Raw genomic sequence first — 72,089 nt, 5'->3', positions numbered from 1 at the left:
TTACTAAAGAAATATTGGAAGACAGTAAGATTGAATTCCTTCAATCTGTTGGTTTACTCTTTCTTTTCATGTTACTTCAATACTGCCAGCTGATTGCACCCTCCAAATCTTTCAAAACACAAGGAAACAGCCTCTGGCCCCACAAATAGTTTTATCAGCATCTGGGCAATGTCTCCTACTGAGTAGTATGTACCCTGCTCACCCATAGTGTACATAGTACACTATAGTGTACATAGTAACTAAGCTTGGAGCATGCTGAATTTTAACAAGGTGAATAACCATCTAACCAGCACTGTGCTCAAGAGATAGGACATTACTGGCCACCTGGAAGGTAACTGCTTTTCCTTTCCTGTTACTACATTCTACTAAAGTTAAACACTATCCTGATTTTTAACAGCATAAATTAGTTTTACCCTCTTTTGTACTTTATATAAATAGGATATATGTATCAGAATTCAAGAAGACAAGCAAAATAAATAAGATACACATAACAAGATTTATCTCAAGGAATTGTCTCACATGATTGAGAAGGCTGGCTAGGGAAGTCTAAAATTTTTAAGCAAGGACTTAAGGAAAAGTAATGTGAAGCCCTCAACCAAAGGCTAAAGCCCTAAACCACAGGCAAAATTTCTTCTTCTTTGGGGAAGCCTCAGTTTTGTTCTTAAGGGGTTTGTACTGATTGAATGAGGCCCATTCAAATTATCTAAAATAATTTCTCTTACTTAAAGTCAACTGATACGGACTTTAATCACATCTGCAAAATACCTTCACAGCAACACCCAGATTAGTCTTTAAATACTGTGGACTAAAGGCTTGCTAAGTTGAAACATAAAATTGACCCTCAGGTTCTTATTTCTGGTTTCTTTTGTCCCACACTGTATTTGTGAAATTCATACCTCTTGTTGTGTTTATTTGTACTATATTTATTTTCATGATTGTAAAATATTTCATTGTAGGAATGTAGCATAATTTATTTGTCTACCTCCTTGACTATAGACATTTGAGTAGATTTCAGTTTAGAAATACAATGAATTCTACTGCTAGAATAATAGGAACTCAATTTTCTTGTTGCTCTTGTTGAGTTCACAGGATTTGAAACATATGCCTTTTGTTGAACAAATGTATGACTTTTTTTTTTTTTTTTTTTTTTTAAAGGGGTGGCTCAGTGAGTTAAAGCCTCTGCCTTCAGCTCAGGTCATGATCCCAGGGTCCTGGGATCGAGCCCCGCGTCGGGCTCTCTGCTCAGTGGAGAGTCTGCTTCCTCCTCTCTCTCTGCCTGCCTCTGCCTACTTGTGATCTCTGTCAAATAAATAAATAAAATCTTCAAATGTATGAATTATTGTTAGAATGCACCTAGGAGTATAGTTGTTGAGACTTAGATTCTATGTATATTCAACTCTTTTGCTAAGTACTCATATCAATTCACATTCATACTGACAGTCTATTAATGCTCGTATTGTTTCATATTCTCACTAGCATTTTCTGTTTTACATACATTTTTAATAACTCTCCGGAGGATGTATATATGTATTTGTATATCTCATTTTGATTAAAACTTGCATTTCCTTGATGACTAATGAAGCTAGTCATATTTTTGGCAATTTGCATACTCTATTTTTTGAGTGTTTGTTTCAAGGTCTTTGCCCATTTTTCTGTTGGGCTTTTTGGCCTTTTTTTTTTTATAATTCAATAGAAGTGGTTTTTTGATCATTCTAGATATGACTTATTTTTATCAAATATATATCTATAGATATGTAAGTTCATACATCCCAAATGCCCTTCTTCTTTCTATGGGTTGCATTTTTACCTTCTACTGAAGAAACAGAAGTCCCAATATCAACATAAATCAATTAATCACCTTCTCTTTTATAGTTAGTGGCTTTTTATCCATGTTTAAGAATTGGGGTTTTTTTGTCTACTTCAATGGCATTAAAATGTTCTCTTCTACAATACTTCATTGTTTAAATTTCACATTTAGTTGCAGTATATCAGAGATTGATTTTTATTAATGATATAGGTCTATTTCAGATAAGACCAGAAATATCTTTGTCCTATGATATCATTGTTCAAACGCTAATTATTAAAATAAACAAAAGAAACAAACATTTGTTCCCTGATGCACGCTGGTTCTGAGAATGCTTTTGAACTTTTCTGTTTGCAATTTTCTTATCTGATTCAAGTACTACAATGTTTTCATTATGATGCTTTATATTGGTCTCATTATTATGATAGAATGTTCCAGGACATTTTTTCTCATGATTGCCTTTCTTATTTTTAGTTCATTGACTTTATATAGAATCACCTGTAGCTTGTAAAAAAATTTTTCCACTATGTCCATGACACAGATTACTCTGTAATTTTCTTTACTATTAATATCCTAATGAAATATAGAAATCAAAGTGATCCTGGCCACATAAGAAGAGTTGCAAAATGTTTCTTATTATGCTATTTTCTTAAAGAGTTTGTTTAAGATTGGTGTTATTTCTTCCTTAAATATTTGGGAGGATTAAATAATGAAGCTCTGTGTTTGTGTGTGTGTGTGTAGGTTTTCAGTAACAGATCTAAATTCTTATACAGTGTCAACCATTAAAATTTTTCATTTCTGTTGCATGTTTCCTAAGTGATTTTGAGGACTTTATATGTTTAATCTAATTTGTCAAATTTTCAAATTTATTTGTATAAACTTGTTTGTATTATTTCTTCATAATTGTTGTTTTCTCTATTTTACATATTTTGTAAAAATCTTTTTGATTTTTGCATTTTTCTTTATGTTTTCTTCTACTTTCCTTAGGTATGACCCTGATGTTTTTAATTTTCTAGTTTCATGAGTTAGAAAGTTGAATAATTGAATTCTAACATTTCTTTCTTTCCAATATATGCATTTGGAACTATCCATTTTCCTCTATTATTGCTTTAAGTGCTATAAAAAAGAGAATGATATATTATTCATTCATAAAAAGAAAGAAAATCCTGCTATTTACACCAACATGGATGAATCCTGAAGGCATTATGCTAAGCAAAATAAGCCAGAGAAAGAAAGCAAATACTGTATGATCTCAGCTATATATGTGATAGAAAAACAACTATAAAATCATGCAGTAGTTTAATGGTTTCCAGAAGTGAAAGGTGGGGGGTGGGGTGTAGGTGAAGGTCTTCAAAAGGTACAAACTTCCAATTAGAAGGTAAGTTCAGAGGATTTAATGTACAAGGGCAAATATAACTAACAATACTGTATTGTATAGTTAAAATGTGCTAAGAGAGTAAATTTTAATAGCTCTCACCACACACACACAAAAAAGATAATTATGTGAAGTGATGACTGTTAACTAACCTTATAATGTTAATAATTTTGCATTATATATGTATTTCAAATCATCATATTTTACATCTTAAACTTATGTAATGTTATAGTCAATTATATCTCAATAAAGCTGGAAAAAATCATATATTTAACTTTGGTGAATATTTCATGTGCATTTTAAAAGATTATATTTGTGTACTATATTCTATATATGCCAGTTAGTGTAATGTCATAACTAGATCTATTATTTAAAATTCTTTTATTTATTATTGACTTATGTCTTAATTGTTTTAACAATTTATCGATTTGGAATTTTGGCATATTACTGTTATATTTAATCTTTTATCATTTAAACATATTCTGTTTTACCACAATTAAAAACAAAATTAAATATATTGTATAAAATTACTGTATCTCCATTTTCAGTTGGTCTCTCAAATAGGAAACACTAGAAAAATTACATTACATATTACAGCCAAAAAAAATGACGAATGTAAAACTTTTGTGGAACTATTCTTAAGAATCTTGTTTTATGCCTATTTAAAATGCATATCCTACAGAAAGCCCAGAAATAAACCCAAACCTATATGGTCAATTAATCTATGATAAAGGAGGTAAAACATTTAATAATGGAAAGAAATTCTTTTCAATAAATGGTGTTGAGAAAGTTGGACAGTAAAAGAATGAAACTGAACTAATTTCTTAAACCATTCACAAAAATAAAGTCAAAATGGATTAAAGACCTACATGTAAGACCTGCAACAATAAAACTCCTGAAAAAAACATAGGCAATAATCTCTTGGACATTGACTTTAACAACGTATTTATGGATTATGTCTCCTCAGGCAAGGGAAACAAAAGGAAAAACGAACTATTGGGACTACACTAAAATAAAAAGCTTTTGCACAGCAGAAGAAACCATCAACAATAACAAAAAAGCCAACCTATTGAATGGGAAAAGAATATTTGCGAACCATATACCCAATAAAGGGTTAATATTCAAAATATATTAAGAGCTTAGACAACTTAGCACCAAAAAGATAAGCAATCCAATATAAAAAATTGTCAGAAAACCTAAATAGACATTTTTCTAAAGACATACAGATGGCCTACAGATACATGAAAACATGCAACATCACTAATCATCAGGGAAATGCAAATCAAAACCGCAATGAGATATTACCTCACACCAGTCAAAATGACTAGTATCAAAAAGACAAAAAATAACAAGTGTTAGTGAGGATGTGGAGAAAAGGGAAACCTCATGCACTGCTGGTGACAATGTAAATTGTTACAACCACTGTGGTAAACAGTATGGAGAGCCCTCAAAACATTAAAAATAGAAATACCATATGATCCAATAATTGCTATACTAGGAACTTACCCAAATAAAACAAAAATACCAATTCAATAAGATATATGTGCCCCATGTTTATTGCAGCATTATTTACAATAATCAAGATATGGAAGGAACCAAAATGCACATCATTAAATGAATGGGTAAAGAAGAGTGGTAGATATATGCAATGGAATACTATACAGCCATAAAGGAATGAAATCTTGACATTTACAATGACATGGATAGATCTAGAGGGTATTAAGCTAAGTGAAATAAGTCAGACAAAGAAAGACAAATATTATATGATTTTAGCTATATGTGGAATATATTAAGCAAAGAAAGAAAACAAAACAAAACAAAACATAATTGGCTCTCTTAAATACAGAGAATAAGCTGGTGGTTGCCAGAGCAGAGGTGGGGGAAAATGGGTGAAATAGATAAAAGGGGTGAAGAGGTACAAACTTCCAATTCTAAAATAAGTCATGGAGAAGGAAATATAGTCAATTATATTATAACAATGTAGGGTGACAGATGGTGGCTACACTTAATCATGGTGATCATTGAATAATGTATAGGGTTCCCTAATCAATATGATGTGCACCTGAAACTAACATGACATTGTATGCTAATTACACTTTCATTAAAAAAAATCTTTACCAATCAAAACAAAAATAATTAATAGAAATAAAATGTTTAAAATACAATGCATATTTTAGATTCTCTAATTAAAATAAGGTAAGTTTATATTTTTAACTATTCAAATCATACATTTTCCTTGGATTTGTGCAGTCTATTTATATTGATTGTAATTACTTACAAAGTTGATTTTCTATATTTCATATCCTCACTTATTTTCTCATTGGACTATCCATTTATGTTTCTTTGTTCTTATCTTTTAGATTCATCATTTTTAAAATTTGCAGTAACTTTCATATTTGGTTGAGTTTTTAAATTTTAAGTAATTTACTTTTCCCTTATAAAATGTTTATATGATGCCTTTTAAATATTGCATATCTCCATTTTCATCTATTTTGCCTTTATTTTCTTTCTTCTTCTCAGTCCCAGAAGCAAGCATTTTTCTGATTTCTATCCTTACAGGATCGTTTTTCATGTTATTTAACCTTATCTAAATGGAATCTCATAACAATATACTCTTGGTAATCTGAATTTTATTTTTATTTTACAAAAAAAACTTGCTAAAATATATACAAAATATAACCTGTTTCAGTATTTTGCTATTTTATATTCCTAATAGCATGCAATATTCCATTGCATGAAAATACAATAATTATTTTTTTCTTTCCTCCTTTTGATGGATATTTAGAATGTTTTAAATTTTCTTAATAAAACTTCAATTAGCATTCTTCAATTAAGTTCTTTTATCCTCAAATATTTGCAGTTTTTTGTAGAAATGTTTTCATTTTTCTTTAGTAAACTCTTAAGAAAAATTGTTGGATAAATTGTGTGCTTAATTTTATTACAAAACTATCAGTATTTTGCCATCTTATAATCACATCAACAGTGTACAAAAGTTTGATTACTTTGTACCCTCTCCTATATTTTTTATTGTTGTGTTTTTTATTTTAGTATTTCTAGTGGCTGTGTAAAGATATGTCATTGAATTTTAACTTAATTTTTCTGGATGATTAAGAATGTTGAGCATCTTTTCTTTATTGTTTATTGTGAAGTAAGTTAAGTGTGCATTTTAAAAAAGTGTAAAAATTATTTGGTAAGCACAGTGTTCAATAAATATCAATTAGGACAAGTATTGGTTTCTATATTTATATCCTTATACTTTCTTTCATATATGTATTTCAGCTACCAAAAGATATGTATCAAAATCTCCAAACTGAATTGAGAATTTTTATTTTTTCTCTGAATGTTTGTCAATTTTTAGCTTATATATATTGAAGTTATATTATTTATTGCATGCGTATTAATCATGAATATGTATTCTTCCGTTGAATGTACTTGTTTTCCTTTACAAAATGTCTCCATCTCTATTAATATTCTTTGCCTTAAAGTTCTATTCTGTCTCATGATAATATATCCATAACATTTTTCTTTTTGTTAGTATTTGTGGGCAGGAAAGAATTAATCTGTAGCTCCATAACACATGCTCTCTTGATAAAGGGGAGTAATAAAGTAGTAATAAAGTAATAAAGAAGTCAGATGACTCAGGCTACAAACACGCTAATGTTTAGACCTCCTAGCAAACAAAGAAATATATTTGTTAGTAAGTGTATCCTCATCTAGGATACTTTTAGGAGGATAAAGTTAGTTGTCTAGAATTGCTAATAGTAAACCACTGCTAGAATCTATGCATTTCTATGCATCACTCCCTATAAACTATAATGAAATTTGCAAAACTATTTCGGTTTAAAAATGGAGATGTTTTATCCCTAGGAGTGTTTTCTTTTGTATAAGTACTATGAACTGCACACATCTGTTAAAAACCTATGTATTAAGTTGAGCCAGTGTGCATCTGATGTGGTGAGGAAGAAAAAAGAGAACTGTGTTATTGGTTCTGCTTCACCTAGTATTACCTATTGATCATTTGCATTCTTTTTTTTTTTTTTAAGATTTTATTTATTTTTCTGACAGAGTGACACAGCAAGAGAGGGAACACAAGCAGAGGGAGTGGGAAAGGGAGAAGCAGGCTCCTGCTGAGCAGGAAGCCTGATGCAGGGCTCAACCCCAGGACCCTGGGATCACGAACTGAGCCAAAGGACGAGGTTTAATGATTGAGCCACCCAGGTGCCCTGATCATTTGCATTCTTAACATATATTATTAAAACTTCATCTTGACTAGTAAAGTAATTGTTTCATGTATCTGTTTTAACAATACAATCCTTTGTGTTACCTCAGTTTGCATGGTTTATCTTTTCCAATCCTGGCACTTTTTTCCCATATTTCTAATACAAATATGTTTGTTTTTATTTAAAATAGTTTCTTATAAACAAAAGCCTCATCTTGCTATATATTTTCTCTTCTTTCTCCCATATATTGTCTCTTCATTATTTTTTCCCTAACTTAACGCAGGAATTACTTTTCTTATTTTCTTTTACTCCTCTATTAATATTTGTTATGCTATTAGTGGTTATCCTAGAGATTTATAATGTACATTCTTAACTTATTATAACCTCCTTTAAACTAGTATTTTGTGACATTACAGAAAATACAATATCCTATAATACTCTTAACTCTTTTAACTAACTTCTCCTTTTTGAGGTATTGTTTTCATATAGTTTACTTCCACAGATATTATAAACTTCATATGACATATAATTATGGTTCTGCACAATTAGTGTTCTTTTATATTTGCACACATATTACCCTCCCCCACTAGGAGTGTTTTTAATGGTTTCCTATACCTCGATTCTTTTATCCATTATAATATCCCTTCATCCTGAGAAAAGTCTAACTCATTTTACACCACTCATGCTCCCATGGTTTTTCCTAAGTAGTCATCATTTAAGTGGTGATGATGAATAAGGAATCAAAATACTCTTTAGTTTTAATCAGATTCCCACAATCTGAGAACAAGGCTCTCAAGTCCACTGGGTTGAGGAATGTAACTAGGAACATGGCCCAGTTAAGTTGTTCCCTCTTTCCTAAACTCTTTCACTAGATAATTACCAGAAGGCAAATATCTTGTGCATTGTAAGCAAGAGAACTGAGTAAAATCGAAAGACAGAACCCAATATGAAGAAGCAGACATGATTCAAACAAGTTGACTCTCATTCTTTTTTTTTTATAGAAATTTGAATTTTAAATGAAGTCACTCAAGAATGCAAGAAGATAAATCATTCTGATGGCAATGCCCTAGGTCTAGAGATATATTAATAAGTTCCCGCTGCTAAGATCACCATTGTTGCCTTGATTCTTATCCTTTCTGTATCTGCCTGTTAGGCCCTTCCTTTTATTATTTCAGCCACCTTCATCCTTTCAAGAAATTGATTCTTCTGTTCTAAATTAAATGGTGTCAGTTTATATTGGTCATAACAACAATCCTATTTGATAAAGTAGGGCAGAATTCAAGCATTCTTAATTTATCAGGCTCAATGCAATGTTGAACAATTTTATAATACACTTAATTCTATAAAAATTGACGTAGCTGGTCAGATTATTCCTGATTCCTAACATATTGAAGATAGAGCCTTCATTTCTTTTTCCCTGGAGAAGGAAGGAATGCTTCAGATCTGCCTTTTTCCATATCACAGTGACGGGATTTAGTTCTGATGTAGAAATTCCTGCTATTCCTGAAAGATACATTAAGTCTGGAAATTATCTGTTGCTTGAAAATGTAATATAAATTGCTAATGTACTAACTAGGCCTGGACCTTTTTGAGAAGCTAGTGTGTGTGTGTGTGTGTGTGTGTGTGTGTGTGATGTACAGGAGAGAGAGAATGAGAGATTTACATCTCATCTGGGAGAGTAAATTATTATGATGTTTCATCTTCTAGAATTTCAACTTTTGTTATAGATATACTTTCAGAAAATCATCCTAATACCTGAGAAAAATTATCATCCAAAGGTAATTTTTTGCCAATTCTCTATACCTAAGGTCTCTTGCACCAGCTGGTATAAAAATGGACAGGCCAGAGGGACACCTGGGTGGTGCCATCAGTTAAGCATTTGACTCAGTTTTGGCTCATGTCATGATTTCTTGGCAGTCATGGGATCCACCTCCATTTGGACACCCACACTGAGCCCCTCATCAGGCTCAACACTTAGTACAGAGTCTGTTTCAGATTTTTTCTCCCCTTCCCCTCTGCTCCTCTCCACTCATGTCCTCTCTCTCTGTCTCAAATAAATGAATTTAAAAAAATCATAAAAAATGAACAAGCTAGAGAGATACTCCAGGTTACAGTTTCAGTTAAAATATGGTAGTTTTAAGAAAGTAACTAAAATTCTTGAAAATACAGCATATAAACAACCTCAGTAGAAAAATACCCATTTGAAATTTTTCCTAAGAATCTCTCTTGTATTTTAATGTCATTTCATGAATATTTATGTTTGCCTATGAAAAATTAAAATATCAGCAGAAAATCTGGCCATTTTTTTAAAGAAAATGATACAAATCTTATGAAATTACCATGAGATTTTCTGAGTTATCTCAATGAATGTTATATTTAAAATATTAAATTAAAATAAATATTAAGGTTGTATTGTACTTAACATTTAAAAGACCATGTATAATATTTACAGTATATTTATAATATATTCCTACTCTCAAAATTTACTGAGTATTTACTACAGTTCAGGCACATTACCAAACAATCCAAGGGTTTTAATAGCAGAAAGAGAAGATGGTAAAAACAGGTCAATGTCTATAGTTCATTGCTTTCTACATGCCCTTCTATTCTGATGCAAAGTATAGTATCTTTTTTTTTTAATAGATGAAGAGTGAAGTTCAAAAGGTAAAGTAACTTTAAGTTTTAAAATTTAACAGTAAGAGGGAAGAGATTTGGATTTAGATCTGATTTCAAAACCCATGTTCTTTCCATTATATTATATAGATTAAAAAAATAGTTAACACTGTATGCTCAAGGAACTTACACTCTAGTTGAGAAGTAAGCCACAGAAAAAGTAATGATAGGTGTTCTCGAATAGCTGGGAGAAAGAGGGAGGGGATATGTTGGAAACAATCACATCTTTGTGTTTATTACATAGGTGTTCTGAAAATTGAGGAGAGGATATAAGTCTAAAGTAACCACAGCAACAATATTTTAAAAAAAGGAAGGTCAAGTATTTAGGGGTATAGGGAAAGAATATTTGAAGATGCTGTAAGAATAAATTTATGGTTTTTGTTTGCTTGCTTGTTTGTGATACCAGAAGTAATTAGACCTTTTATGATTTTGAATCATCTAAAATTAGTCTATTAATCTGAGATCATTGTATGGGTTAAAAAGGAACATAGATCATAGGGAAGATATTATAGAAAACACAAGGTAAAACAAAATATTTTAAAAATCAAAATCTTTTATACTATTACTATAGAATATTTAGGAAATTAACAGCAGAGATACCTCTTTGGGTGTTGGAATCCCTAGAGAAGTTCTAGATTAATGGTCTAGATTATGGAATCATCTGTCAAGTCTTGCATTCTAATGTCATCGGTGGATAAAATCTGCATAAAGAGTGTTAGAGAATTGTATGTGGACTTGATACAAAGTATCAAAGCTAAAGTGGTAGAAGGGAAGCATGGAAGAAATGCTCAATACATCTTGGGGGAAATCAAGGTCTATTCTATGGAAGGAAAGATATTGAGATCTTCAAGGCTAATATAAAGAGCTATCCAAATGTTGGAATGATGCCCTGGTTGGTAAAGTTCTCAAAGAAGATTGAACAAAGTGTTGCTAACTTCCAGAGCTGAATTTTAAACTTCAGCCAGTCTGATTTCAAAGCCCTTGCTCCTCCCATTACACTATACTACCTTCTAAGCTCTTGTAGTGAATGCTGGAACACAGTTTCAGCATGCTAGAGATAGCGAAAAGCAGTTTTCACAGAAAGAGTATGACTGGGTATTAATTGAGTCATCAGTCTTAAAAATCTGAAGGTGAAGGGAGAGAAAGGGAGAATCTGGGGCCAGTATCAGTTCCTAATTAATGAAACTTACTGTTGTGCTGATTTTAAGATTATGGAAAATTGAGACATACTATATTCTAATATGATTGGGCTCAAAGATGGAAACAATTCAAAACAAATTAGACTAGGTCTTTGTCTTTGTTTTTGTTTTGCTAAAAATAATAATAGTTAACATGTATTGAACATATACTCTGGACTAGGCATCAATCAACGCACTTTACATGTATTATTTGTTAGTCTTGCAAATAATTCCATAAAATGGGTTATATTATTTCCTTAGTTTAACAGTTGAGGAAATCAGCACACAAGGTGAAGTGATATTCTGAAAATCAAAGAAGGTTAGGACTGCATTCAAACACAAGCAGCTTGACTCCAGAACCATGGAATCAACCATTGTACTACCAGAGACCCTGTGTTACAGAGATCTGAAACTCAGATAATCTGACAGAGACATATTTCAGTAGAGGTAATCTCTAAATTAAAAATGTCTCCAGAAAACTCTGATCTTTGTCCTTAAAGAAAATTTTAGTCAATTTGCCCCAAGCTGCTAGGGCCTTGAACTGCAATGAGAAGAGAGTGGGCAGTTCCATTACGTTTCTTGGTGGCCTCACATTTTCCCCAGGCAGCCAGGGCCCTTTTCAATTAAGTGCTTTATTGTGTAACCCAAGAAATTGGAAATTTAGAATTTGGCATCCTACATACACTATAGTTCATCAACGCCTCCTATAAATCATATTCTGAGTGGTAATAAATGCCAAGGTTTCTACTGTGCTATCAGGAAGTAATAAATAATACAAAGCCGGATGAATTGTGATTCTGTCAAGTACACCATATGAAATAAACATTTTCAAATTTGCTCTATCCTCTTGTAATTATGCCTCTGGGTAGATAAACTTGCTCTTCACTTTATCCAGCTTCCCTACATGTGTAGGACTTACAGACAGGTAGTTTTGTATCAGAAAACAAATAGCCTTTAGAAGCATAGAAATGTATTTACAACTACAGGTCAAAAAGCAAGGGAGGATAGTTAGTTAAATGACAATTGGAAGAGTCACCAATTCCAAGGATGCACAAGTGATCCTGAGAATTATCAGTCAGAACAACACTCTGCAGTACTACTGAGACTTTTCTTTATTTTTTTGGAATAATAATAGAACTTCATGTTTCTAGAGTCATGGAACATAAATGCATATCTAAGCACTAATCACAATTCCTTTTAAGACTTAAAAAGTTGCCCCCAAGTAGGTTAAGAGTTTGAAATTGTTCTTTAAAAGTTGTATCCTCAAGAAAGCAAACTTCCATTGTGTGGGTAGTTCTGTCCTTTAATGTTCCCTAAGATCATGTCTACAGTTAATCTTGTGCTCCATTGTTAGCACTTTGCTGATACTCCTTGAACATCCTTGTTTTCAATGGTGCATCTCTTAACATATCTATATATTTATTTATCTTATGTGAGATATTACCATGGGCTTATAACAAAAAATGCCATGTTTTTAACATTAAAGTTTTGAGCCTACATGTAGGTGCGTTTAGTACTGAGATAAGAAATGTTTGGATTATACAAAAGCAATGTAAGCATACGGAACTGGAAAAATAGCAAGACCAAAATCATTAATGTGTCTGATCACTTAAAGAAAATCAATAATGAGGTTTTGAATGTAACTATGTGCTGCTGGAAGCAAATAGTGAGTACAAAACATACTGAATGTGAGAATAAAACAAAGATAAAGGAAAAAATAATGTTTCTTATTTAAAAATAGTATCTGTGTATATTCATAGGAGATAGAAGGCAAATAGCATTATGGTAAGAATTGTGTTAAGGGAAAGTAAGATGAAGTTATGTGTGAATGAAAGAATATCTATCTGTCTATATAGATAGATATATAGATCAATCCTCAAAATCACAAATTGTCTCTACATAGGATAAGTAGACCCTGGTCTGTGAACAACATAACCCCCAGCAAAAAATATCCTTCCTCCCAGCTTCTGTTCTAATAAAATAAAAAGATTATTGCCTGAAAGTTTCAGGAGGCTTTAAGTCATGTGCAGAGGTTGACTAGAGGAGGTCACTTTTGTAGAGCCTGTTGTTCATGTTTCTAGTTGTATTCCCAGGCTTCAACAACAAGGAAAGTGGGAAGGGAAACACAACAGATTCATAATAACAGTATTTTCTGTTAGGGTGAGTTTCTGAATAAATTTAGGACCAGCAAACTCATCATCCCAATTCTCTCCCAGTGCTCCTAGAAGTCATTAGTTATGGGAGCTCACCTGATGAGCCTTTCTCCAGCATCAGAATCTGGTTCTATAACTGGTGATATTTCCATTTTCTCTAATTTTGGTGGCTCTGGTCCCTGACTGCTCTCTACATACTTTCTTCATTCTTGTGTGATCCTTTTGACTCAGCTATTTCCATTATGTAATTCTTCTCTTGACAGTCACTTCATCTCTTAGTGGGCAATACAGAAAATCCCATAGACCACAAAATAATGTTGTCCTCTGTTCTTTGTGTCTTACAGAAATTTAATAACCCTGTTTCTGCTTGTCCATTCAAATGATACCTGTTTTCTCCCAAAAAATGGTGGATGAGAGGAAGAGGAAAGGAAGCATATCTTATGAAACTGTGCATGATGTGCTCCTGTACAAGCCCTCCAATGTTGAATTCCTTTTAACAAAAAAGTCTTGCTTTGGTACTAAGTTTATAGCCACTACTTCCTTCTCTTAGGGAAAGCTTCTTTCACAACTTCCTTTATTCCTTATTTATTGATGCAGTAACTTTCTTACTTATTGAGTACTTACTATATCCCAGGAACTGTTCAGGTGTAACACACCAGGGCCCATCTACCATGCTTATGTTTATAGGGACTGAAAATGTGGGATCCAAATCTGCCAACACAATTGAGAATTCTTATGTACATACTTTATATGGTGGACTTAAAAATGAAGTGAATATATGCCAGGATATAGATGTGATGGGCCATTGTATATGGGAATAAAATATTAGAGCTCCTGTTAATATTGGTTTTAGTTTTTTTTTAAAGATTTATTTACTTATTTTAGAGAGAGAGAGAAAGCCAGCATGCAGGTGGAGGGGGAGAGGCAGAGAGAGAGAAAGAGAGGATCTCAAACAGATTCCCTGCTGAGCACAGAGCCCCAGGGGGCTCAATCTCAGGACCCTGAGATCATGAGCTGAGCCAAAATCAGGAGTTGGATGCCCAAACAACTGAGCCACCCACGTGCCCCTGTATTGTTTTTATCTAAATAATAAGAAAAGTTGAGTTTTACCTGTAACTCACAAGGGTTGATGCCAGCTAGCTAGATTCTTTACTCAGTCACAGGTCACATATAGTTCCAAGATTCCTTCAAGGAAGAGTGCAGTTCTGTACCACTGAGAGGTAACTGTGCTGCCTATTGTTTTTGTTATCTTTTGACATCTTGGTAGTCAGAAGTCTAAAACTGACCCTTAGATTGCTGGTATACATGCTTTGGATCATTCCTTCTTAAGAATGTAGGGCTGATCTCTGCACAGGATGGATATCACTCATGTGATTAGGCTACTAATAATTGGATTTCAAGTTAATCAGAAAAGAGCTGGTTATCCAGTAGGCCTGGCCTAATCAGGTGAGCCCTTAAAAGGCCTTGGAACTTTCTTGAAAAAAGAGATTCAAAATGTAAGCCCTCATATGGAGTTGCCAAAAGGCAAGTTACTATGGTTGGCCTCTAGGAGTCAAAAATGGTTCTTGACTAAAGACAGAGATCTTACTTTTCAGTAAGATCTAAGAAGGTGCTGGATGGAAAGTAAGGGAGCAGCAGAAGTTCAGTTTGAGCATGTGCGATTGGAGATTTCTATTATGTATTGAATTGGAGATATCAAGTAAGCAACTGTGTATATATATAAATATAATTAAATTTGTATGCATATTATAATTGTACATATATAATATATTATCCTACATATTTACATATTTTAATTTATATATTTATATTATATATTATTAATTTGATCATTTATAGTATACATTATTATATAATATGTATTATTTATGTATGTTTATGTGTATATAAATATGTACACATATATTTTTATTTCAGGAGAGAGTTCTGAGTGGCAGTTATACACCAAGCAGTCATGAAGTTAAATGGTATATAAAGCCATGATCCTGAAGAGGCTCATGAAGAGAGGGAGTGTAAACAGAAGAAAGAAGAGGTATGAATCCATAGCACTAGGGCATTCCAATATTCAGAGGTTTGAGAAACAAAAAAGTACCAGTGAAAGAAACTGAGAAGGCATAGAAGGTATGTTCTCTCAAACAAAATGAAAAACATATTTCAAGGAGGAAAGGTTAATATGTGTATAATGCTGTAGATAGGTCAAATAAAATGGGTCTAAGAAATGACTATAGGGTTTAACCACTTCAAGGTTATTTGTGATCTTGAGAAAAACAATGTCAGTGTTTTGGTGGGATCAAAAACCTGAATGGTGCTTAAGAAAATTCAAAGGAAGAAAGCTTAGAATCAGTGAATTTCTACAGTCCTTTCAAGAAGTTTTTCTATAAAAGAAGGAAAAACTACATCTGTTGGGGTACTTGGAAGGGAGAGTGGGATCAAGACTCAGGCATGCATAAAGTGGGATATGAGTTCACAGCATGGTTAATTTTATAAAATAAGATCTTAAAACAATATGCTCATCACAACATTTTGGAAGAAAAAAGGGCTGTACTGGTGAACAGTGTTTGTATTGCACAATGGTTAAGTTGATGATCTTGTGGCAAAATTTTTTAAAAGAGTTATTGAATATATGGTGAATTATACATTTCCAAATATGCTGATCTTTTCTCTGGTGACAATAACTGTCAATGATTAGCTCAACAGCAGCATTTTAAAAAAATAAACACTATCTGTCCCAGGGTAAAGGTAGTACTTTAACAATAAGCAGGAAAGTAACTACTTTTTGAATTTGCTCCCATTAAATAATTTTCTTCCAGGGGTGAGTATAGCCTTCTTTAATTCCCATGCTACACATGAGTAGGAGTTATTAACAGTTAATGGGGCTTTACTAAAAGACATGTGGATTCCAAAAGAGAAGTACAAAACAGTAAACAGTTATAACTGCTACATGTGCTCCTTATATCCACCTGTTACAAGTGACTTACATTTAACCCAATGGCCTAGTCTTTTATATACCGGTTCCCAGAAACCATGCTACACACTCCTACTGAAAATGTTCTAAGCCTTTCCACCTCCTGGACTCCCACTGAGACAAACATCATAGGCTTAAAGATGGAAGAAGGTTTATGCCTCATCAGAGCTTGAGGATCTCTTTAAATCTACCCTTAAAGAAAAGCCAAACCAAAACCAAAACAAAAGAACATTTGAGTCCCAGATTAAAACAAGGGAAATGTCTATTTCCTTCTTCACATAGCTATAGTCTGATTCTGTTACATAGACATAAAAATCACAAAAGTTCACTTACACATTTTTTTCAAAGTACCAAGTTTATTAAATTTCTAGGTCTATAAAATAAATATTAACTTGTTGCATGACTATGGCTTGTCCTAAGACAAAAAATAAAGCTTTATTTAAAACAAAATTTTACTTGCAATAAATTTCAATTATCTGGCATTTCTGCTGACCCCTGGCACATCTTCTTCTAAATCAATGTGGAACTAAAGAATTAAGTTATAAAATGAAATTCTCAAGTATCTTTTCAATATAACATAGTGATTAAGAACTTTGAAGTCAGTCTTATTTATGAGGTCAAATCCTGGTTCCTTCCTACAGAGACTTTATCTTTGTAATCATCAACTTTCTCATCTTTAACGTAAGTCATATTAATACTACTTCATGAGATCTTGGTAAAAATAAATTAGAAATATTATCCAAGCATTCAGAATAGGATCCACCACATAGTAAGTGATCAAAAATTAGTATCTATTATGGTTAATGTTGTAATATCACCAGTTGCCTTCTGATCTGCTCATGCCTCTACTGTTTTTTCCTAAAGAGTTTTTGCTAATGGGAGAGAAAGAGTGAATTTCTTCTATGCATATCTGGAAGCTAACTCAAATCTTGTCTCCTTACTTCTATTAAATCATAATCATGCCATTTGTAAGTCTCATGTTATATCTTTTACAAATTATGTTAACTGCATCTTTTACATCATTGAATATCTTTTTATGCTGACAAATGTCTTCCAACTCACTTACCAAAAACATTACTTCATGTCCTCCAAATGTTAAGGTAAACACAGTATACCAGGAGGACAAACCATGCTTGTTTATCATGTGTCCTACATCTTTATTTCCAGGGGTTTCCAGATGCCTTGTCTCAGAAGCTGGAACCTCCACCATAGAGTGAGTTCATTTCCGCACAACAGTAAGACCCCACATCTGTCACATGACTACCTTGTGGCCTCACATCCTGATTACTTCTCATCTCCCATTTTACTTTTCAGTAGTGTCAAATTGCTGGCATATCCCCAACTCTTCTTTTTCTTGCCTCCATGCCCTTGCTCCTCCTGGTCTTGATGAAAGCTTATGTCTGATTTGATCCTATTCTCTAAGATGAGGTGACTGTTCTTAATTCTTAATTCAGGAAGCCCCCATATGACTTTGTTAATATATAACTACTGAACTTGCTATATGGAATTATCAAGATATGAAAAGGTTTCCTAGGGCTGCCATAACAAATTACCATAAACTTGATACTTAAAACAATAGAAACAATAGAAATGTATTCTCTCACAGTACTAGAGGCCTGAGGTCTGAAATCCAGGTGTCAGCAGAACCATGCTGCCACTGGAGACTCTAGGGAAGAATCTTTCCTGTAGTAGCTTCCAGTGTTCTTTGGCTGTGGCTACATAACTTTAATCCCTGCCTCTATCTTCATATGTCTTTCTCTCTCTCAGGTATCTCTTTTCTGTATGCCTTATGAAACACTTATCATTGGACTTAGGGCTCACTTTGTATAATCCAGAGTAATCTCATCTTGGTATTCTTAACTATATCTGTAGAGATCCTCTTTCCAAATAAGGAGACATTCACAGATTCTGAGGGTTAGGTCATAGCCATCATTCAACCCCCTATAGGAGAGATAATGAATATGCCTGTTCTAGTTAATCTGGTTCGTGAAAGATTATAAGATATTTTTAATAGATTGAAAACAATAACCATGAAAAGACATAGATATTACTAAGAGTATGTTGGCTTGGCTGATAACCAATTATAATAAAAATAAATTTTAATGTAAAATATTAAAACATTTAAATGTCAGAATAATGGAAATTCATACTGCAAAAGAAGGTTTAGAAATAAATATTTTATGTGAATTTTAAAGTGCCTGAGAAATTTTAACAAGGAATAATAAAAGTTGACTTCAGAGGAAGGGATAGTTTTCAAACATGTATTATCCCTCCCAGAATTGACCCTTAGGATTCATACATTATGCCATAATTTATCTTCTCTTCATTCCAAGATGGCATAAAGAAGTCATAAATCTTAATTAGAGGTTGCTCTATTCCATCTACAGTCATTTTTAGGACCTAAAAAAGCATTACCATTCTAAGAACCCAGTAAAACAGGGGACTGACTCTTGTGTTCTAAGACTGTCTTAAAACATTCCTCAGCATGGTCTCTTGATTAGATTTTCAAATGGGATGTGACAGAGTAGGGAACAAAAGGGAAGGCCTAAAATGAGTGGTTTTGTGTTTTGTTTTTCAGTTAAGAAAAAAGAGAGCTCTTCAGTGAGATCCAGTAATTAGCCTTTGTCCCTGCAATTTCAAGTACTTGGGAGGCTTTTATTTGAGCAGGAAAGGCATGTCTGTTTTGGCTTGACTTACAGTGAGGCAATAGCTTCCTTTCAAAAGTCTCAGAAAGTATAACAGATAGAACTAGAATGGGAGGTGGGAAGGGAATGAGGTAGGAGGAATGAATACAGTTCAAATAACAAGGTGAGCATTTTAAAAAATAGAGCATATGTGATGACCAGAAGGAAGCGTCAGGAGGGAAATTGGAAATGAAATAACATAAGTCAAAATAGTTTATTTAAAAGTCAGAACTTTAACTTTCAGAGTATATATGTGTCAGATAAAATTAATAGGCTCTACATAACATAGGAACATAGAGAACCAATGAAGACAGACTGATTAGTGAGTGAGAGTTAAAAAAAAAAAAAAGAAGAAGAAGAAGAAGGGATTCTGTTGGGAATAACTGCTCTAATTCCTTCCCAGTCACTGTTGTAGTAAAGAAGAAAAAACAAACAAAAAACTGACTTTCTTACCAGCATCTGAAACTGCTAATTAGCAACATAATTTGGGCCTGATGTTCATTGTCCCAGTAATGGCTTTCCTACATTAACTCTCAGTATAGGCAAGCAAGCATGAGGTATGGAAACATCTTAAGCAAATTCTAAGGTTTTAAGATATTTGAACTGAAAGTGTACAGCTACCAATGAATTAAAAAGAAAATCAAGCATAAAACCTCTAGTCAACAGACAGAATTATAGACAAAGGTAAAAGAGGTAATAAGAGAGTGAGTGATTTTGTGTATAGACTTGACTGGTTGACTAGCATGCAATTATGGGACCTATTTCCAGTTTGTCCTTTGTAAAAATAATTGGTATGTGCCACATAAAAATCTGTTTTAATAAATGGATCTCCTCAAATGCAGAAGAATGATAGTGTGGAATGGCAGCATAATTTAGCATAGTGAACACGAGATGTGGACACCATTAGCAGCAGGATTTCTAATGACACATTATACATAGAATGACTGCTCAGTCTGGATAAGCAGTGTAAAAGGTAAATGGGGTGGCAGCTTGTAGGGTTGTGGGTACAAATGAGCTAATTAATTAGTCTGCACTTCTGCATTAACAATGTCTCACAGAATACTATCAAGATAGGAAGACAGAAAGAGCTAGCTCTTAAAGGAAGCATACATCCAGACAATGGACAACTTACTGAGTGCAGCTCAATGAGCTAAGAGATAATTGGAGTCTTCTTAAGAAAAGAGCATGTATAAAGTAATCTGTCCATGTCATACTTAGAGCTGTTTTGCTAAAATGTATATTTATTATACAGCAAATGATAAAATTTGTTATGAAATTCTCAAATAGTGGTAAATCAATTATAGCAAGGAGGACGATCTGCGTTTGTTCTCAAACTTGTAGATTGGACTCACTGGAAACATTAAAATGACAGATGCTTATGTTAAACTCTAGGGATTTTGATCTAATTGTTCTGGGTTGGAGTCTGTCCATGGGGATTTTTAACATTTTTTTTTAAGTGCCTGAAGTAACTTTAATATGTAACCAAGATTGAGAACTACTACTCTATTATTTTCTGTCCTCTCTACCAAATGAATGATATACAACCCTCACTACATGTCAAAATCACTTGGGAAGTTTTAAAAACAAATCATATTTTGATCAAATTAAGACCTTAGTTTTGAAAATATTCAAAATTATTAAGTTATTAAAAAGACATGTAACAATTAGCAATATGCTTCATGTACTACACTTAGCACTAAGGAAAGAAATAAAAGATTGCTTCTTGTTATATAGAAAGGTAAGTTTATTAAAATGGGTTTATGATTCCAAAGTGATTTGTAATTGGGTAATGAATATATTATTGTATATTAAACGTTGCCTCTTGCCCAAGGGCTATTCACATGGAGCATTTGAAAAATGGGGAAAATTTTGGGGGAAACTATTAAGATCAAGTATTATTTTGTCAAATTACATATAATAGAAAAACAGAATGATAAAGTACAGAGGGCACAGATTGAGAGATAAACAGATCTGATTTTGCCCACTAGTTTGTTCTGCAACTTTGGGAAAGTTATTTAATTTTAGATTTATATACTGGGAAAATAATGTTTTCTCAAATGGTCACACAATCTTGTTGTGGTTATCAAACAATTCAATCAAATAAGATAATGATATCCACACGCTTTGAAATAGATCAAGATTTTAAATATCCTAGTACACTTTGTAGGTCAACTGTTTTGGTAACAACTATCTAAATTGACCTTGAGCTCAACTCTGCCCACCTGAGAAACACATTTTCAGGATTTAGGTGAAATGATGGGAGTCTGAATGACAGAATCTGTATGTAATGCCTTCTCAAATGATAATTTATTGAGATAAACATAGTGGGATGTATGTGAGTTTATTGATTTTGTAAAGATATAACTATAATTTTTCTATAGATGTGAGTATATGAATTACTGAGCTTTAAAGAGTTTTTCAGAATTTGGGCAAGAGGCATGCACAAATACATATGACCTCTCCAATCTAATGGCAAAGGTGTTTTTCCCTTGAATGGAATTTCTGTTTGAGAAAGACATAGAAGCATTTTCTCCAACAAATCGCCCCTTGGGTTCCTATGAGACTGTAGTTCCAGACCTTGGAATTCTATATGTAAAACCAATCTTTAGAAAGAAATAAGACAATATGTAAGTGATGGATCACTTTAAACTCTAGAACTCTAAATTCTACACCTGAAACTGATATTACACTGTATGTTAACTGACTGGAATTTAAATAACTAAAAAGAAAACTAAAAATTAAATTAGGGAGATAAAAATATGAGAAAGTTTTAGCTATAATGATATAACAGTATATATATATTCAATTCTGTGTATGTATATTATATATTATGTACATACATATATATTATATATATGTATATACATGTATTTATATACATACACAGAATTTATTGACAAGAAAACTGTGAAATACTATTGAGAAGTGCCTTCTTTCATATTAATAGGGAAAAAGGAGATCAATTCAATAAGGTATCCTTTTCAATTCTAAGAAAAAGTAGATGAGGCAACTAGAAAAAGTAGGCGTGTTTAGCAGAAAAAGAAAGATAACCATGGAGACATTTATAGGTGTTAAAAAGAAACAACAGGCCCTATATAGAGTCACTTTTGCTAAGCCCCATTAAGACTTACTAGCTAACCTAACTACAGTTTGTGCCACTCAGAGCACTGGAATTTTAAACCGGTCAGTCTGGGGATTCCTGATTAGCATCAGTGATGCAATCTGCATGATAAGACCGCTCACCCTTCCCTCTAAAGGAAGGTATAGTTGCCTGAAACAATCCTTTCTTTCCTTTCCTAATAACTCCATTGCTCTACCTCATTTCTGATTGTGAAAGTCTTCCATTTATAGAACTCTTCTAAGCACCCTTTTGTTTGTTAGATGGGATCCTGTCTAATTGACAAATAAATTATTAAAGCCAATGACGTCTTCAAAATTACTTCATTGAATTTTTGTTCTTTAGCATGGGTTACAGTTTGTTAGTTTTAATTTAATTTAGGAAATTCTTTTACATATCTAAAAAGTTGTATAATAAAAATCAGCATTTCCTTACTGTAACCTTCCCATGCCCATTTTTCATCTCCAGTTATAAACTTTTCAACATTTTTTTACTTTTTCTATAGAGTTCCTTGAACATCCTATATACTTTGCTTACACTGTTATTTTATGATTCTTCCAGTGTAGAGATAATACAAACTTTTTGTACGAGAATGAAATAATTTCATATATTTTTTATACTATCCTTTGCTTCCATTCATCTCTCTAGCAGTACATTCTTGAAACTTTTTACTTCCCTTGTTATTTGATCACCATTACATATGATATATGATATATGGGTGTATATATATGTGTGTATATATATATATATGATATATGGGTGATATCGTCCTGTCAGAATCAATAGTGGATGAAGCTATGGTCTACTGCTCAATGGCTATGCCAGAGGTCCCTTACTGCCCTGCCTCTGTGTTTAACTGGGCTGTTGCTCTGGATACCTAACATGCCCTTGCACCCCATTTCAAGTTAGGTAGCTTATTTTCAGCAATTCTGTAAGCTACTTAATACTGTTTCAGTAAATTAAATTTTCTTTGCTCAATTATCCATTTATGGAATGGTTTGCATTTGGAATATCCCTTGTCACCTTGCATGAGACTTTATTTGTTGTTTTAAGATATAAATAATAGTAGTTATTTCTCAAAAAAAATTTAAAATGAGGTTTCTTTCATCTTCAGTCTCTCATTTCTAGCTGACTGCACAGACCTTATTTTACAGAGAAGCTCAGGCTTGGCATTTCAAAAAATGAAAAGAGAAAATTATCAATCGTTCAGTCCTTATAATAGCTCAGTTAAGATATAATAAGAGTCCAGGTGAAAGATTACAGAATAGAGAACTGAAAGAACTTTTGAGGATGGGGGAGAAAAAGGAAGGCAGAGGAAGAGGAAAAGATCAGCTATAAAGAGCGAAATAAACGAGGGGAGTATGGTTCATGAAAGACAAGAATACAGATAATTTTAAAAATGAGGAAGAGGTCACAAGTAATAATTCCCAGAATTTTTATGTAAGATGCTGAAGGAAATTATAGCATTTAGCGACAAACATATCCTCTGTTATCTTCAAGAAAGAAATTTAAAAAAGAAATGCAGGACCAGAAGTCAGGACTGCAAAAAACATTTGCGGTATATTATATAGAGTAATGTAGGGAATAATCTTGCTATTATGAAAATAATAAATGTGACAGCATGGTGTGGTCAGGCAGAATCATACCTAATCCCAATTCTATCATTTACTTTTGACATTGGGCAAATCAATTAACCTTTAACCTTCCAGATCTTAATTAACTCATCAATAAATCTTGAAGAATTGTATCTACTACAAACCATAGGTGTTACACGTTCAATAAATATTAATCTCTCCCTCCTTAAATGGGATTTCTGATAGGACTTGTGATCTAGAATGAATTTTTTTATAAGATAAACTAGTGCATTTTATGGCCAGATTTTGGCGGGGGAGGGGAGTTGTGAGAGGATAGATGCAGTGAAGAGAAATGAATAAAGTAAGAGAAAAAAAGGAATGTGGTAATTGATATAGCAAGGTGGGTGTGTGAGAAATTTTTGAATCAGTCAAAACTAAGCTAACTGCTCTGTAAAGAACAGAGTAGTTTCCTTATAATGCAGGGGAGGACAAATTGGTAAAGACACTGTGTATGTGTGAGGTGACAAAAATAAATTTAAGGAGGCTCATGTTAAATGATTCCATCTCAGAAATTTAAGAAATTATGCCAATTTTTCATATGAAAGGGTAAGGTTAGAAATAGATGCATAAAAATACGAAAAAATTTTTGCAATAAATGATTCATGGGATGGAGATGAACTGGAGCAATGGTGAGGGCAGAACCGTTCTAAAGAAAACAATATAATGTAGTAGTACAGTCAATTCTCTTTTTAAGTAATTTTAAGTTTTTAAAGTATCTTTTAGTAGTGTAGACTCATCTATCTCATGGTACAATATTGTAGCAATAGATAATTGGAAGCTGTAATAAAATGTTTATTGGTTCTAGAATACACTTTGGACGCTGATTTGTTGAATAAGTTCTTAACTGCAATTTTCTTTTCTGAAATTAATTGTTTTTGATAAAAGTTAAATATGCAATAATTTGAAGAAGGATCTGAAAATTGAAGGTTGTTCTTAAATAGTTTCTTAGATGATAAAAAAAGAAATCTAATTTTTGAGTCACTCTTAAATTTATCAATAAAATATGTGTAAGCAAGAGTATTAGGAAGTATAAAATTCAAAAGTTCTATTTCACTGCCTTACTTCCAGTTATAATATGCATTTTCAATTGGTAGATCTCTGGAGAAGACAAATATGGAAAGAGAAATTCCAATTTCTCTGTAATTAACACATTAAATAACATAACATTATCACATAAAATAACACAATGTAATCATCTGCCTATAGGTTGTCTTTCAAATATTGCTGATAATTAGCGTGGGAACAAATGGAAAGAACTAGGGAGGCTTTTGAGCTCAGTGGAGAAAGGGGAACCCTCTTACACTGTTGGTAGGAATGCAAGCTGGTACAGCTACTCTCGAAAATAGTATGGAAGTTCCTCAGAAAGTGAAAATAGAGCTACCCTACAACCCAGCAATCACACTACTGGGTATTTATCCTAGTGTTACAAATGTAGTAATCCAAAGGCACACGTGCACCTGAATGTTTATAGCAGTAATGTCCACAATAGCCAAACTAGGGAAAGAACCTAGATGTCCATCAACAATCAATAGATGAATGAAAGAAATTTAAAAAAGAAATGCAGGACCAGAAGTCAGACTGCAAAAAACATTTGCGGTATGTTATATAGAGTAATGTAGGGAATAATCTTGCTATTATGAAAATATCCATTCATCAATAGATGAATGGATAAAGGAGATGATGGGATATCTATCCCATCATCTCCTTTATCCATTTTTTCTGTTTAATGCATGTGCACACACACACACACACACACACACGCGTGCGCACACTGGAATACTATGCAGGCATCAAAAAACCCGAAATCTTACCATTTGCAACAACATGGATGGAACTAGAGGGTATTAGACTAAGCGAAATAAGTCAATCAGAGAAAGACAATTATCATATGATCTCTCTGATAAGAGGGATTTGAGAGGCAGGCCAGGGGCTCATAGGTGAAAGGGAGGGAAAAAAATGAAACAAGATTGGACTGGGTAGGGAGACAAACCGTAAGAGACTCTTAATCTCAGGAAACAAACTGAGGGCTGCTGGAGGGGATGGGGAATAAGGACAGGGTGGCTGGGTGATGGACATTAGGGAGGGTATGTGCCATGATGAGTGCTGTGAATTGTGTAAGACTGATGATTCACAGAACTCTACCCCCAAAGCAAATAATACATTATATGCTAATAAAAAAAATGGGCCATCTCTTTCTCTGCTTGTCCCTTATCTTTAACCTTTTCAGATAAATGTATTCATACTATTCAAATTTTGTTATTTTTGAAGAGAGCTGCTCCTAACTGGAAAAATGTCACTGACTAGTGGATACAAAGACCAACGAAATTCTTTATATGAATTATGCTTTTCTTTATTGTACTTTTTTACTGTTTCATGTTTTCAAGTCTTTTGCCTTTTTTGTTCCTTAGTCATGGCCTTGCAATAAGAATTTAAAAAAAAAGTTTCCTCAGATATTGTCATTAAATCACTTAGATGTAAAAGTATATTTTCAGCTACTTAGCTCTGTAATGTTCATTTTACAACATTTCCTGGTCCAGGTGTATAAATAAAGGAAACAGGAGGTGGAAAATTTAGCTCCATTTTACACTCTATCTTCTGATTCTTGAACCTTGAATCATAGAGTAATTCTGCTTGATTAGGGGGAAAGATAAAAGGCAGGTGAATATACCCTTTACTACATTGGTATCTTCTAAATTAGCAGTCTTGAGGAAGGCATTCATTATCTAATGTTCTGGCTTGTTTCTGTTCTGTAAATGCTGCTCAGATTTGACTGCCAGAGTGGTCAGAGTCTGCAACATTCTAGGAGCCTTTGAATTCACACCTTTTAGTTATTTAGAATATGTGATTTCATGAACTAACATGACTCTGGGATCTACTTGGTAAAGATAATCTGAGGGAAAGAGGATGCTAAGTAAGTCTGAAGCTCAAGGTAAAGTTGTGTTGGTTTTAAGCCATTTTTAACAGAAGCATTAGAGTTAGTGACAACTGTAGGTGTTTTGCATGATTTTATACCTCTTTTCATTGTGCCTGTGTCACCAGCAATTATTCTCATTAAACAAATGGCAATTTGATGAACCAAATGGTATATCACTTTTGTTTTAACTACCATTTATTTGCCTATAAATGGAAATGATTGTTCACCCATATTTCTTATTAAACAAATACATTTCTTCTTTTGTTAATTAACTGCTCACTTTGTCTGGGTATTGTTTTGTACTTTAGCATTTTTCTTATCAAAGTGTATGAGCTTTTTATAAACATCGAACTTGTCAACCCCTTGTCTAATCATTTCCTTGCAATGATTTCCCATGGTATATTCCAATGATATAAATTTCAAAGTTATGTTACAGAAATTGTCAAAATTTTCATTTTGAATTTTTCTATTGTTTTGTTAGAATATTTCCCTACAAGCTAGTTCTTTGAAAGAATTAATAAGATTGATAAACCCCTGGCCAGACTTATCAAAAAAGAAAAGAGAAAGGACCCAAATAAATAAAATCATGAATGAAAGAGGAGAGATCACAACTAACACCAAAGAAATACAGACAATTATAAGAACATATTATGAGCAACTCTACGCCAACAAGTTTGACAATCTGGAAGAAATGGATGCATTCCTAGAGACATATAAACTGCCACAACTGAACCAGGAAGAAAGAGAAAGCCTGAAAAGACCCATAACCAGTAAAGAGATTGAAACAGTCATCAAAAATCTCCAAACAAACAAAAGCCCAGGGCCAGACGGCTTCCCGGGGGAATTCTACCAAACATTTAAAGAAGAACTAATTCCTATTCTCCTGAAACTGTTCCAAAAAATAGAAATGGAAGGAAAACTTCCAAACTCATTTTATGAGGCCAGCCTCACCTTGATCCCCAAACCAGACAAGGATCCCATCAAAAAAGAGAACTACAGACCAATATCCTTGATGAACACAGATGCGAAAATTCTCACCAAAATACTAGCCAATAGGATTCAACAGTACATTAAAAGGATTATTCACCACGACCAAGTGGGATTTATTCCAGGGCTGCAAGGTTGGTTCAACATCCGCAAATCAATTAATGTGATACAACACATTAATAAAAGAAAGAACAGGAACCATATGATACTCTCCATAGATGCTGAAAAAGCATTTGACAAAGTACAGCATCCCTTCCTGATCAAAACTCTTCAAAGTGTAGGGATAGAGGGCACATACCTCAATATTATCAAAGCCATCTATGAAAAACCCACCGCAAATATCATTCTCAATGGAGAAAAACTGAAAGCTTTTCCGCTAAGGTCAGGAACACGGCAGGGATGTCCGTTATCACCACTGCTATTCAACATAGTACTAGAAGTCCTAGCCTCAGCAATCAGACAACAAAAAGAAATTAAAGGCATCCAAATCGGCAAAGAAGAAGTCAAACTATCACTCTTTGCAGATGATATGATACTATATGTGGAAAACCCAAAAGACTCCACTCCAAAACTGCTAGAACTGGTACAGGAATTCAGTAAAGTGTCAGGATATAAAATCAATGCACAGAAATCAGTCGCATTTCTCTACACCAACAACAAGACAGAAGAAAGAGAAATTAAGGAGTCAATCCCATTTACGATTGCACCCAAAACTATAAGATACCTAGGAATAAACCTAACCAAAGAGACTAAGAATCTATACACAGAAAACTATAAAGTACTCATGAAAGAAATTGAGGAAGACACAAAGAAATGGAAAAATGTTCCATGCTCCTGGATTGGAAGAATAAATATTGTGAAAATGTCTATGCTACCTAAAGCAATCTACACATTTAATGCAATTCCTATCAAAGTACCATCCATTTTTTTCAAAGAAATGGAACAAATAATCCTAAAATTTATATGGAACCAGAAAAGACCACGAATAGCCAAAGGAATATTGAAAAAGAAAGCCAAAGTTGGTGGCATCACAATTCCGGACTTCAAGCTCTATTACAAAGCTGTCATCATCAAGACAGCATGGTACTGGCACAAAAACAGACACATAGATCAATGGAACAGAATAGAGAGCCCAGAAATAGACCCTCAACTCTATGGTCAACTAATCTTCGACAAAGCGGGAAAGAATGTCCAATGGAAAAAAGACAGCCTCTTCAATAAATGGTGTTGGGAAAATTGGACAGCCACATGCAGAAAAATGAAATTGGATCATTTCCTTACACCACACACGAAAATAGACTCAAAATGGATGAAGGACCTCAATGTGAGAAAGGAATCCATCAAAATCCTTGAGGAGAACACAGGCAGCAACCTCTTCGACCTTAGCCGCAGCACCATCTTCCTAGGAACATCGCCAAAGGCAAGGGAAGCAAGGGCAAAAATGAACTATTGGGATTTTATCAAGATCAAAAGCTTTTGCACAGCAAAGGAAACAGTTCACAAAACCAAAAGACAACTGACAGAATGGGAGAAGATATTTGCAAACGACATATCAGATAAAGGGCTAGTGTCCAGAATCTATAAAGAACTTAGCAAACTCAACACCCAAAGAACAAATAATCCAATCAAGAAATGGGCAGAAGACATGAACAGACATTTCTGCAAAGAAGACATCCAGATGGCCCACAGACACATGAAAAAGTGCTCCATATCACTCGGCATCAGGGAAATATAAATCAAAACCACAATGAGATACCCCCTCACACCAGTCAGAATGGCTAAAATTAACAAGTCCGGAAATGACAGATGCTGGCGAGGATGCGGAGAAAGAGGAACCCTCCTACACTGTTGGTGGGAATGCAAGCTGGTGCAACCACTCTGGAAAACAGTATGGAGGTTCCTCAAAATGTTGAAAATAGAACTACCCTATGACCCAGCAATTGCACTGCTGGGTACTTACCCTAAAGATACAAACGTAGTGATCCGAAGGGGCACGTGCACCCGAATGTTTATAGCAGCAATGTCTACAATAGCCAAACTATGGAAAGAACCTAGATGTCCATCAACAGACGAATGGATAAAGAAGATGTGGTATATATACACAATGGAATACTATGCAGCCATCAAAAGAAATGAAATCTTGCCATTTGCGACAATGTGGATGGAACTAGAGGGTATCATGCTTAGCGAAATAAGTCAATCAGAGAAAGACAACTATTATATGATCTCCCTGATATGAGGGAGAGGAGACGCAATATGGGGGGTTAAGGGGGTAGGAGAAGAGTAAATGAAGCAAGATGGGATTGGGAGGGAGATAAACCATAAGTGACTCTTAATCTCACAAAACAAACTGAGGGTTGCTGGGGGGAGGGGGGTTGGGGGGTGGGGTTATGGACATTGGGGAGGGTATGTGCTATTGTGAGTGCTGTGAAGTGTGTAAACCTGGCGATTCACAGACCTGTACTCCTGGGGAAAATATATATATGTTTATAAAAAAATAAAATAAAAAAAAAGAATATTTCCCTACAGTACAGAAATTTCATAAACATTATGTAGACATTTAATCTTTTAACTCTTTAAAATTCAGTTTTATTTTCATGAGTGTCTTTAAATTCCCTTAAGCTTAATTTGCTGGAAAGCAATTATGCTTCTTATGCTTCAGTGCCATCTTTCTCATAGGTTACCTACTTATATGTAGCATAACCAGCTGTTTGCTGAGTCTCCTAACTTTTCTTCTGAATATGGTAGCAAATAATTTATATATAGTAACATTTATTTATAGTAACATATTTATATATAGTAAAGAAGCCTTTACATTTCCAATCTAGATCAACTTGTGGAAATATAATTTTGTTCTCTGATTAGTTATATTTTTCAGTTTCCAGGACTGCTTCTGTCTTCTTGTTACTGGGCATTGTTGAGAATAGGGTTGTTCTCTTCCTCACTGCCACCTAACCTCAGGAAGCAATAAATCCTGAAGGTTTCATAAGTCACTGAGAGTGCTGAATTTTCCCTTATATCTGCAGTTCTTAGATCAAGTCTTTTTTGGTTTTGTTGTTTGTTAATTTTTATTTAGTTTTTCCTAGTGGATTTTTAAAATTCTATTGTAGATGATACATTTTTAACATTTCCTTTTCTGTTTGTTGTTGGCATATAGAAATGTAAGTGATTTTTGTATAAGATCTAGTATCCAAAAACCTTGCTAAGTCTACTGGTTTATTGGTAGATTGCCTAAGATTATCTACATAATCACGTCATCTGCAAATAATGACAGTTCCTTTTCTTCCAATCCATTTTTTTTTTTTTTTTTAGATATTATTGCACTGGGCTAAGACCTCAAGTACTATTTTCCCCCAAAATGCAATTAGGTTGAAATAATTTTAGAGTGGATGCCTGTATATTCACAGTCTAGATTTTACCCAGCTTGCCATAGCTGTATTCTATCATACATCTATCCATCCATTAATCCATCCTTTTTTTCTTTTTGTGATGCATCAAAGTAGTTACAGGCAACAGTATTTCTCCCCTAAATACTATAAAGTGCATATAATCACCATCTTTTAAAATTATTTATTTATTTATTTATTTATACATACATACATACATACATACATACATACATGAAGTCTTGTAGCCTTACTGCAGGAGCTGAGGATGTGGTACACAGGAGAAGTAGAGTGGCATGGTGGCAAGTACACTAGGCATGCTGAAAGGATACCTGGAATCTAGTATCTGGTATGTTAATTTCCCACTAAATAAATTTACATAACCCTTTGTCCAAATTCTATATGAAACACAAGGGTTGTGTGGTAATATAATATATAATCCTTTTCTTTCCATTTTTCTTTTACTTTAGGTATAATTAATTTATTTAGTTTTTCCTAACTTCATTTTTATTCTCACAGGAAAATGATTATACAATATTGGATAGAATTTGTCATTTAAGTCACTCTCCCAAACAATGCAGGAGTTTGAACAATAACCCTTCTCACAGCTTGTCCTCCATCTGCTAGTGGTTGTTATTCCCCATGAAGGGCTCACACCCCCACAACTCTGAATAATGTAACTATTAAAAAAGCCCTTCTCCATAAATGCCCTGTTAAATTAAATATCCTGGTAATGGGACAAGTCAAATCTGGTGTAGCTGACTTTCATCATTTTAATATGCATTAATGAATCTAAAAGAATCTAGGAAAATATGCTGGATCTACATGGTTCTTGGATAAGAAAGCCGTTCAAATTATATTTCAGTGCCACAGAGCAAAAGAAAGGTGATTACTATTAAAAAAAAAAAAAGGCAATTAAAATGTGTACATCTCCAGGTGAAATTGTATTGAGTGATTTATGTAATAATTAAAAATATAAATGTATGAAGTTAATTTATTTTCTAATTAAACATCTACTTTTGTTTTAAATTTCAGGGCCTCAAGAGTCACTTCTACCTCCAGGCTGACAGATCATGCAGAAATGAATACAAATCATTACTATAACTTTAATCTTATATCTTAGGTCTCTGAGACATTGTTACATTTAAATATGTCTCAAATAATTTAAAGTGCATGTCTCAGGATAGCAGATAAAACACACTGTAAAGCTCTATATAATGCCTTTCAATCTGTTAAATAAAATCTGTTTCATTTTCTGGTTGAGACCATTAACTCTGCATAAGAATGGGATGGGTTTAAGAACCAGACTCTGGGCAAGGAAATGTGCATAAGTCGAGATATGAACATGTTTATTTATGGCACCTGAGAATAGCTAAATCATCTGCAATGTTTCACAGCTCTACAAGAAGCTGCGACCCTCGTGACAGTTTGTTGCTCTGAAATTAGGAGTAAGTTTCTCACCAGTCACACATAATCATATACATTCCAAGAGGTAGAGTTGTTTGTTTCTCATCATGTCAGGTTAGATTTCTTGGTCAACATGAAAGAGTCTAAATGTGACTTGAGGCAATAAACCAATTGAAACTTCTAACCTATGATTGAACTCCACAAGGTAAAGAGAAAAGATACAGCAGATAATGTGGTGGCAGAAGGAGAACACAGAGCAAATCAATTAGAGAGATTCAGAATTCAGTTGTAATGCATAGCACACAGGAAAATTTTAAACACATTTTAAAGGCCAAGTAGCATTACTGTTCAGCATACTCCAACTGTTTATGCTAAGAAAACAAATATATTTCTTACTGTGCCCAAGTCCTTTCATCTCCCAACATAATTATAACCATTTTTGCTTGGATAAAAGAAATTGGAAGGAGGCATAGCCACATGTTTGGTCCTCAGTAAATCTCTTAAATCCCCTTTACACCTTGTGTAATACAATGTTTCTCAAAACCCTAATCTGGGCCGAGAAAATGTAATCCTTACAAAACCTTGTAATGGGAGTGCATTAGTCTTCTATTGCTGCTGTAACATATTACCATAAATCTTGTATTTTATAAATTTATCATCTTAGAGTTCTGGAGGTCACAAGTATGAAATGGGTCTTATTGGCTAATCAAGATGTTGGCAGGTCTGCATTCCTTCTGGAGACTCTAGGGGAGAATCAGTTTCTTCCCTTTCTCAGCTTTTAGAGGCCACCCACATTTTTTGGTCTTTTCCAATTTTTAAACCGTGAAAAGAAGGACCAAATCACTTTGACTTATGCTTCTGTTGTCACTTCTTCTTTGCCTCTGCCTCTCCTGCCTCCATCTTTCTCTTATAAGGACTCTTGTGATTACATTGTGCCCAACAGATAATCCAGGATAATCTCTTCATTTCAAAATTTTTAACAATCATGTCCCTTTTGCCATGTAAGGTAACATAATCTTACATTCTCAGGATTAGGACATGAACATCTGTTGGGGGGGGCCTATTATTTTGCTTTCACAAGGTGGTCTTTATTCTATGTATGAGAAACTGAGCCTCAGAGAATTGAAGTAAATTGTCACTCAGTCTTTCATCCTTGAAGCCAGAAGTCTGTATGACTAAGTCACCCATGTTCTTTCCATTATTTAATACTTGTTGTACAAGGTGCTCTAGTCCAATTCTCTGTAAATTCTCTGTCTGTAGATTTTCCACATCATCCTTGGGCAAACATTAGAAGCTGTAGTGTCCCTGAAAGTTTATAATACAAGGAATAGCCAGGAAATGTGGAGTCCAGGCATAAGGCTACCTATGACCAGCCTTATTTTCTGTTAATTTTGCTGACCACAGCTATATTAAAGAGTGTTGAGAATATCTGATAGAATTATGGTAACTCTCAACTATACTAGCCCTTTTCCTATGGAATTCTCACAGGCAAGAGGGAGATGATATCAACGTAAACATAATATGTGGCAAATTGAGATTTGGTTTTAATCTGTTGGAATAGGTATTGATTCACTTTTATCCCTATACATAAATAATGAAAATTTGGTGTGAAAGACATTAGATTACATAAACACAAAACAATAATTGTATTTCTCATTTCTTGGTTTCCTAAATGAGGATAACATTAATATTGAATTTATAATAAAGAAGCTGATTTGGTCAAATTATGGAATCATAAAATTCCTCTGTTTATGTCAAGAACATAAAATACAATTGTGGTGCCATTTAATACTTATCTTGAACTATAAGAATTACCAATAGTACAATACGATCAAGAAAAGAAAAGATGTATTTCTCCTAGCTAAATTGTGCATTTCCATGATACTTACTAAATTTTCAAAATTATCACAATGAATCCTAAACTTGACCTCCCATTTATTGATAATATTAAAATAAAACACAACTGCAAAATGTAAGGGCACTTTACTTTTCAGGGAAGTACATTCTTTACATGTGTCTTTTGCTCAAGCTATTACCAGGGATGAATGAATCTGAATAAATAAAAAAAATACTTAGGAAAATATTTTGCTTTAACTGAAATATGTGTAATTTTTTAATTTATAAAGCCTGAAAATGGTGTTTTAAAGAATGAATTATAGGGGTACCTGGGTGGCTCAGTCGGTTAAGTGGCTATCTTTGGCTCAGGTCATGATCTCAGGGTCCTAGCATCAAGTCCTGCATCAGGCTTCCTGTTGAACGGGGAACCTGCTCCTTCCGCTTCCTCTGCCTGCTGCTCTGCCTATTTGTGCTCTCTTTCTGTCAAATAAATAAATAAAATCTTTAAAAATTTTTTTAGAAGAATGAGTTATAGCTTTTATATATCATTTTGTACATCATCTTTATTGTAGTGAGACTAGAAGGAACATTTTCAAATTCAGGAAGAATATGACACCAATAATTGTTAAATGAATAATATGGCCATGTTAAGTAATATCACAGCTAGAGTTTCAATTTTTTTGTTATGTTTTTGTTATTTATTTATTATTTATTTTTGCTTTGTTTTTAGGGCTAGGGTTTTAAAAGGTGGTGATGTTTTAGAATATATTCAGAGAATCTAATTAAATTAAGGTCTAACTGTACCTAATCAGTATGAACTGCTTTGGTTTCATTCAATCTTAGTTTTATCTTATGCTAATGAATCATTTCAGGAGAAAAAAAATGGCATGATACAAGAATCCTCATCTCAAAATAGGATGTACATTAGCTAGAGGATTAACAAGTACATATTTTACTCCTGTCAACTGACTTGAAGCACTGAACTCCTACCTTCCCTTGGATATAGTCTTGAGAATGAGCTATTCAAGGAAGTAGGTAGTTCACACAAAAGCTTTAGAAATTGATTACCAATAGTAAATAAAAGGAAAAAAATAAGGCAAGATTTGACCATTTGACCATTTATTTCTGTTATTTAACTCTGAAATTTCTCCTTTCCCAATACCACTGTCCAACTTTCAATAAATATGTTTATTTCAATAATTATGTTTACCTGGAAATAATATTTATAATAACAATAAAATAGGACCTTTTTCTCATGATAGGACCATCAAACATAAAGTCCAAATTATTACTGTTTCTCTTCTTTGATCATTCTAAGGAATGTCTATTGCATACATTAAAAAAAACTAACTCTTTTTTATACCAAATTATCATACATACACTAGACTCTATCATCTGTCTCAGCTCATGTCCTACCATTTGTCACTTGCCTCATTATCTAGACATATCAGCTTGCTTTCTCATACTCAGTAATAGCAACTCCCAGTACACTCAGTGCCTTTACTTTTCTCATTGCTCTGTCTGAAATGCTTTGCTCACAAGATACCTTCTCCTTGTTGAGGCCTGAATTCAAATACCAGTCCTTCATAGAGTTTTCCCCCAATTTCACTATCTTGCATGGCCCTATTTCACCCCAGAATATCACTCCTTGCTACTCTGGTTTTCTTCATAACACCAAGTCTGGTTACATAATTTGCATAGTCCAATGAAAAATAAAAACATGAAACACCTTGTTCAAAAACTAATAAGAATTTTAGGACAGTGCAGCAGAGCATTAAATGAAGTACATTGCCCTTCTAAGGGCAGGTTCCTTCATGAGGGCACAGGTTGCAAAGCCATGATGCTACCCTCTATAACAGTTACTACCATGTAAAAGTAACCTCTTAATCATTGTGTATGTTTAATCTGGCACCCCCTGAGAATATTTACTCTGTAGAGCTCAGATCAGAACTGTCATGTTGATTGTTATGTTTCACATGTTTAGAACTGCCCGAGACATAGAAAACAAAAATTAAGTATTTCTTGAACAAGCAAATGAAAAGAGTCAGGGAGAGAAAGAAACTTCTATCTCACTCACGTTTTAGTCTATTCAGGCCTTCATCAGATTGGGTGAGGCCCACCCACACTTGGGAAGGCAATCAGCTTTACTCAGGCTACTTATTCAAATGTTAATCTTATCCAGAAACACCCTCACAGACAAATCCAGAATCATGTTTAACCAAGCATCTAGGCCCCCTGTGATCCAGTTAAGTTGACACATAAAATTAACCATCATAAATCCACCCCTTGTCAGTTTGGCCCCCATACATATCTCCTTAAGCAACACTTAATCTTCAAATAAAGATAACAAGGTCAGAGCAGTGGCTATAGACAGGCCAGCCATGGTGAGTAGAAGTCAATATTGTTAAATCCATGCATAAGTTCTATCCCTGCCACCACAGCCACTTTGTTCATGAGCCCACTAAATAATAACAGAGGTGATTGGGAGAAAAATATTGATCTATACCCACAGAACGGGTCATACTATCTCCGCTGGAGTGGAATTTTGCCTCAAGATGAATCACACCTCAATCTTACTCACATTTTCTTTAGATGATGTTTAGATGAGATTTTGGACTTCAGACTTTAGAGCTGATACTGATATGATTTAGGAAATTTTGAGATGTTGGGATAGAATAAATGTATTTTGCATATGAGAAAGAGAAGAGTTCTGGAGGACCATGGGCAGAATTTTATGGACTGAATTGTGTCCCCTCCAAAATTTATATGGTCAAGTGGAAACCCCCAATGTGTTAGTATTTGGAGATGGGGGACCTTGGGAAATAATTAGGTTTAGATGAAGTAATGAGGGTGGGACCCTTATAGGGAGTAATGCCTTTACAGAAAGAAGAGAAACCAGAGCTTTCTCTCTGTCAGGTGAGGACACAGGTAGAAGTTAGTTATCTGCAAGCCAGGAAAAGAGCTCTCACCAGAATCTTACTGTGCTGGCAACCTGATCTCGATCAGTCTCCAGAACTGGAGAAAATAAATTTTTGCTGTTTAAGCCACAAAGCCAACTATGATAGTCATCGGTATGCTACTATGTGACTATGGCAAAATTTGAACTATAAGCTTTTTCTTATCAGATTAAATAGATTATTATTTGAACCAATCAGAGTGTTCATTTGTAGAATGTTTAAGAATCCTATACTTTTTATTTAATTTAATCGTAAGATAGTGAGTTGGGAAAATAAAACATCATTTTATATATTAAATAAATCGCAGACCTAATTACAGGAGAGATCCTTGAAAGGCAGAGAAACAAGTTTCAGAAAGCCCTGGAAATTCACTTCTGACTAATTTACCCTCCTGGCTCATGTCAAGGCATCATTATCATACAGCTTTCATCTCAATAGGCATCAGGTTTAATCCTAAACTTCAGTTACCCCTCTTTCACAAAAGGATTTCAATCAAGCTTTTGCAACTGAATAAATATTGTTAAAATTGGGGAAATCAAAATTTCTTAGAGAAGTCCTTGTTTTCAGATACTACAAATTATTAAAAAGTTTTTTTATCTCTTCCTTTTCTCTCAAACTATAGCCCTCCAGTGTAATAGCTGTGCTCTATTCCTCTCCTTATGACAAAGGAAGCATTCTATGTGAAATACATTGAAAGTAACCAGATAATAAAAATACATATTCTTAAAATATCTTATCTGTTAACCTCAATTATATAAATAACCAGTTCAAATTTACTAAGAGTAATGTTGATAATATGCAACGCAATTTAATGAGTTGAAAACATAGTGACTTGAAGGAAACCAGAGCTAAGGGTTAAACATTACAAGAGAAAAGTTAATCTGAATGTCCTGAATTAGTGTTACCTGCTTATTTGTTTCAGCGGGTGCCAAGTTAAGAATGATTAAAAAAGGGGAGGGGGTCATGAAATTTGATTTATTAGACGTATGGTAAATCCATGCTTTGAAAATTTAGTGTTTGAAACCAAAACCTCTAAAAAAGTATCAGAAATCTAACACCCTCTTCCAATGTACAAATGTGCTTATTTACTCATTTGAGATTTTTAGAAATCTCTGTTCATTCCTAATATCTGCATCAGCTTTTTACTCAGTCTCTTGGACCAAATCTACTTCTTTTTCTTGTTGGCCTCTCTGTTACATATCTGCCAGACCAATCTGCTGAAACGTAACCAGCATCACGGTACTAACCTCAATAACTTTCAGTAACACCCTATTACTTCCTGAGGCAAGTATAAATGTTTCTTGAATTTCAAAATATTCTGAAAACTACCCTTTCTTTACGTATCCAAACTCTACCTCCTCTTTTTATGCCAATTATACCTCTAAACTTATTATACATATTCTACTCATCACTTACCCTGTGTTACTCTGTCACACAGAATGACTTCCATTTTTTATTCTTAAACTCATTTTCATTTTCTTTCAAAATCTGACCTTCATCTTTAAGTCTGCTTTAGGATTTTCCTTTTATAAGCTTCTATTTTACTTATTACTTATGTCATATTATTTCTAATTTTAAATTCAAATATTTTAAATTTAATTTTAATTTTAAATATTTTTCTCTTTTAAGTAATTTACAAGCTATTTGAAAGCAGTTATTTAACAAATAATCCTTTCATTCTAGAGAGGTCTTCATGCACAAAACTTGGCAAACTTTTGCTTCATAGAAAATATTTCATCTTGGTTTAGGAGCCAGGTAGGATAGGAAGACAAATAACAAAGAAAGTTTCTTCACTGGGCTGATAACTTAGATGGAAGAAAGAATATATATAATAAGTTGTGTGAATGTACTTGTGACAATTCTTAGACCAAATCCTTAAATAAGATTAGATGCAGATAACATATACACATAATGAAAAAAAATTAAAAGAGCCGTTCATGTTTTCTCTTTTTTTGTGTAGCCACTGGATTAATAATAGTAATAATAATAATAATGAAATAATATTAATAAAAATAATCATCCTAGTTTCCAGCAGAAAGTATAGCTCCACTCTCTTTGAAATAAAAGTTACATAAAATACACAATCCTTGGGCAATTAATTATTAGTAGGAATATTAAACAAAGAAAATTCTAATTTTTTATATTAAATTTTACCTATTGCATTTTTTGTAGTATTTAAAGATTAAGCTTATTTTAGTATATTTACTGGGAGAAAACCTGGCATTTTTTGAAACCTCATAAACTTAACTAAACTTAAACAGAAACATAAACTTAACTTAAACTACATAAACATAAACTTTTCTAAACCTGCTGGCCATTATTGCTGTGTGACCCCAAACACATTGGTAAAAGACATGAGAGTGTTTAACATGAAAAGGAAAAAAAGAAGATGGTAATCATATATAGGAATATTTTATAAAAAATGAATTAGAGTTGTTAAATTTAGTTCCAAAATATATAAAGTTGAAACTAAAATAAAAACTCAATTTTTTTAACTACAAAAAATGAATTTCTAATCACTGGAAGTATCTAAAAAATAGTTATCTAATATGATGAGTTTACTGACCGAAAACAATGGTACTTTTACTTATAAATTAAAACCTCAGACAATCTATAGTTTTGTGTTCAATGATTGGTGCAGATAATAAGTGGTCACTTTCACTGAAGAGGTCAGAATTGAGCAAACAACTTACAAACAACTTGGTGTTTTTAGAAACCTTATCATATGCCACATTTGTTGACACTCACAATAATCTTTAGAAATAAAAGAAAGTAAAGGTGAAAGAGAAACAAAAAGAGAGAGGAAAGACAGAAAGACAAAACAGACAGAAAGAAAGAGAGAAATTTTGCAGCTTTCCCAAAGGTACATAATTAGAAAGATGGAACTGAGATTTGGAAACTGGTGGTCCAACACCTGAGGCCCAATCCTTAACCTCTATTCTACATAAGTATATATGTATAAGATATGATAGGTAGAATGGAAACAAAACCAAAGATGATGAAGAGAAAGGTAATGAAGAATTCAGTATAAAAGCAGACCCCTCCTATTGGAAAGAATTGAGAAAAAAAAAATAATTGTAAATTATACTGGAACCAGTTTACCAGTGTAGAGCAAAATGTCCTAGCACTGCAAATGTCAAAGTTGTTTATCATGATTAGGAGTTAAGCTGCTGTATTTTGCACAGTGTGAAACATATGGAGATTTTTCAGGAAAAGTGCCATGTGTTAGTTATTCAGCTGGGAGTTAACAAAGACCAACATTCTACTGGGAAAACTGTATCTTAAATAAAGCAAGACTGCATACCAGTAAGCTTTAAATGAAAGAAGGTACTAGTCCTGCCAATTCCTCAGGTATGAGAACAATAAGAAACCAGTATGAACCAAAAGTAAAAGCAAAATAAGAATGCTGACTTCCTGAATTCTAACTGCCCTTGTCCATTGACACTTTGCTACTTTTACTTTTGTCAGAATTGATTTTCAACTGGTTTCTCTTTCAAGAAGTAAGAATGCCCTTGGATAATCCTTGGGTTCTACATTAAAAAAGACTGCAAAATTAGACTGTAGATTTAAGTTCTAGTTCTAAGACTTGCTAACTAGGTGACTTTGGACAGGTTGAGGAATCTCTCTTGACCAAGTTTTTATGTTAAGTTCTTATCTCCTAGATGAGGAAGTTCATATAAATTATTTATATGAAGTGCTCAGCACACACTGAACATAATAACAATAATTATTATTTTCTTTTGACTTTTCTTAGTAAATGAATATTAATTAATAAATGAAATTAATCAATTTCAAATTTATTAATTAATGATTAATTAAATGAAATTAATAAAATGAAAACTGATCCATGGATAAATTTGATATTAAGGGAAAGATATTGACAAAAATAAATTCTAAAACTAAGATTTCAGCCCCAGAAGTTAAACATACTACTTTTCTCCAGGTAGTAGTGTCTATTATAATCATACTCTTGAAAGACCAATGAATTTGCCCGACACTGTCTTTCGCTAAACCCTTAGCATAAATAATTTTACTTTGCTACCTCTCTGTGAAGTAGATATGAAATAGAAGATATTACATTTGTTTTATAATTTATCACGTTTAAAGATTTATATCCAAGGTTCTAGAAAAATTAATGAAAGGAAAGAATGAGAATTCAAATCTTCATATTTTTAGTCCAGTATCTTTCTACCTGCCTGGAACCTTGTGAGTTTAGTCATGTCCAGTATGGACAAGACCAGTGGAAGATCCATATAAACTCTGGAATTTTTACACAATTGGAAAAATTCCAGCAAAAATAGATCCATAATTTTCTCCCCAAAAGATAATTTAGGACTGTATGTAATAATTATTGTATTTATATTATTTTAAAATGTACTACCTCAGAAATATCAGCCCAAAGTGGGGAGATGGCATTGCTTCAGATTTAACACTACAGACTCAGGAATCAGACTGCCTATATTTAAATACCAAACTCTGTTGCTTTAGGCAAGTTACTTAATCTATCTAAATCTTAGTGGCCATATCCAAAACATGGGACTATCTAATTTATAGAGGTGCTTTGAGGATATAAGTAAATGGTGACTATAAAGACCTTGACACTGAATAAGTTTTTAATACATATTAACCATTAATGATTAAATATTAACATATTTATTATTGAACACACTTCTTCCAAAAAAAACAACTAAAGTATTCTTTTAAGACTTTTATTAGTCTTTGCAATAAAGTTTGAAAAATGAAATTTGCAGGGCACCTGGATGGTGCAGTTGGTTGAGAACCAACTCTTGGTTTGAACTTAGGTTGTGATCTCAGAGCCACAATGAGCTCCACGCTCAGATCAGAGTTTGCTTGAGATTCTCTCTCCCTCTACTCTACCTTTGTGCTCTCTCGCTCTCTCTCTCAAATAAATAAATCTTTCAAAAATTGAAAATAAAAATGAAATTTGCTTTTCAAAAAATGATATCTCACACCAGGGCTCATGTTTCTTTTATTATATATTTCTTTCAGTGGATAAACTTTTAAGACAAAGAATTAACACTGTTACACAATTTAGAAAACACATTCAAAAGCTGTCTGTGGTCTTTATAGAGACATTGATGTGTGTCAAAGGAAGGTCAGTGTTCTGCTGATCATATCTTTTGTTTAGAAACTTGGTATATTTCTCTAATAAGTACTTAAAAAAATCAACAGAAGCAATAGAAAAATGTTCTGAGGCTTTATAGGCATGATACTCAAAAGGAAAATCTCCCAGAAAGAATGATTTGTTCAATATGGAAGAAGGGGGAAAGTATAGACTTCTCATGGAATTAAGGAAAGCTATTAAAATATAATAGCAATGAGATCCTTCAATAATCGCTGCAGTAGCAATTTTACTTCATTTACTTATTAAGTTAAAAAAAATACAAATCAACCAATGGAGAGAATTATATTTCTGATCTCTTAAGCAAAACTGTCTTTACCACATACAGTCAAAAGCAAATACTATGCAAATGACTTTATGGCTGCTTCCTAGAGGAGAAATAATTGGAGATAAGTTTGTCTCATGAAGAGGTCCAATAAGAAGCCAATAATCTTTTAGGAGATGTATCATTCAGGGGTCTTGTAAGAGACTAACTAGACTAAAATGATCCCTGAGGAATTGGAGATAATGCAGTAATATTTTAACAATTCTCTAGGTGATTCCTAAGTGAAAGAAACATGGAGAGTGTTTCCTTAATCTCCTTAATATAGGAACTTCTTGAATGTGAATAGCCATGGACTAATGAAGAACTTTTAGTTCTTGATGTCAAGAGATACCTAGAAAAAAAGACTGGGGAGAGGTAAACCAGAAAGTCACTAATGGCTGCACCGCCCTGATAAAAATTTTATGTAATCCATGCACATAATTTAGTAAACTTGCATTCTAAATGGAATCAGCACATTCATATGCTTGTTCATAATAATGTGTCAAATGGGGGGATAGCATTTTTTTTCTTAGAAATCTGACAATTGCTTTATTTAAATCATTTAATTTAAATCTCATTTATAACCTAACATTCAGAGTTTGTAAATCACTGACATCAGCAAAAATAAACAGGAGCCAGGAGACTACATTAAGTAAGCCTGGCTGCCAAGCTTCAAATTTAGCTCTTTCAGAATCAAGGCACAGACTATTCTAATCTCATTATGTCTTCCCCCCACCCCAAATGTCCTTAAAGTTGGAAAGTAAAATGAGACTGTTACTGACCTAAAAACTCAAATATGAATTTGGTTTTTCAACAATATCAAAACATCTGTTAAAAGTTACATAACTCTGTTTTCCATATTTTCAATCTCAGTAAGTGGCACATGGTAAAGCATAAATCCCACGTCCTGAGTGGCAAAAACAAGACAAAACAAAACAAAACTTTAACGGGGCCATAGTAAAGGAAAAGAAGCGCTGAGGAAGTTCTGCATATATCTCTCAATAATTTGGGAACCTTGCACACGAAGAGGGAAAACCCAAGAGGACACAGAAAAAAGTAAAAGCTTCAGGCAGGCTTGAAAATTAACTAATCACAGGAACACTCTCCAATCCACAAAAATCTTCCGTCAGAAAAGAAGCCTTACAATCTCAGATATTTGAGGGGAAAAAAGTACTAAGCTATCTGACAACTAATCAATTTAGACACTGGGGTAACTTCTAACTAACCAGTATAAAAATAATAATAATAATAAATAGGGGTGCCTGGGTGGCTCAGTGGGTTAAGCCTCTGCCTTCAGCCCAGGTCATGATCTCAGGGTCCTGGGATCGAGCCCCACATCAGGCTCTCTGCTCAGCGGGGAGCCCACTTTCCCCACTCTCTCTGCCTGCCTCTCTGCCTACTTCTGATCTCTCTCTCTCTGTCAAATAAATAAATAAAATCTTAAAAAAAAAAGGTTTAAAAAAACAAAAAATGATCAGTGACATTAAAACCTGCATACCATGGGGGGAAAGATTCAATAAACTTAAGTTACAAAAAATAAAATAAAAAATAAAGCTTTGGGTAAGTAAAAAAAAGAATCTGAAGTTGTTACATTATATTGTCCAACATGTCCAATTTTCAATAGTGACAATAAAAATTACAAGGCATAAAAGACACAGAAAAGTTGACTCATACTCAAGGAAAAAGCAGTCAGAGAAAATGTCTCTAAATAGATCCGTATGCTAGATTCAGCAGACTTCATAGATGCTTTTATAAATATGTTAAAGGAATTAAAGAAAACTGTATCTAAGGAGTTAAAGAAAAATATGATTATAGTGGTTTGTCAAAAGGACTTCTAGTAGAGAAACATAAACTGTATATAATAAAAGAAAATTTTAGGATTTAAATATGTAATAACCAAAATAATGGAAAAACATTGGCTAGATGGATTTAAAAGCAGAACAGAAATGTAAAGCACAAATCATTTAATTTAAAAGTAGATCAGTAGAGAAGATGGCTGTGCTCTTGTTGAGACATGTTGGTTGTCATTGCCGCTGTGCCCATCTAAGTCCTAAGCTCTGTATCAGAAATGCTGTTCCTTTGGGAACTATAACCAGAGAAAAGATGGAGAAGTTCTGGAAAAAGAACACTACTTTAAACTGTATTCTGTCTCTGCATATCACTATCTACAGTGGACATCTTCCCATGGCGATATCCCTTTGGCACCCTTTGGCCTTGAGTACAAAGGTCTTTCTCTTTGGCTTGTTGGCCCTCTTGGCTCTTGGCAACTTTCAATCTTATTTGAAACTTGTAAAGTCCATGTGTCTGGGGACATCACTGATCTACACAGCCAATTTTGCACTTGTCTTCCCTCTCATGTATCATACCTAGAATAGGATCTAACACTTGATGTGGAACCTAGAGAAAGGCCTGAAGATTCTCCAGCTATACCAATCTGGAGTGGTTGTCTTGGTTCTTACTGGATTGTCCTCTGCAGGGCTGACAGCCACGTTAAGAGCTGTCTTCCTATATCCATGTTAAGAGCTGTCAATGTTTTCCTATAAATGATTCATTGACCTAACTTCTTCTGCTACTCCCTTCTCCACCCAGGGCAAAGTTCTCCTGATTTATTCAGACCCTTTTGTGCTTGCACATCACCTTGGAACTCAGTAGCAGTAGAGTAGCTGATAGAACCATAGCAGTGGAAAAGAAACCAGTTTCCCCTTGTTCCTAAAAATGGAATGACTCAAAAATTCTCTTTTCCTGCCCCAGCTTGCAGCTTACTCTGGTGTTAGGAGCTCTCATTTTTCTCCATATTTAGCCTTGATTTGTGCTTATGGTCAGCTTTTGGATCCTTGTCCTGAGACCGTGGAAACAATGTCAGCTTTGTGACTTGCCCATGGGGACTGGGAGTGGGGCTTTGGGTGCCACTGCCTGTGGGTTGCTAGCTTATTCATTGTCAGACCCCAGGGTCTTCAGCACCCACACAGTATGGCTGAAAGAGAGGGGTGAAGGGGAGTTAGCTTGTTCTAGCTAGAGGGAGATAAACAGTGTCAGGTGATTCTTGAAGTAGATGCTTTGGGGAAAAGATATAGCTTTCAAGGCAAAGACAAGATCCAGGAAATTATCATTGAACCCAATAAGAGTTATTTCTTTTCCCTGCATTTCTGGAAAAACAAAACTTTTTTCTAATCCAAATTCATGTGCCATCTTTTTATGAAACTAAATTAAAATACTCATTTTAACTTTAAAAACAAAACAAAATACAAACAAAAACAGATCAATAGAAATTATCCAATATAAAGAACAGATTGCAAAAAATAAATAAATAAATAAATAAAAATGAGCAAAAATATGTGGAACAATATCAAGCATACCAAAGAATGTGTAATGAATTTCCCAAGGAGAGAGAGGAAAAAAATTACAAAAAAAAAAACCAAAAAAAAAAAACTAGGAGGAATTCATGGTTAAACATTTTTCAAATTTGATTCTATTTAAGTTCATGTAAGAGAAACAAAAATATATCAATAGCCAGACCAACAATAACAAACTGCTGGAAGACAAAGAGATTATTAAAACTGTAAGGGAAAGATGATTCAGACACCTATAGAATAATTGCAATTATATGACTTACCATTGACTTCCCATCAGAAAAAAAAGAAAGGACAGATAGCAATGGAATGACAAAATGCTGAAAGGAAAATTCAATAAAAAATTCTCTATCCAATAAAACTGTCTTTCAAAATGAAGACAATATATATGTTCTGATAAACAAAAAAGGAAAGAATTTGTTAGTAATTCTGATCCATAAGATAAAACTATAGAGATTTTGAGTATATGAGCAAAGCTGTGCTTTTTATATTTGCCTTACCACAAATTGTACAAAAAAGTGTACAGTTTAGTGTACAATTTGATGAAAGGGTTTGTTACAAAAATAAAATCATCTCTATTATTAAGCTCACAATGATGTTTTATTTTGTTTTGTTTTATTTTTCATCATGGCACAGTACTGATTAGCCTATGGTCTGGCAGCTGATCTACTGACCCCACATTAAGTAGCACTGCATACAATTCCATTCATGAAACAAATGTTGTAGTTCTTTAAACATTAGAATTTCTTACTAGAAAAACAGTAATATAATATAATAAAATGGTTAAAATCTGAATTTCATTTCTTTAAAATGTTTAAAATTTTTGTTATACTAGTCTCTGAATTGCATCACAAGATAATAGTGAAATATTTGTTAGTCTATTTTTTACTCAGAAAAATATATTTGCTTTCTAATTGTTCACATTCTAATTGATTTCCTAAATTATATAAGTTATCATAAAAATATTCTCCTCTCATATCTTTTCCTTAAGTTATTTTCTTTGTAACTTAATCAGATTTTGGGAGATCTCTGATTAGTGCATTTCCTTTTGAAAACCAGATGGTGAAGCACTTAACCTCAGATTAATATACATTTTGCATGTCTGCAATTAAGATGATTCTACCCAAGTAAGTAAAATTTAAGGTTGAATATTCAGTTAGAAGTTTGCTTTTCATCCATCATCAATTTATTTTTATGTGTGAGCCCTTAATAAATCATAGGTGCTTTTGCCTCTAATCTTTCACATGTTTTATTGACAAAGGTATGGAAGTAAATACTCTGAAACAATTTTGGGACCTATATATGTAGTACCTTCCTATAATTTGACTACAAATTTTTATTGAACCACAGCTATAGTTTCAGCCCTAAACTCCCTCTGAGATTTTGAAGAATAGTGTTTGACCTCTGGCCACAGGAGCCTAGCACCATGCTCTAATTCCAGAATTTTATAATGTGACTATGGTTTTTGAGAAATAAGTATGAGAAACATTACAACTTCAAGAATTCTACAGTTGTGTAGGTGTGACCAGGTACACACATATGAATATATGGTAACTAGTAAATATATGTGACACAATTAGAAAATTGAATGGCATATTAAAATGTTAATTATGTATCACAAACATACTAAAACATTTGGTAGATTCACTAGAGAAACTTCCAGAAAGAGATATAAAACAAAGAAAGAAATTGCATGAAAACAGAATTAAATGTTGAATATTGGGTCAACTGTGAGAAAAGAAATATGTCTGACAGCAATGAATAAGAGCTTGTTTATAAAAGTAAATGAAAAAGTGTTTTCACTTTCTAACAAAGTTTAGCTGTCATAAATCTATCCCATTAATCTGCCCATATCTTACCAAACTTCAGTACTTTGTTATATTGTAATTATTTCCTCATTGTTGGCTTCCACTTAAAATATATGCATGGCCTAAAAGAACAATGTGAAAATTATTATCTTAGTTCTCCAAATTGGACCAGTGAGAGTCTATTTTCTAGGAGTTCTTAATTTAGGTAAAGAGAAACTACGTTAATTAACTGAGAAAGCTTTCAGTTGATGGAGAATCAACGGCAAAGGCTACCATTTGATGTGGGGAGTGGGCAGGAGGCACAAATTAAACCATGAGCAAGAGGAACCAACAGAGTTTATCTGTAGAAGAAAAACAAAAATGAGACAGATGCACAGAGGACTGAAGAGCAGAAATCAGCAGACATTAGAGATCTTAAAACCATAAAGAGAAAGAAACCGAGTTTTCAATTCTTCAAGGTCTCCTTGTACATTTTGACTCTATTTCAATTGATCTGTCTCTTCTCCAAACTGAAATATAACTTATTCAGATTAATTTTTTATATTAAACCATCCACTTCCTTATGACCTCTTATTTGTGAATTTTATTTGAAATTTAAAGTTCTTGTAGTTATTTATATAACTTGCATTTTTAGATACTTTTATGTGTCTCAAACTGAAAAAAATGTGTTGTATTCTTTTAATTTTCTATTGTTTTTACATTTTAGAAATCTAAAGTCATTACTTGGTTTATTTTAATACTGTGAAAACTTCATAGAAATTATGAACCTGTTTGCTATACAGTGTCAATTTTTACTCCTGTGGATAATAAATTGAGGATTTACTGTTGCACTGACCTAAAATACAGTATAAGTAGACAAAAAAATCACATTATTTACATTTATAAGATACAATGAGCAACATAAAATATTCATAGATACAATTTTTAATTTTCAGAGTTCAGAATCTCCTTAAAACACAAAATCCATCTCCTTAAAACATAAAAGCCATAAAAGCATGGGTGGGATCTTTCAAAAATTCAATTTGAGATAAGTATGTTGAGACTATATGTTCTCAGGACCCTGGGATCATGACCTGAGCTGAAGGCAGATGCTTAACTGACTTAGCCAGTCAGGAGTTCCAAGATTATATGTTTATAAAATACTACAAATTCTACCCCTTGAACAACTTGCTGTTTTGAGAATCAGTTTTCAAAGATCAACTCCTGTTCTAGGCAAAATACAGGGCTTAAGAGAAGGAACACTTAGAACAAATTTTCTTCAGTCTATCAATACAAAGTTATTTTGAACAGGTGCATTTATATCATAAGAAACTAAGAAAATCAATCTTAAATGGCAAACTCCCATTTTCACCTCAGGGGAACATAGGGCTAGAATATAAAACAGGAATTTTGGCAGGAAGCGGTCTTATTAAAGTATCTTATGACCTCCTGTGGACATTATCTCTCTATGATACTCCAGTCCCCTTATTTTGTTATTGTTTTAAGGCACATTATAAAGATAACAAAATAGGCATTTACAGGGCTACAGAGTCTCTTGTGTGGCAGCAAAGTACATAATCAAGCAGCCATAGGTGTATACCGCATGAAGTGGTAAAGTGTGATTTGTGGAGATTTAATGACAAATATGTCTCCATAAGGCTCCATTCCAGGTTGTGCCCTCCATCTGTTCCACAGGCTTCATCTGGTTGCATCTAAAGGAAATAAAATATCTTTATCTTTAGATCTAAAGAGTAATCTAAAATATAATCAGTTTGATAATGGGAAAGAGGGATTTGTTACATTTATTGTGGTTAAAATATTAATAAAGTTTACTTGTCACATTGATTTAAAAATGCTTCCTACTTACTGTTTCATAATATAAAGCCTGACTACCATTCCAAATCAAAAGGCAGTTTCATTGGTTAAATCAATATTATTAATGTCCTCTCCACTTGAAAGATCAATGTATTTTTGCTTAATTCTTTATCTTACCCCTTTGATGGAAACAACAATGAAAGTAAAATTCATTTTCTCATATTTAGGAGGTTCTTTCCTATAATATAGCATACATTTCTGCTTTGATCATTCCATTGTGAAATACTGGCATTTTTAGATAGAATAAACGTTTTGGGGGCACCTGGGTGGCTTTGTCATTAAACATCTGCCTTTGGCTTAGGTCATGATCCCAGGTTCCTTGCTCAGCAGGAAGCCTGCTTCTCCCTCTCCTGCTCCCCCTGCTTGTATTCCCTCTCGCTGTGTCTCTCTCTGTCAAATAAATAAATAAAATCTTTAAAAAAAAGGAAAAGTTCTTAACAACAACAAAAACAAAGAATAAACATTTTGGCTGATTGCAGTAATACTGAGAAAAGAAGTATGAACCAAAACTGAATTTTATATCTAGACAATGAACAGAAGTATCTAGTAATTACAAAATGACAGTTTTGTCCTTCTGGCTTTAGATTCCGACTACACTTATGACTTAGTGTTGAGGCTTTAGATTCTGACTACACTTATGGATTAGTGTTGCTATTTGAATACCTTCTATGGGCTGAACATGATGTCAATAATAAGATTCACATTACCAGGTAATGGCCTCCTCCTTTGCCTCCTATTCTAAATTATATTTATAGCTTAGTATTTAATTTTTCCTCAGCTTTTACCCATAAACAATTTATCACACTGAGTTAACTTTATTTTATAACGACATATGAATAGTTTCATACTCCAGTGGTCATTCATTTATATGTCTTATCTGTATGGGAGATACCTGATGAAACTCATCTAGAGTTGGAGAGATGGTGGTTAGATATGAACGGCATGTTAGTACTTTGAATTTGGACTTCGATACCGGATCAAGATCTTAATAGTCTAAGGTTTCCTTAACATAAGAAAATGGATATAGCTAACATTTTTTAAAATGCCATTTTTCCTAAGAGAAAAAAATGCCACAGTTTCTCTTGCCTTAAAAGTTGAAGAATGCAATCCTCAATTGCAATTACTGCTCAGGTTTTACATTTCAGCTTAAGGACAATAACTGGAATGGGATAACAGAAATGGAATGAAGAAAAGCAACAGAAGGTCCAGAGAAATAGAAAATAGAGATACAACAAAAACTATGATTGTATTAGTCTGGGTCACATCAGAAGACAGAAACTATATCAATAATATGAATATGGGGAATTTAACACCAAGAACTGTTAATTAGTAAAAGGTGATTACCAAATAGGATGTGCAGAAATAGAAGATGCAGGAGTACAGTAATAACAAATGTATAAAGTTCTTCCTCCCTCTAGAGCTGAGGAAAAGGAAATAAGACCTTTCTTAGAAACTTATAATGGGGGAAGGCTATGGTCTGGGATTAAGACCTCTTTAGAGAAAGTAGGGGAAAGGAACACTCAGACTGTGATAAGTAAACTAAAGCTTGTGGATCAACTCCTCAGGTGATGGAGAAACTTGCAAGGTGTATGAGCTGTGGTTGGTCTACAACAGCAGCCCACTGAATGGCAGAGAAACCCACTAAAGGGTTTGAACTTCACCTGGTTCATGGCGGCTCTGAGGTTAACACTACATTTCACATTCCACATTCCAATGTACCACTTATCAAGACAAAAGAGCTCAACCCCTTCATGCTTACCTAGTTTTGCAATCTCTTTCTAGACAAAGGTTAATATCAACATCACATGGCTAAAAACTAGTATTTAGGTCTGATGTAACAACTCAAGGGAAGAAAGGGCTGATCTGCAGCTAATAGTACATTGATTACTGTTACATTCTAAATTGACAACTATTCACATTCACATAATTGAAAGCTATTCACCTTTGTACATGTGTTTTAATTTCCATAAAACAACAAAAATAATTTCATGTTTTCACTTATAAAGATGTAATTTTTCTTTGCACAAGGGTTGAGGTTCTCATCTTCCCCCAAAATGAGGGGACACAAAGTCCAATTGTCATTGTATCCCATCATGAGCTGTACTAGTTACTACTCAAATCCAGTGACCACTTCATTGAATATTTGTTACGTAAAGAAAAAAATGTAAGGCTAGCCTCCAGTAACTTGTTTATAAAGTAAAAAGAGAGGAGGAAGAGATGAAAATAGATGTATAGAAATAAATATATTACCTATAATAAGAAAAAAAAAATACATACACAAAACTACCACAGCCCTCATTTTTGTAATTGATCATGATGCTACATTTGATATCTGCAAATTTGTTCTTCTCCTACCGATTCTATACTTTATGTGTTTTCAGCCAGAACATATTTGGTGTTCTTTAATCAGGTGTAATGATTCAAGCTCTTCATTTCTGAAGGATTTGAGTCCTCAATAGTTTTCCTTTTTTTGGCTTCTCTAGTTTTTCTTAATTATCTTTACTACTGCACAGAGAAGTATTAAGTCTATTCTCTTAAATGTATTGATTCTTCTGTGTTCCTACTGTGTGGAAAGAAAATAGTTATGTATCGACAATCAATGTCAATCACGTCAGCCATTAGCATAAGCTTTCTGCCTGTCCATTCAGTGGATATGGAGCCCAAAATTGCCAGTTGGCAAGACTGTTTTCCAATTCAACAGTACTACTTTTGTCCACCCATAGAGGAAGCATACACTTCTCCAGGACTAAGTCCCTTTCAAAAGTGGAGCTCAAAGTTGCCAGATAAAAAGAAAAAGTTCTTTTGGGTAATTTACTAAGGATAATAGTGAGAGAAGCCACTCCCATGACCACTCCTTGATTTCCTGGTTCCTGTATTCTGACTATGAAAGTATCATATAATGGTTTCTAATTCAAAGAATAAAATCTATCCTAAGGAAGATCTCTTTCAATATATTATCTCCCACCTAACATCAAACTTGAATCTTTAATAAGCCATTGCACTAGGCCAGCCAATTCTTCATCATGAGGTACTTGGTAAATCCATTAATTACATAAGCATGTGATGAAATTCTCTTGATAAAATTGGTTTAGGATCCAATAACCTAAGCCTGTGTCTCTTCTGAACTATACACCTCTATACCTCCTTGAAATCTAGTTTTCTGTATAACTCTTCTTGAGGACCAATGCTTTAATAAAAACCAGATAAAATCAGTCTGGATATGTTTTTACTTTTAAAAAAATTGCAAATTTATCATAACCTTCAAAAACCTATATCCTTCTCATTTGTACTCTATATTCTAAAATGTCCACAGGTTTTTCCTTTAGAATAATTAATGTATATTTTATGCTGTCTCTACCCTTCATTTTATAAGCTCCACTTCTTGGTGCTGAGGTTTTTTTGCTTGTTTGTTTTTCTTTTTCTTTTTTACTATTAACAAGAGTGTATTTAACAAAAAAGTTCAATATGAAAATGCACATGAGTAGATTTTGCCTTGTAATAAAACAGGTGCTATGAAGAGAGGACATGTGGAAGCTGTTTATTTCTTCCAGTGAACACATCCATTGTTTATACCTGTTCCAAGGCTTCTAACATAATGACACTATTTCTTATAATAGCACCATTCCAGTATTGTTGTGTTGTCCATGACTTGTCATCTCCCACATTCATCTATCACAAGATTCATAAAGGGATCAAACCTTGCAATATTTCTTGGACATATCTGCCACCATTTAATTTCAGTGATAATTTCTTGTCTGTAAGTTTTTTCAACTTGGTAGGGTGAACTTTTCTCACCGTGTCTACGAGGTGAGCTCAAAGACGTCTCCAAACAGAATTCATGTCATCCTTCATGCCCTTGCAGTAGGCCCCCTGGTTTAAAGTCTTGAGAAAAAAAAAAGAAAAAAGAAAAAAAAAGAAATTTGTATGTGATGGCTTTCATGCTAAGTCATCTCTCATTGCCACAGGAAGTATGACTCAGCTCGTATAATCAACACACTCCTAGTCCCTTGGAAAATACTAGGCAGATAAACTTTTTCAATTATTTCTGAACACAGGGTATTCCAACTCAATAAATGGAATCTGGTCTCCAGCATTTATAATGTAAATCATACCAAGCATGATAAATTTAGTTCTTTCACATCCTTTAGGTAGATGGCAAACATTTGGCAGGAATAATGTATTGGTATACACACACACACAATTTTATCATATTGCACACATATTTTATTTTATACTCACTCTCTTCTATTTTATTCCTGTTAAAAATGAATTTTTTCCATCAATTGATGAATGGATAAAGATGTGGCATATACAATGTAATATTATTCAGCCATAAAAAAGAATGAAATCTTGCCATTTGCAATGACATGGATGGAGCTACTGAGTATAATGCTAAGTGAAATAAATCAGTCAGAGAAAGACATGATTTCACTCATATGTGGAATTTACAAAACAAAATAACAAAGGGGAAAAAAAAAACAAAGAGAGGAGAGACAAACCAAGAAACAGATTCTTAAGAGAACAAACTGGTGGTTACTGGAGGGGAGGTGATTGGGGGGATGGATGAGATAGGTGATGGCACTTTTGATGAGCCCTGGGTGATATATGGAAGTGTTGAATACCTATATTGTACACCTGAACCTATATAACATGATATATTAACTAAAATTAAAATAAAAACTTTCAAAAAATAAAATTTTTGTAGAGATTCCTGCCTAGTTACTTAAAAGTGATGTTCTCAAAAGTGATTATACTTTTCAAATTTTAAAATTTTTAATTTTTTTATCACTTCAAAAATAGAAATGCTATTAAAACTTGATGATTTTAAGGCTATCCCTTTAGCAACTTGTCTAAATCTAGTCATTCTAACCTATAGCACTGACAGTTGTGCACAGTAGAATAGCAAGTAATCTTTCTTCTTTTGCAACATGATTAAATTGTCTGGGTTGGGGAAACCAGTTTTACACTGGTTTTATATTCATTCTTGCTTTTGGTATCTTGCCTCACTAGGTGTTCAAAAAGCATATGCAATATTATCTTGATTTCTGCTATATCGCTGACTTAAGAGGTTTTGTTTTCTTTTGTCTTTATGATACAGACTCTATCTTGGTCAGGTTACTGCTGGGTTCCCAGACACAACTGCTATACTGGTGAGAGAATACAGATTGGATTCTTTGTGAGGTATTTAAAGTTTGAATACACATTGAACTAGTAACTCCAGTCAATAGTCTCCTAAATGTTTGCCACAGCACAGTAAAATCCAGGAGAAACTTTATGGGAATGTCAGTGTGAATTCAATTTTGTATCACTCTGAAGGTGACTCCGTAAAATCCTTCCTTTTAAGAGGATAAAACATGAGTAGGCAAAGTAAGGGCAATGTTGACAAGTTATAAATGTGTTGAGAGCAACAGCATTTAGGAGAATTTTTCCAGATAGAGTATGTCTAGGAAAAGGAAAGTTACTAAAGTGTTTTGAGTGGACTTTAAGTGAAAGTAATACTTAAAGGTTTGAATTTATGATTTTGAGCATGATTTTGAGCTATCCCCAATTATTTTATACCTTCATCAAAGAAAAATGAAAAAAAAAAATCTCGATGACTAGACCAAAAAGAAAGCTAGGTAACTCTAAAAAATACACAAGCTTTCCCAAAGCATTGCTCTTGTGAATTACCTCAATAAACTGAACCTAATATTCATGTGCCCTGTTAGTTTACTGTTTATGGAATATATACCGTGATTTCCTCATACTATAGCAAATTAATGAGGAGCACTTAGTAACTTACTCAGTTATTTAATTTCAGTTACCCAATTCGGAAAAGAGACAGAAGAAACACATGGGAACATCCATTAAAAAAAAAAAAAAATTCTGTATTAGCTATCGCCAAAACAAAAACACATGTCTTCATATCAACTATCTTAAAAACAAGAGGTTTGTTGATGCTGACACTTGGGTGGCTAACCAAGGCCCAGCTCAGCTTGGCAGCTTAACTAAATCTGATTAGGCCCCCTTATGAACCTAAGAGTCAGCTGGGGGTTATCTACTCCAGGATGGGTTCACATGGGCAGAACTGTAGATCTGCAGGTTCTGGTCTTTTCCACATGTATCTCATCCTCCTTGGATCAGCAGATCAGCCAGAGAAAGCCCTCCTCATAGTAATGGCAAAAGCACAATACACCACACAGAACCATGTAATGGCTTCTTAGATTCAGAAATGGCACACTGTCAGTGATCATGACATGCCATTAGTCCAAGCAAGCCACTTATGGCCCAAACTCCTAGATCAAGAGGCCAACAAGGATACCAGACTCATGCTAAGACCATGCCGAAGCTAAAGCCGTAATTCAATCTACCTCAATAGCCAATGTTAGAAAGGGAAAATTAGTGACAGATACAGTAATATCTGCCTCCAGAAAACGAGTCAAGATTGTATCTACTTCAAGGATCTGTGGTAATATTGTAGAAAATGGGAAAAAATGTGAGTATTTGATCTGTATTAGTGGATAATAATAATAAAGAGTTGCATGTGGTTTTGATTATTAAGTTTATGATCCCTTCAAGAAACACACACACACAGAATGAGGAAATTGGGAAAAAAAAAACAATAAATCTATAACAAAATAAAATTTGAGTCTATAACCTGGTTCTCACTTCTCCTACTGTTCACATTATTTTTTTGCCATTTTTATCACCACCTGGAATTAAAAACTACATGGTTAGTTGATACTTCATGGCTCTTGTTTACATTTAACATTTCAGTTAGTTTGGTAGAACTATTTATTTTCGATAACATTTTGATCCTGGAATCCATGGTGTGGGCCTTTGTGTGCAATGCTGAAGTAATCTGAATAAACATCATTCACAGGTCACAAAGTGAATGGATGGACAGAGACATATCTTATTTGCTTATGTTCATGATAGTACTTGCAACACTCAGTTTTCAATTTCAAGTACACACCTGGTTGAGTCTCTAATGCATTTGAACTTTTTATTCATTTGCTGTGATAATTTATCACATAACCTCTTCTCTATTTTTAAGGCCCTTTAAGGAGGCACACGGTTGATTTTCTTAAGCCTTTTTCTTTTTTTTTTTTTTTTTTTTTTTTTTTTTTCCTTGCCTCCCAAATTAACAAGCATCACAGTCTCTTGTCGGGCTCATGTTTCAAATTTTTGTGATTTTAATCATCTATGTCACTTTCCTCCTAATTTGTGCTATGTCCATATTAAACTTACATATCACCTAGGTCGCCTGTGTTGCCTCAAATTTTGTAGAGGATGATATGGTTGAATTCAGTCATTTAATCCATTTATATCCATGTTTATTTTACCAAAGGTTCTGAGCTTACATAATAAATTATTTCAATAAACTCATTAAGTATACACGTATTTGGTGATTTTTGATGAACATTTAATTGCAATACCAATCCAAATTGCATTAACTACAATAACAGTTTAAAATTAAAAATTATAATTATACCTCATTACTAATGTGTAAATAGTGCAAGTATATGTATTTTTTAAATAAAAAAATAGCTATCAACAATTATGATTGTCAACCTCACAGTTAAATGATAAGCTTAAGAAACAGCAACATGAAGAAGAAAGGGCATTATTTGTAAAAATGTAAATGTGATTTACTGCAACTCGGTAGCAGAAGTTTCATAACCATATTTCTTTAAAACGACTAAAAGAAACAGAAGTTCTTCATGAGCTGACCTAACCCTCTATAGACAAACTAATTGAAAAAAATGTGCTTCATGCTCACTTGACTCATCATCCTTTTGTTGGACTTTCTGCTAAGGCTAAAATATTATACATTATTTGGTTCTAAGAAGATAGTTTTCAGTTATATACCACTGATTGCTTATGTATGAGGAGATTTGCCTTAATTCCACATCTTTATCTTCATCTCTATCAATAGTGAACTGATTAATGTTTCTAAGCAAGCAAATGAACTAATTAAAGAATAATACAGAATATGAAGATCATTAGACAAACACTTGAGTAAGAAACTATTATAACTTATAACTTTAAGTTTATAACAATTGATAATGTAACTGTAAAGTTTAAAATAAGTGGTAATAAGTATTTTCTAAAAATGCAGAGGAATAATGTAAAAAGTTTTATTGATAGGGATAAAAATTGCAGGTCATTTCAACAAATTTTTGGAGGTCATTGGGGAAGGAAACTACTATAACATCTTAGGGTTATTGATTAGTTTGATCTAAGGTGGGAGAATTTATATGACTTTCATCATAATATATTTATGATTTTTATATTATATTGTATATAGATATTATATTTTACATATGATACAAATATAACAAAATATTACAATTTTTAAGGTAACCATTTGAACAATAAAAGTAGACTATTTAGTGTTCACATTACTGAAGGAAAAGAATATATGTCATCGATTAAGAAAAGACTATGCTTTTCCCTAAATAAAACACCATGCCTGAAATAAAGTTAACAAAAATATCACATCTTAAAATAAGTGGAATGAAAAATATCTGTGTCTAATAAGATAAATTTTCTCAGTGCATGTTAAAATATCAAGCTATAAATTTAAAAGGAAGCATCAGTAATAGCACAATGTGGTTGAAAATACTGACATTACAAGGATGTTGTAGAATCAAAGTCTGGCAACATCAGTGAAATTTGGACAAATATGGACTTAAAGTAAAATTTTAAAATGAGACAGGTAGAGATGTTTTGTAGTCATAAAGGTTTTAATCTACCAAAAATATAATATAACCTTTATGTACTGGGAAAATTCAGCAAAATTGAGAGAATTTGACAAACTGTAAATTTTTAGGATTCTTAAATACCTCTTAACGTGCTCATCATATCATTTACATAAAAATTAACTGAGGGTACCAGATATTTGCAGGGTATAATTGAAAGTTATCACTGCACTAAAAAACAGAAGCATCTGATATAAAAACATCTCTCAAATATTTACTTAAAAAGACTATGAATTTGTTGCCAGGATGGAACATATTAAAAATTTCCAAAAATTAGAAATTGTGTATAGGTAGTATTTTCTGAGCATTTTGCAATTAAATTAGAACTTAAAAATTAGGAAACAAGCAATATTTTATTCTTGCTTTTTTTTTAACTTGAAATATTTTTACCACATATGTGAAAAAAGTTGATTAAGAAAAAATGTTAAATGATACTCATAAGTGGTTTTTTATAACCATAATTATAATTTAAAAAATAATTTATCAACATTTTACAAGAAAATACAAAATAAATGTAAGAATAAAGTAGTAATGATCATAAACTAAAGAATTAATAAAACTGAACCAAAAAAACCTTTAACAAAAAAATGTTTATAGGATGATTAATATAGACATAATTTTACAAGACTGGATGTAGAGAAAAAGAAAATTAAAAAAAAAATGAGTATTAGCACAAAAATTCCAGATTGAAGGAGACAGAAAAATAATAAGAACATTTTAGTAGAAATGCACAGGAATTTTGAAAATGGACTACTAGGAAAACATAAATTATGAAAATTATAAAAAATTTAAAAAGCTAAAAAAATTGGACACAGTTTTAGTCTTTACCATTTTTTAATTATTTATTTATTTTTTTTTTATTTTTTTATTTTTTTTTCACAGTTTTTTTTACCTACTTACATTACAAGTTGAAGAAAATTTCTTAGTGATTTTTTTAAAAAATATTTATTTATTTATTTATTGGAGAGAGAGAGAAAGGGAGAGAGTATGAGAGGGGTAAGGGTCAGAGGGAGAAGCAGTCTCCCTGCTGAGCAGGGAGCCTGATGTGGGACTCAATCCCTGGACGCCAGGATCATGACCTGAGATGAAGGCAGATGCTCAACCAACTGAGCCACCCAGGTGCCCCTCTTAGTGATATTTTATATAGTGGCCTCAACTCAAGTAACAGAATAAATTTAAAGTTGAATTATATTTTTTGTATTGCATTTTTTTCCTACCTTCTGCTCTCGGAGAGTTACTGTTTCATTCTTTTAATAAACAGGCATGCACGCTATAAAATGCCAAGATGTAATGCAATAGTAGAGTTGTTTGTGCTTTTTTTCAATTTTCATTCAAGTGTCATGGTTTACATTTTAAATCTTCATCCCAGTAAACTTCACAATGTAGAGAGAATATCAAAGATTTATTAAGGGTCTAAACCTCAAATCCATTTTTTAAAATGTGATCAAAATGAAGTAAAATGCAGGAATAAAATCAAGTGGGATATGCATCTATTTGTATTGTGTTATAGTCCACATAATGCATTGTGCAATTGTGTCTACAAGCGACCAAAGGTATTTATCCAGCATCTCTCTTATTTTAATAGATATTTTGAGCCTTTGTTTATTTTCAAGTATTAAGGAAATATTCATGTATGTCTGAAAATGTAGTGTCAGAGAACAGATAATTCCATTATAGCATGTTAAAGTTTATTTTTGAATGAATAAAAAGGTTTTGTGGGAGAACATGTAAAATTAATGGAGATCAATATAATACCAAAAAAAAAAAAAGTCTTTCATCATACCACTTCTCTGAATTTTGTAATTTCACCTGGTACTATGAGAAAGGCAAGTAAAAAAGAAGGAAATTACAGATGACTCCGTTGACTGCTCTGCATGTCACATGGTGCCTTTTATTTGCATAAGAAGAGTCAATAGATAGCATTTATGCCTTAACTTATGAGGAGAAACAATAGATTTAATGGGGAAAAATATATAGGTCTGTGTGTAAAAGAATTCGGATCATAAGCCTGGCTCTGCAGCTAACTAATTTTGTACCCTAAATTATTTATTTAATCCCTGTAGACCTGAGTTCTCCATGCAGAAATTAGAAGATTAGGACAAAATTATTTCTAGGATCCCTGTTAAGTTCCAAGTCTCCAAAGTTGATGCTTTGATGAGTGATAATATCAATTTTTCCCATTTTTCCTTTAGTCATTGTTTCACATATTCATTTTCAATGGTTTTACTTAACTGATATTTTTGTAACTTTTCATTCTTATATATCAGAAAACTTGAGAAAAAAGTGAGAATAATACAAGAAACTCTAGTATATCATTTACCCAGATCCACCTATTATTTATATCTAATCATTCTTTCTGCCCCCCCTTTATTTCTCTCTCTGTGTCCCTCTCCCTCTCATGTGTATGTTTGCTTGTATGTGTATATGAATATTTTTTTTTTCTGAAACATTTGAGAATTTTCTGGGGACTATTCTTTTAAAAAAAACAAGAATATCCTGTTACATAACTACAATATAGTTAAAATGAGAAAAATTAGCTTTGGTGCCACACTATTATCTAATCCACAATCTATATCCATGTTTCATCAACCGTTAAAATGGTGTATTTTATAGCTATTTGTTTTCCCCAGTCAGGTCCAGGAATAAATACAGATTCAGACATTATATGTAGTTGCCATGTTTTTAGCTTCCTTTCATCTGAAGAGTTCCTGAGCCTTTGTTTCTTAACATTGAAATTTTTAAGACTACAGGCTGATTATTTTGAAGAATGTGCCTATTGCTATTTGTATAGTGTTTGCTAAAATGGTGTCTGATATTTATACAGCCTCTCTTGCTTTCTTTGGCTTAGAGTTAGCATAATATATTTTTTTTCACCCATTTACTTTTAATGTGTATGTATCTTTATATTTGAACTAGTTTTCTCATAGACAATGTATAATTAGGTCTTGCATTTCTAATCTCTTTAAATCTCTTTCTTTTAAATGGTGCATTTTGAGCACTGACATTTAAAGTGACTACTGATATTGTTGAATTAATATCTACCATATTTATTACTGTTTTCTTTTTGTTGCCCTTGTTCTTTGTTTTTATATGTTCCATTCTTTTGCTGCTTTTGTGGTTTTAATTGAGCATTTTACGATTTCACTTTCTTCTTTCTAACAAATAATTTATACTTCTATTTTTTACATTTTTAGTAATTACCCACTGATTGTGGAGCTTGACTCGGGGCTCAATCCCACAACTCTGAGATTCGCACACTCAACTGACTAAGTCAACCAAGTGCCCTTAGTTACACTTGTTTTAAATTCCTAGCCTGCTAATTCCAACAACCCAACCATGTCTGGTTCTGATGTTTGTTCTGTCTTTGCAAATTGTGGCTTTGGTTTTGGTTTTGATTTGTGCTATCTGGTATGCTTTGGCACTTTTTTTCTTGATAGCCAGACATGAGGTATTGGATGTAACAAATTGTTATAAATAAGTCATTAGTAATGTGGTGGTAGGGCACATGGGAGATGAAGTGTTTTATAGCGCTATAATTAAGTCTCAGTCTTTGAGTGAGCCTATGCCTCTGGACTGTGAATTTTACAAGTATTTCTCAGTTTTCCTTCTCTCTTTGATGGGAAATAGAATGACAAGAGTGGGCTAGAGCTGGTTATTTCCCCTCCCCAAGGACAGTGAGGCTCTGATAGTACCTCACCAAAATTATCAACTGCCATAGTTGTCCTCACTGTACTCCAGGAATTGGTTACAGTTTTTCCTCTTCTGGCGACAGTTCCTACAGAAGTTTCCACTCATTCAACTCTGCTCCAGTAAGCTGACTCCCAGTATTCACCATATGTCTTCCTAATCTTGGTGCCAGCATTCTGCCCCGCATCTTCCCATCTTTGGATATAAAAAGAGATGGTGATTTTTTTAGTTTAAGCTTTTTACTTGCTAGAAGGGAGTGGTGACATGCAAGCTCCTTACATGTGGAACTGGAAAACTTTTTTCCCTAATTTTTAATGGTATGCTGACTACTATGGATATTTGAGTCTCCTTAAGAAGTGTTGCATTTTTGCTCATAGACAGTTCTTTTACTCGTGTATCAGATTAATCTTCATAAAAATATTTGTTTTTAAAGCTATTTTTTAAAAAGATTTTATTTATTTATTTATTTGACAGACAAGATCACAAGTAGGCAGAGAGGCAGGCAGAGAGATGAGTAAGCAGGCTCCGTGCTGAGCAGAGATCCCAACTCGGGGCTCGATCCCAGGATTCTGGGATCATGACCTGAGCTGAAGGCAGAGGCTTTAACCCACTGAGCCACCCAGATGCCCCTTTTAAAGCAATTTTAAGACAGATATAAATTACATAAAGGGCTGAACTAGCCTTTTTCAAAAAGGATGGCTTTCTAGAGTATAAGCTTTTGTCCTGGATTTGAAATAAGCGTTGTTTTGTTTTGTTTTACTCTAGCTGCTTAGAACTCCTGTATCTCTCAGACCTCTATGGCTTTTGGAGTGTCCACTCAACACAGATCACTGCATCCTGCCAGGACTGTAGAGTCTTGAATAGTGGAGGCACAGCTGAGGATTTGTCAAAAGACAAAGTGACAGTATTGCAATTCTGGAATTCCTCTTCTGGGTAGGTTTCTTCTCCTTGACACTTTTTTTTTTTTTTAAAGATTTTGTTTATTTGTAAGAGACAGAGACAGAGAGAGAGAGAGAGAGGACATAAACTGGGCTGGGGCAGAGGAAGAGAGAGAGGCAGACTCCCCACTGAGCAAGAAGCCTAATGCAGGTCTAGATCCCAAGACCCCAGGATCATGACCTGAGCTGAAGGCAGATGCCTAACCGACTGAGCCACCCAGATGTCCCGACACTCTATCCTTTTAATTCTTTTTGCTGTAGCAGGCCCAGACTCAATTTCTGTTTCTCTTATTCCTGAGATTCCTATATTCTACTTGGATTCAACCTCTTTACACTTCACTCTAATTAGGCCCCCAGACAGAGCCATAAAATTCTAAATTTCACTTTGCATGCATTCCCTCTGAAAGAGATCACAATCTTTGTTGACAGTTGCACAAAATTTGAAAACATGCCTCATATATTTTACTTGGTTTTCTGATTTACTGTAGAGTGAGAGTTCCATGCTGATTAACATACCATGGCTAGAAGAATAATTAAGCTACCTCATTGATCCAATACTTATTTCTCATCTTATTATTAGAAATTGCCTAATATAAAATATGATTGAAAATATAATACAATATAGCTAAAATCCTGTTTTGTGATGAAACATCTACAACTACATCAAAATCACAGCAAATTTTTTAATGTAGACCAAAATATTACTTCTAAAAGAACAAGTACACAACAAAACAAGTCAATCTGAAAGCTCTTTCTAGTAATACTTGTCTCCGGCCTTTACTGATAATAGTTCTCAAGAGATCAATCTCTTTCAAGAGAGTTCATTCTTCATTGATTGATTTTTTTTTTTTTTTTGAAGCCCCTCTATCTTATAGAGGTGGAGGGGAGATTTTCTGAGAAAATTTTTGAAGTTTATGTTAAATGTAGCCACCTCCTGGATCATACAGTATCTTTATTTTAACAGAGAAATCTCTTGTTAAGATTACATTATCAGTGCCATGACCAATTTAAAAAGCTATTTCTGAAATGAATGGATTGATATGCAATTACCTTCTGAGTTAGATTGTTCCAACATTTCAAATCACATGGATAAGAGCATAGAAAGTCTACTGATAGAAAGAACAATTCATGTTTGAACAGAATTAATATTTATTCTTCAATTTTTTAAAAAAGATTTTATTTATTTATTTGACACAGAGAGAGAGATCACAAGTAGGCAGAGCAGCAGGCAGAGAGAGAAGAGGAAGCAGGCTCCCTGCTAAGCAGAGAGCCTGATGAGATGTGGGGACCTAGGACCCTGAGATCCTGACATGAGCAGAAGGCAAAGGCTTAACCCACTGAGCCACCCTGATGAGATGCGGGGACCTAGGACCCTGAGATCCTGACATGAGCAGAAGGCAAAGGCTTAACCCACTGAGCCACCCAGGTGCCCCCAATATTTATATATATATATATACATATATATATATATATGTATATATATATTTTTTTAAATCTTGGTGAGTTTATACCAACTCCCATAACAAATGAAGAATACATAGGCATGCATGTTCATTTTAAAATCACTAAACAAGCAGGGATACATTTAAAAAAAAAAAAGATTTCCAATATTGGTAATGTGAAACATTATATTAAGGCTAAAATAAGGATATACAAATTGAACCCACTAGCAGTATAACCCTACAGTTTTGGAATTATTGGAAATGTACTTTGTTGCAAATAATTTGCCATCTCTTAGAAAATTACAACTTAAAACATTGGTAAAATATGTAGAGGAGGAAAAATAATTTTACTTCTCACCTTCTAAGTTCTTGACAGAGACCCTCTATAATAAAAGACAGATTAAGAAGGAAAAAAAAACATAGAAGTTAATTAACATGTATACCCTATCTATATATCATCTATCTATCATCTATCTATCTATGGGAGATGCCCAGGGAAAATGAGTACCTTTCCTGGGTGGCATAAATCCAAAGGTATGTGTGTCAGGTGACAGAGGGGTGCAATTAGGAGAGGTCACCAGATAAATGAAGGTAAATAAGAGTAAGATTTGTTATATAGATTTAAATCTGTGCTTTCTCCATTATGATAAGAGGTTCTGGTGAGTTAGTCATTCTTCCCTTCTTAGTACAGAAGGTACTTAATAGTACCATTACAAATGGAGATTTGATGTAAATGTGTTTTACAAAAGGGTAACTTTTACTCTGTTTTACTCTATTTTAATCTGCTGTTTCTCAAAATAATCAGCTCAAAATAACCCTTGTGCTGAAGAGGCTTATTTGGGGTGACATATTCTACAACCTTCAAATACAATGAAAAACAGAATGATTCATTCGTAAATGCATTATCTCTCACATTAATGTTATTAATTAAGAAAAAGAGGCAAATTAGTTGAGAATATTATCAGTCATATAGTACTAAGTATTTTAATGATGATCCCTTTGTCTTTCCACCTATGCTTATTATAGATAAAGGGAAGATAGCCCATATCTTTTTGTTGTTGTTGTTGTTGTTGTTTTTGATAGCCCATATCTTAAAAGATCTGTTTTCTCCTTATTATCTCTTTTTCTTCTTCAGCCAAGAATTATTTTTCTGTGTTCTTTATTCAGAGGAATTGGAAGGCACACACAGCAACACAGACACAAACAGTAAAGGCTCCTGGAAAAGTTTCCTTGACGCCTCACTAGCTTTCTTAAAAGATAAACTGAGGGGGGCACCTGGGTGGCTCAGTCGGTTAAGCCACTGCATTCAGCTCAGGTCATGATCTCAGGGTCCTGGGATCGAGTCCCGCATTGGGCTTTCTGTTCAGCAGGGAGCCTGCTTCCCTCTCTCTCTGCCTGCCTCTCTGCCTACTTGTGATCTCTCTCTGTCAAATAAATAAATAAAATCTTAAAAAAAAAAAGATAAACTGAGGCATATTGAAAATTTTAAGAGTTTGAACAAAACCTGATTTGAATTGGGCAGCATCAATCTAGCAGATAAGAAAAAGCTCCAAGGAGGTCAACAAAATGAAAAACTTTTATAGGCAGAAAGCAACAGGAATGAGGAAGTTATACTGGTGAAAAAGGAGGTTGGTTATTGCAAAGTTATGTTCTTTTAGGTGATGGCAGGGGTCAATCAGTGATGATTACCTAACTAGTGATTCCTGATTGAGTGGTTTAAGATCCCATTTCTGGGAGAACCAAAGCTGTAATTAAGTCTTGGTATGGTGATATGGGATTTAGGATAAGTAACTTCATATCAGGCCTGTTGTCTTATTTTTAACAAGTTATAGCTAATCTATGACTCCACTTGGTAAAGTATTTATATGGTCCATTTTTATTAAAGTAGTTTTCTTTACCTGGACTTCATGTAGAAGTATCCTGGATCAAATTCTAGGGCAATGCAAAACAAGAAAGCAGTGGATAATTTGTACAAAACCTTGTTATGTAATGACAAGTAGTGCCATGTGGCCCCGGATTGAGGATAATGTAATGGGACATCACTCTAGTCCAGCTCTGAGTTTTGATTTTATGAATGTCCAAAAGATTCCTTTGCAAGTAAGGTAGTCTCCCCTTATTCACTGGGAATATGTTCCAATCGCCCACTGGATGCCTGAAACCATGAATAGTACTGAATCCTATACATACTGATTTTTTCCTATACATGCATACCTATGATAATATTTAATTTATAATTTGGGTAAGTAAGAGATTAACAACAATAACTAATAATAAAATAGAACAGTACATGTAATAAAAGTTATGTAAAAGTTGTCTCTCCCTCTTTCTAAAAATATCTTATTATACTGTATTCACTCTGTATTCTTGTGATGACATGAGGTGACAAAGTGCCCATGTGAGTAGACAAAGTAAGGTGAATGACAGAGACATTGCAACTCAGTGAATGGTTCTTATTCACCTTCTGATGGCAGAGGATCATCTGCTTCTGGACCTACCACTGACCGCAGGTTACTGAAACCACAGGTTAGAGGGGACTACCGTGTGTGTCTGGCTGTCCTTTCAGGACGATTCACCTTGTTCCTACCATGTGTAACATTCAGTTCAGGGCTTTGAGTTAAAGCGTGATGATTAACACGTCTCATTTTCTCATCAATTTTACATAATTTCCTCTTTTAAATTTCTCCCCACTTTAATTTTTTCCAGACCCAGAAATGTTCTTGATCATTAGCATATACATAGTACATTTGAAATAGACAAAAGGAATGCAGGGTAGAATTGCCTACTAGTTTTTCCTATTCATAATCATGACTGAAGACTGGTGATAATAGGGAAGGGTGGTGAAGTCTTCCTAAGCCATGTGAAAAACTTTCCTTCCAGTGCTAAAAAGGGGTATTTTCAAAATTGGGTTCCAAAAGGAGAAATATAAATGGAAAAAGGATTCCAAAAGAAGACAGAGAAAAGACAAATAATGAACAAAGAAAATGAAAGGAAGTTTTCTGCCACTTCCTACATGAAGCATTCCCCAAGTTACAATAAGCAGTTCTCTCTGAATTACAGAGCACATTGCTTTTTCTTTCACATGCTTCCCCAATTCCTGTCTGGAACATCATTCATGTTCCTCTCCCCATTAGAATATAATATAAGTGCTGTATCTATATTATTAATCTTTGTGTCTCCCTTCCCATCGCATGTGACAGTATTCCATATATTTTATTGATGTGAAATATGGGCAGTCACAGATATACAATAAAGCAACATTAGCAACCCTTGTATTTATTTTTATACAGATAATTTCAAAATACATTATACTAGAACTCCATTGTTAGCAATAAAATTACATGTTTAAAACAAAAAAGTGCAAGGATGATGTCTCCACTAGATCTTTTAACATCATTCATATTTTGGTATACTTTCTTCCATATCAGTTGCTAAAAAAAAGAAAGAAAGAAATAGAGGGAGAAAAAGGAAGACAGAATAGGAGGGAAGGAGGAAAGAAGGGAGCGGGGAGGGAGGAAAAGATATTTTACAAACACGTATACCTTTTGGGACTTGGACAGCCTAGAAACAACAAAAGAACAAATTTGATATTAAACAACCTTTGATATTAGAGCCATGTGATAAATATTAATAGACACTTATGCTGCTCCTCTAAAATTATCTTGTTTAGACTTCTTTTTTATAACAACAGCCACCAATCTTTTTCTTTTTTTCTCACATGCATCAATTTCATTTTGAATTTCCTAACTACCCATTATTATTCTTTGTTTTTTTAATCCTTTCCTTTCTGATTTTTACTTTAGAGTTACCAGTGAATTATTGCAAACATGTATTACATACATTGTATCACAGAAACAAAACATTTTGTTCTGTTTTAATTATTCTGCATATTTCAATCAGTATAGGTTCCTTAAAAATATTTCATAAAAATCCGATAATAACCTTATGCAGTAAAGCTTGTAATTTACCTTTGGTAGATATGAGATTCAGGAAAATTTCCAGGATCTTGCTATTTTCATCTAGGTTTCTCAATATAGTCTACAAATCCTAAAATTCAACTCTGAAGCTTATATTTCAATTCTTAGAGAGTTCTCAATATATCCATTTTCAATACCCATATCCCATGCTGATCCTCTTCACTTTCAAATGTCTCAAAGGCCATTAATCTATTATGAATTTCCTAAATAATTTATTCCTAATTCAGCATATGATATCACTACCCATTACTTCCTAGCATGTAATTTCTATCAAAACCTATGCCCTTGCTACTTTTCATTATTAAATTCTCAAGAAGTGCTCTTAATTCCTTCATTTCCTTTCTATAATGTAGCCATGTTATAGTAATTAATTTTCAATAAGCAAGTTAGCTCTCTCCCTTGTTATATCAATATACATAGTCACTTCACCATTCAACTTCATAATTATTTTAGAGTCATTTCTCCTTGTATTTACCACTGTACTCTAAGCAAAAAGTATACTTACTCACTCTTCTTATCTCCCACTTTTCCTCCAGCTTATACTAACACTGTGTTCATCAGTAATCACTAAATCAACTCAACAAAGTTTTAGCAATCATTTCTTTTACATGCAAAATACTCTTGTCTCGCTTGCGCTCTCTCTCTTTTTTTTTTGTTTTAAGATTTTATTTATTTGACAGAGAGCGATCACAAGTAGGCAGAGAGGCAGGCAGAGAGAGAGGGGGAAGCTGGCTCTCCGCTGAGCAGAGAGCCGGATGGGGACCCTGAGATCATGACCCGAGCCAAAGGCAAAAGCTTAACCTACTGAGCCACCCAGGTCCCCTTGTTGTCTCTTTTAACTTCTTACATTACCAAAATTGTGTGTTTGATACCAGAGTTAACTAGTGTCTCCTTGGTACATTCTGTTGCCTTATGTGAGTGACACTGATTTGCTTCTGTTTCCCTTTCCTATCTATCTGGTCTTAATCTGATTTCCTGTTTTACTCCCTTTCTCTACCTATGGCTGAAGTATATGATTCCCTAAAGCTATTTTTATGTCTCTTTGATCTCCTTAAAGAATACATTCCTTCTGAAATCTAATTTACTTCTATTTCTTTAATTATAGTTGCTTTGATAATGGCATTCAAATGTATCCTTTTGCCCAACCACTCACAGTGCTTCAAGCATGAATTCCATTTGTTTGACTGACTTTATGCACTATTCTCCTGCTTGTTCCTCAAACACAGCAATCCAAAATGAATTCCTTATTTCCAAAAAGTTCTGTACTACCCCAGATACTGCTTCTTCTTCTTGGTTTCTGCTTAATTGATGGTCCACTATTCATAGTTTTAAGTCAAACTCACTCACATATTTATTCCCTCAGCAAATGTTTTGTTCCAAGTACTAATCAATGGGTCATAAGTACACATGAGGGAAAATATACCTACTGTTTATCAGGATAAAAACTGCAGTACTTAATTGTAATATACTCTATGATCTAGAGTAGAAGCATGAACAAAGAACTACTGCAGTAAAGCAAAGCCAAAGTCATTCTGAATAAGCTTGTGTGAAGTAGATACACCCTTTTATTCACTTGTGTTACACATGCTATCTCACCAGCCACACAGTCTTATCTTGCATTTAAACATATCCAACTTATTAACATGATTATTGATAATTGATAAAGTCTATTTAGTGTTTAGTAAATGATAAGATCCTGATAATTGCTTTATAAATAATATCATTTAATATTCAAAACAAACTGTGTAATATGTGTCATCATTTCTAGTTTACAGATGAGGATTTGGGAATTAGAAATATTGAGTAACATGTTTTGAGATCTCTCAGGTTTTTATTAGTAAACTTAAAGAAAAAAAATCTAAATTTGTCTGACCTCAAACCTATGATCTAGTATACTAAGTTGCCTTCCTGAGTATATTGTTTCACAGATTGTTTTTAAAGACCAAATTACAGATATAAGTCAAAGCAAAATTCTTTATTCCTTAACTTATAATAAGTGAAACAGATTAACATACATAGACATTAAATAAAAATAAAGAATATTCAAATCTCTTGTATAAAAATATATTAAAATGCCATCTGAATTCAGTTCAAAATATTTAAATAAATAAATGTCTGGAAATGCACTGCTAAATATTTATGATTTTAAAATGTTCCATATTGAGACAATAAGCAACTACCAGCAATTGCTGAGTATTGAAAAATTATTTGTACCACACAAGCTGTATGATATATTGAAGTTAATACAAGGGTTTTTCCACTTCATGCTTTTAATATTTAACAAGGTATGTCGGGAAATACACAAGTAAATATGCAAGAAAGGATTTGGAAATTTGAGATTCTATTGATATAGAGACTTTTCAAACCTATAAGAGGATAAAATTAGAGACCATATTGATATAGTGACTTTTCAAACATATAAGAGGATAAAACAAAATGACTATTTCTACTTTTCACTTAGCATAAAGAAAACTTCATTGACCATGATCATAGAAATAGTGAAAAGAACACTGCTTGATGAAAGATACCAATGATCTACATGTTTAGTATATAATTCCTAAATATAAAACATACTGTTTGTTTAGCATAGAATTTTTTGATAGTTTAAGTTTAACATAATCAAATGGATAAAGACTGTATTATATGTACAAATTCAGGATTATATATTTAAAAAAAATCAACTGCCCCAATTAGTTTGGTAAAGGAAATATAGTCTTAATTATAAAAATCTAGGCAACCAAACTAATTGTGGTATATAACTTTTAGTAGAAAATACAAAACTGAAGATGGCAGAGAAGTAGCAGGCTGAGACTACATCAGGTAGCAGGAGATCAGCTAGATAGCTTATCAGACCATTGCAAACACCTACAAGTCCAGCGGGAGATAGAAGAGAGGAAGAACAGCAATTCTAGAAACAGAAAATTGACCACTTTCTGAAAGGTAGGACCGGCGGAGAAGTGAATCCAAAGCGTTGGGAAGATAGACCATGGGGGGAGGGGCCGGCTCCTGGCAAACGGTGGAGCAATGGAGCACAAAATCAGGACTTTTAAAAGTCTGCTCCAGTGAGGGACATAGCTCCAGAGGCTAAACCGGGGTGAAACCCACGTGGGGCCAGCATGGCCCTAAGTCCTGCAGGGTCACAGAAGGGTCAGGGGTGTCTGAGTGTCGCAGAGCTCACAGGTATTAGACTGTGGAAGCCAGCTACAGAGACAGAGCTGGAGAATGAGATCTCAGCTCAGGGTTACCTTGAACCGATCGCAGGCTGGGTGAGCTCAGAGCATGGCTAGAGGCCAGGAAGATGGGAGTAATTGGCCCTATTCTCTGAGGGCGCACTGAGGAGTGGGGCCCCAAGCTATCGGCTCCTCTAGGCCGGAGAATGGGAGGCCGCCATTTTCATTCCAGTCCTCTGGAACTCTACAGAAAGCGTTCAGGGTACAAAAGCTCCCAAAGGCAAACCCGAGCAGATTACTTAGCCTGGCCCCTACTAGGTAGCCTGGCCCCTAGTAAGGGCAGTGCAATTCTGCCTCAGGCAAAGACACTTGAGAATCACTACA

At 33.6% G+C, this 72,089-nt stretch overlaps 1 protein-coding gene and 1 pseudogene across 1 annotated transcript; one reads left to right on the top strand and one right to left on the bottom strand.

Annotated features, from left to right (window-relative positions):
- Positions 1-44,730: 44,730 nt before the first annotated feature.
- On the top strand, positions 44,731-45,258 carry LOC116864754 (succinate dehydrogenase cytochrome b560 subunit, mitochondrial-like). Its single transcript, XM_032852628.1, is given in 2 exon segments — positions 44,731-44,807; positions 44,910-45,258. Coding segments are annotated over 2 exon segments (426 nt in total).
- An 8,059-nt stretch (positions 45,259-53,317) lies between these two features.
- LOC116864753 lies at positions 53,318-58,594 on the bottom strand (annotated as a pseudogene).
- Positions 58,595-72,089: the final 13,495 nt, after the last annotated feature.

This window comes from Lontra canadensis, unplaced genomic scaffold, assembly GCF_010015895.1.
Source record: "Lontra canadensis isolate GAN:19392208 unplaced genomic scaffold, GSC_riverotter_1.0 scaffold6, whole genome shotgun sequence".
Classification (NCBI taxonomy): domain Eukaryota; kingdom Metazoa; phylum Chordata; class Mammalia; order Carnivora; family Mustelidae; genus Lontra; species Lontra canadensis.
The sequence above is the reverse complement of the archived record's forward strand: the minus strand, read 5'-3'. Positions and strand labels throughout refer to the sequence as shown.